Raw genomic sequence first — 72089 nt, forward strand, 5'->3', positions numbered from 1 at the left:
TAATTGATAAAAGAAAAAGAATTGCATGAATTTTGAATTTTATAACAGTTTAATTATTTTGATGTGGTGGCAATATTTTTGTTCTCTGAATGTATGCTTAAACAGTGCATATGTATCTTGAATTTGTGGTTCATGAATGTTGGCTCTTGAAAGAATGATGAAAAAGGAGACATGTTACTGAGGATCTGAAAAATCATAAAAATGATTCTTGAAGCAAGAAAAAAGGCATTTCTATTCAAAAAAAAAAAAACCGAAAAAAAAATAGAGAAGAAAGAGTTGTGATCCAAGGCAAATAAGAGTGTGCTTAAGAACCCTGGACACCTCTAATTGGGGACTTTAGCAAAGCTGAGTCACAATCTGAAAAGGTTCACCCAATTATGTGTCTGTGGCATGTATGTATCCGGTGGTAATACTGGAAGACAGAGTGCTTTGGGCCACAGCCAAGACTCAATAAGTAGCTTTGTTCAAGAATCATCATACTTTAATAGGAGAATCATTAACACTATCTGGACTCTGAGTTCCTAAAGAAGCCAACCATTCTGAATTTCAAAGGATAGAGTGAGATGCCAAAACTATTCAGAGGCAAAAAGTTAAAAGCCCCGCTCATCTAATTAATACTGATCTTAACAGATGTTTTTGGAATTCATTGCATATTCTCTTCTTTTTATCTTATTTGATTTTCAGTTGCTTGAGGACAAGCAACAATTTAAGTTTGGTGTTGTGATGAGCGGATAATTTGTATACTTTTTGGCATTGTTTTTAGTATGTTTTTAGTATGATCTAGTTAGTTTTTAGTATGTTTTTATTAGTTTTTAGTTAAAATTCACTTTTCTGGACTTTACTATGAGTTTGTGTATTTTTCTGTGATTTCAGGTATTTTCTGGCTGAAATTGAGGGACCTGAGCAAAAATCTGATTCAGAGACCAAAAAGAACTGCAGATGCTGTTGGATTCTGACCTCCCTGCACTCGAAGTGGATTTTCTGGAGCTACAGAAGCCCAATTGGCGCGCTCTCAACGGCGTTGGAAAGTAGACATCCTGGGCTTTCCAGCAATATATGATAGTCCATACTTTGCCCAAGATTTGATGGCCCAAACCGGCGTTCAAAGTCACCCTCAGAAATCCCAGCGTTAAACGCTGGAACTGGCACCCAAATGGGAGTTAAACGCCCAAACTGGCACTAAAGCTGGCGTTTAACTCCAGGAAGAGTCTCTGCACGAAAAATGCTTCATTGCTCAGCCCAAGCACACACCAAGTGGGCCCGAAAGAGGATTTTTATGTCATTTACTCATTTCTGTACACCCTAGGCTACTAGTTTTCTATAAGTAGGACCTTTGACTATTGTATTAAAAATCTTTTGATCACTTTAGATCTCTAGATCATCTTTGGACATTTAGTTCTTAGATCATTGGGAGGCTGGCCATTCGGCCATGCCTAGACCTTATGCTTATGTATTTTCAACAGTGGAGTTTCTACACACCATAGATTAAGGTGTGGAGCTCTGCTGTACCTCGAGTATTAATGCAATTACTATTGTTCTTCCATTCAATTCCGCTTGTTCTTGTTCTAAGATATCACTTGTTCTTCAACTTGATGAATGTGATGATCCGTGACACTCATCATCATTCTCACCCATGAACAAGATGACTGACAACCACTCTTGTTCTACAAGCAACCAAGGCTCTAGTGAATATCTCTTGGATTCCTGATTGCACGATGCATGGTTGATCGCCTGACAACCGAGTGCTCGTCTGACAAACGAGCCAACCATTCCGTGAGATCAGAGTCTTCGTGGTATAGGCAAGAACTGATGGCGGCATTCAAGAGAATCCGGAAGGTCTAACCTTGTCTGTGGTGTTCTGAGTAGGATTCAATGACTGAATGACTGTGACGTGCTTCAAACTCCTGAGGGCGGGGCATTAGTGACAGACGCAAAAGAATCACTGGATTCTATTCCGGCCTGATTGAGAACCGACAGATGAATTCCGCTATGCTGTGACAGAGCATATGCAATCGCTTTCACTGAGAGGATGGGAGGTAGCCACTGACAACGGTGAAACCCTTGCTTAAGCTTGCCATGGAAAGGAGTAAGAAGGATTGGATGAAGACAGTAGGAAAGCAGAGAGACGGAAGGGAAGGCATCTTCATGCGCTTATCTGAAGTTCCTACCAATGAATTACATAAGTATCTCTATCTTTACCTTTGTGTTATTTTCGTTCATCACCATTACCATTTGAGTTTGCCTGACTAAGATTTACAAGATGACCATAGCTTGCTTCAATACTAACAATCTCCGTGGGATCGACCCTTACTCGCGTAAGGTTTATTACTTGGACGACCCAGTGCACTTGCTGGTTAGTTGTGCGAAGTTGTGTAATGCCATGGTATTGAGCTACCAAGTTTTTGGGGTTCATGACCGGGGATTATGAGAGTTGTGAAAAAAGTATTGTTCACAATTTCGCGTACCAAAGACCATTCTATAATGCATACCAAGATGATAGATATGGTGGACTCCTTTGTAGTTACCAACAAGCCCCATCATATGCCAGTGAACTACCTCCTCAACATAGCTTTGAACCACCACACTCACAAGCCCCTCTCCACCATTCACCTCCATATGACCCCAATCCTTGTCCAATACACCAACCACCATATGAACCATACCCAGAACCACCACCTCAATATACACCATCTCCATATCCTTATCAAGAGGAACCACCTCTGTGTTATGAACATTTTCTCTCAACAAATGAACCCTCTTATCGACCCCAAACCTCCATGGAGAAAGCATTTGCCGATCTAAACTCTGCTATACAAGCTCTCGCCGCCCAAATTAGACCACCAAATACCCCCAGTATTCAACTCTCAAGCTCTAATGCACTTCCATCTCAACCACATAATGAACCACCCATCCCATCACCATCATCCATGGAAGAGCACTAACATCCATCAATCCAAGAGCAACATGATCCCACTGATACTATTGACATGGAACAACAGAGAGAGGATCATCTTCGCGAATCCGTATTTCATAAGGAGGTAGAGGAGGCACTAAAGGTGAAGGTAGTAGAGACCCTTGAAGTTGACAGCACGATTGAAGAACTAGTGAAAGAAGACAACAAGGTGGATTTTGTACTTGAAGGTGAAGAAATAGTCGAACAGAAAATCATCAAGGATGAATACGATTTTCATACTTAAACACCTGGATCAAGCAATAAATCGATTAGCTTTCCGATGTTTGGACATTCAAGGAACCCACATGGCTTCATGTGGAGAATCTACTGAAGAACGTAGCAGGAAAGAGAAGTTAGGAACTCCGGTGGATAGTGAGCAGCACGATTTGATATTGGAACAAGTGGAGGAAGCCGAATTCTTGAAGAAAAAGAGGAGGCAGTGATTGAAGACTTAGGAGATGCTGAACCTCCATGGGAAAGTCAAGTTATAGAGCCTCCTTCAAAGACGTTTGAAACTGATGTTGAGGAGGGTGTACAACCTCCAAGGCATCTCATGGTTGAAGACTTTGAAGGGGATGATCAAGAGATGGATTCAATCATTAATGAATTCTTATCTATATTAGAATCCTCTTCCATTGGACTTGATATGGAGTTTAAAGAAGAAGAAGCACAACCTCCCATGCCCTTGGTAAAAAATGAAGAAGAGATTGAATTGGAAGAAAGCCACCAAGAGAAAGAGGTTGAAATTGAAGAAGCTTACAAAGAGGTGGAAGTTGTCAGAGAAGAACACAAGGGAGTGGAGCTTGCAAGTTCATTAGAAACCCTTCCCTCTACGTTGCCATCATCCTTCACAACATTCAAGTGGGTAAAATTCATATCCCTTAGCTTTCTAATTCCACTTGAATATGGGCTACTGGAGACGGATGGTCAACTTAGAACTCTTTGTGGCATTAAGAGTAAGAGGAAGATGGTTAGTGGTAAGAATTGTCTTGCAAAGTTCATTATGGTTGGAAGCTTTAAGTTTAAACGCAAAGGTTGGTATAGAGCTCAATTGAATGGGTCTAGGAAGTTGTTTGGAAGCTTCAGTGAGAATTCTAAAGCTGAGCCACCCGGCTGGAACAATGATGATCAACTTAAAGACGGGTGTAGAAACAAGATTTGGGATCCGGGAATATATGAGGATCAATTTTAGGAGTTCAAAGCTTGTGAAGAACTCCATCAAAGCTTGAGGAATTTACTTAGTATGGATAGAGCTTATTGGAAGACCAAGCATTGGTGGAAGTTTCAGGATGAGTTCAAGCACAAGCCGCCATGATAAGGAGCTCGCCAAATGTCCAACTTAAGGACTTTAACTAAAAGTGCTAGGTGGGAGACAACCCACCATGGTATGATCGTTCCTTTTCCATTTCAGTCTATTTTTGAATTTTTATTGAACCTGGAATCATGCATAGCATTCATATTAAACATTGCATTCTACATACTGCATTATATATAAAAAAAGGAAGAAAAGGGCATGCGACGCGACAGCATCACCGACGCGTCCGTGTCCCCTGTGCCTTAGGAAGAAAAGAGACTTTACAGAGAGTCACGCGAGAGCGTGGCTGGATGCGTGCCTTTGGCACAAATTAATTCACGCGACCGCGTGGATGATGCGATCGCGCCATTAACGAAATAGCCTCCCCACGCGTCCGCGTCACCCACGCGACTGCGTGGCCCTGTAAATCGACGTCAAAAGGGTGTATGGCCAAAAGTTACGTTGGAGCTGGGTTGAACCTGTGCTAGCCACACAAGCCCTACCGCGCGAACGCGTGCCTCACGCGTCCACGCCGTTTTCATAATTTTGCCATCCACGCGATCACGTCAACCATGCGACCGTGTCACCCTTAAAAGTGGCAACATGATTTTCGAACACAGAGTTGTGCGAGCGCGAGGCTGCCCTGGCGCCACTAGCACAAACCATGTCACGCGTCCGCGTGACCGATGCTCCCACGTCACCTCACTTACGTGTTACCCGTGCGAACGCGTCACTCACGCGTCCGCATCACAAGCGGTGCACAACTTATCTTAATCTGCCAAAATATCTTATCTTTTTCTTCCCATTCCTCCTTCTTCCCTCTTTCTTCTTTCTTCTTTCTTTCTTTTTTTATTTTCATACATTTTTATGTTGGTGTTGGAGCTTTATTTGGATTTTACTTTATTATAACTGAGCTTGTGGATATTATAAGGATTGGTTTGACAATTGATATTTTAATTTTGGCTCTCATATATATTTAGATTTATTACTTTCATTCCTCTTTTAACTCACAATACTTGTAATCCACTTGTATTTGAGATTATCATTCACAATTGTCATCATACAAGTGCTCTTTAATCCAGCTTATTTTAACAATTGATGCTTGACCTATGCTTCTCATGCCTTTTCCTGCATTCTTTTACACACCTTGTATCTAATTGATTTAATATGCCTTGCTATATTTCCATTGATGTCCTAATTGCATGTAGTCGCGACCATGTATTTAAGACATTATCCCTTACCTTGGCATTGATTATCACTTAAATCTTCCTCCTCCCGGTTCTAGCTATTTGAATTACATGTCCCTTTCCTTTCTTCCTTTTTCAGGATGGCCACCAAGAAGGGTAGAGAGAAAGCTACTCCTAAACCACTGGCAAGGAAAAGAACAAAAAGAGCACTAGCTGAGGAACCACAACCCCATCCACCTGCACATCTCAGCATGCACTGAGGACGGTGCAATCTTTAAGTGTGGGGAGGTCGATACCGATCTCCATGGGTTAGTTATTTTCTGACTCAACACCAATGTTTAAACTTCTCTGTAGTTAGTTCTTGCATTTGCATGTTTGATTGCATTATAGTTAGATTTTGTGCATATTTTACCACCACTTGGTTGAAGTAATAAATTTCTTTTCAAGACTTTATTTTATAATATTTCACTAATTTAAATTAAAAATTAAAATTTTCTATGTGTTAAATTTGTTTGAAGTTGTATTTGGAACATGGTTTTTGAGCCAAAGAACACACAACCTGTGAGATTTGAGCTTATTTACATGGTTACATCATTTAACCATAAATTTTTATTCTTGTGTGTTTTCTTCTATATGATTGCAATCTTTGCTTTGTTCCATTCTATATGTCCATTATTTAGTGTATTTACATGCTTACATATGATTGAGGCCATATTTGATTATTAACTAACTTATCCCAAATAAAGCCTACCCTTTTATGTCACCCTTGTTAGCCACTTTGAGCTTTTAATCCCCTTATGTTTTATAACCACATCACTAGCCTTAAGCAGAAAAACAAATTAAATATCCCAATTGAATCTTTGGTTAGCTTAAGATAGAGGTTGTGCATCAACTAAGTGTGGGAAAACTGTGGGAACATGGGTTAATAAGGGAATGTATCATGTTTCTAATTCTAAATATTGGAAAATTTGGGTATCTACTCATGTAAAATAGAAAATTAAAAATTCCATATGCATTGATATGTTATTTTAGTTTTTATGTCTCAAAAAAAAGAGAAAAAAAAGAGAGAAAAAAAGAAAAAAATATATAATATAAATAAATAAATAAGGGGACAAAATTACCCCAATGTTAAGTTAATAAAAGATCAATGCATATGTGACACAAATTAAAAGAAAAGTTGATACATGAGTATGTGATACAAAAGTGGGAATTATGGGTAGCTAGGCATGATTTTAGAAGTTATATAGAATGTATGTATATTAGGTGATAGCGCAGGTTATTCAAAGATTCAATTTATAGCTCACTTAGCCATACATATACCCTCACTCTTGTCTTGGCCCCATTATAACCTTGAAAAGACCTCATGATGTTTGCATTAGTACATTAAATATTTGTTGATTGATTAGATGAAGAACAAAGTTTAAAAAGCATCATTAGAGAAGAGTAGAGTGAATAACCCTATACACCTGAGAGACTAGAGTGATATACACTACCGGTAAGGGTTCAATGCTTGATTCTATGTTTCCTGCTTTCATTAGCTATCTTCTTACAAGTTTACTTGCTTTTTATTGTATAATTTGAATTAGTGGAATTTGATTCATATTTGTCTTGAAGAACTAATTCACTTTTAACCAAGTAGGTAGAAACATTTTTGCATGTAGTTGCATTCACATAGATAGGTTGCATTGCATACTCTCTATCATTCATCTTCACTCCTTTATAGCTTCTCTTGAGCTTAGCATGAGGACATGCTAATGTTTAAGTGTGGGGAGGTTGATAAACCACTATTTTATGGTTTATCTTGTGCTTAATTGAGTGGATTTTATCAATCTTTCATACACTTATTCATATGATTTGTATGGTTTTAGATTATCCTTCCTGATTTTGTGCTATGATTGAAAACATGCTTCTTTGTCTTTTATTTTCTTTTATTTAATCCTCTCTTATTACCATTAGATGCCTTGATATGTGTGTTAAGTGATTTCAGAGATTATAGGACAGGAATGGCTCAGAGGATGGAAAGAAAGCATGCAAAAGTGGAAGGAATACAAGAAACTGAAGGAATTGCCAAAGCTGTCAGCCTGACCTCTTCGCACTCAAATGGTCATAACATGAGCTACAGAGATCCAAATGATGCGGTTCTACTTGCGTTGGAAAGCTAACGTCCGGGCTTCGATTTGATATATAATTTGCCATAGTGTCTGTACAGGTAGGCGATGCGAACGTGCGCTCCACCTGGACGTATCGCATCTCTAAAAATCAGCGTGGCAGATTTCATAACCAGCGAATTCTGGGCTGTTTCCGGCCCAGTTTCAAGCCCAGAAAACACAGATTAAAGGCTATAAAGTGGAGGAATGAAGGAGATCAATTCAGATCAGATCATAATTCACTTTTCATAGTTTTAGATGTAGTTTTTAGAGAGAGAGGTTCTCTCCTCTCTCTTAGGATTAGGATTAGAATTAGGATTTTTAGAAATTAGGGTTTATTATTATTTCAACTTACAATCTCTTCTGAGTTTCAGGTTTATTATTCCTTTTATTTATTTTTTCAATTTAATTTATGAACTCTTTCATGTTAAATTTGAATTTATGTTTAAATGTAATTTGATTGCCTTCTTCTATTTATGTTATTGATGCTTTTAATTTAATTTAGATTTTTTCCTTTTGGCTTTGGTTGATTAATCGGTAATTCTTGAGTTATCAAACTCATTGTTGACTGAAAATTGGAATTCTTCAAGAATTAGTTCGAGTTCCAATAACTCTAACTTTTCCCAAGGAAAGAATAGGACCTGAGGAATCAAAATTAATTCATCCACTTGACTTACCTTCATAGTTAGAAGTTGACTTAGTGGGAGAAAAATCCAATTCTCATCACAATTGATAAGGATAACTGGGATAGGACTTCCAGTTTTCATACCTTACCAAGAGCTTTATTAGTTATTATTTTAACGACTTGTTATTTTACATGTTCAACCCTTTTGAAAACCCCAAAAATATACTTTTCCATAACCAATAATAAATCATACTTCCCTGCAATTCCTTGAGAAGACGACCCGAGGTTTAAATACTCGGTTATCAATTTTAAAGGGGTTTGTTACTTGTGACAACCAAAACGTTTGTACGAAGGGATTTTCTATTGGTTTAGAATCTATACTCACAACGCGACTATATTTTTATAAATTCTTTACTAACAAAAATCCTAACATCAGGGGACCTCACTAAGGTTACATGACTGTGATTGACTTGGATATATCTCCATGAATTTGAACATTTGGCTAAACTATGCTGGGTCCTCTATTTCCATTTATTGTACACCTTAATACTATTGACGCAGTGGGTATGACAGTGTAAAATAAGATGTGGTATGAGTTTGAGGAACATATGGAGTCGAAGGCTACAGAGGTGGCTCTTGCTATAGTGGTGACTATAGAGCTTGTTGCGGATGTGGCGGGGCTGGCTAATTCACCACAACATTATCCTCTTGATATTCTTGCAACATAAGTTCAGACAACTGCAAGTGAGTGCCATATTTCATGTGGTACCAATACATGTAAAGGTCCAATGAATGCTGCAAAGGCATAAGATCCTCAACTAGAATTTAACTGTATCAGTTGGTCCATTGCATTATGCAAAATGAGTGGTTGATGGACTAGTCAAAGTTTCTTGGCCCAGATAAAATCTCTCCATGTTGACCATCCAGAGACCTCTCTTGATGTCCTTGTATAAAACCAAACTGTCTCCTGCACCTGTCGATTGCATCCACTCAAGAGTCTCGAATGATATTAATGGTACTGTTGTGATCCAAATCACTAAATGATGACAAATATCTTGTGAAATAACCTCCGGATCTAAGAGATCAACACCGTATGCTTTTCAAACAAATTGGATAGATACGAAAAAATAGAGGATTGTTCACCAAATAATACAATGGTTCAACAAACATGGATATTGAGATCATTTTATATATTCTATTAGAATATATCTAGCCTTCCTGTATCTCATATAATAATATCTTGAAGTGAGCAAGAGTATGATATCTATACAACGCATGCTCCCAGTTAATTCACCTGACATTATTTTTTTTATTACTAAACTTTCTAAGTATACATTAAAGTACAATGTAATGTACTTTGTAAAGTTATTAATAATAAACATTACTAGTTAGCAAGCAAAAAATATCAGGGGCACTAGAAATTAGGGCAAGAAATTAAATGGCAGACGAATTCAAGCCCAAACATGCAACAATGTTAGTGGACTGTCGATCTCCTTATAATTAAAATGATATGCTCTATATAATATTCTGTATAAGTGTGCTAGAGATGCTAATCCCCAATTGAATTCGATGATCACAGAAAAGTCGCGGAGCAACGACATAAATTTCAAGTGAATCAATGACTTAGACTTGTCATCAGCAAACAATGTTGACACAAACTATAACAAGATGCGGCGCTTCACGTATCTCTCGATGGTAACTCGATCATTTAGATGTAGTCGATCTTTCACATCTCTAATCTAGGTCAGCTTGATATAGCTTCCTCTATAATCACTAGTCCTAGGTACAACTCTAAATTGGTGCATACACTCAACTTGTATAGCCTTGTGACTACTCATAGTTACTCTTATCATGAAAAAACCATTTATCGAAAGACCTAGAATTAGAGCGGTATCTTCCAACATAACAGCGTACTTACTAGTTAGAAGATAAAATATATAGGTCTCTGAATCCTATCTCTCAACTATAGCTATTAATAAAAGTAACTATCTTTGGATCACTCTAATCTAAAAAACGTGATAAAAGCCAATTTTCTGCAAAACAGATTCCATAATAGAGTTGTATGCATTGAGTGGATTCATGTAAACACACATCAAAATTTGTGAACTTTACAAAATATAGACAAATAATAATACAAGTAAACTCAGTTATTTAATCAATAAACAATTAAAACACACGATTCTAATTTTCGTAAACATACTAACATTAATATTATATTTAAGAAAAATTCTTTTAACCTCTATACTAACTATTGTACTTAATAAAATTATATCCACTAAAATAATTTTAACTTAATTACCGTAGTAGCTAATAATTATCAACAACACCCAAACAAATTTAATCTTATTTTCTAACAACTATATATTGTAAATAATAAATAAATTTACCCTAAAAATATAAATAGTTACAATTCTAATTAAAAATGTAACCCTCCCAAAATATAACTAACTAACTAACATTATTATTATTATTATTATTATTATTATTATTATTATTATTATTATTATTATTATTATTATTATTATATGCAATTTCTAATTTCTAATTCTTATCCTATCAATACATATTATTTTCCATTAACATAATATACTTATTTTAATTTTCATTTTCATTATCATTAATTCGTTATCATTATAATACAGCTTAAAATACTAATTGTCATTGGCTAAGTATCATTTACTAAGAAACCTAGCAGTTATTATATAAAACAACACACGTACAAGTTTATTAGTTATCTTTAACTAAGATTCTTAACAGTTATTAACCTCACTAATAGTTAATATTTCATTAGAATACCGCTATACTATAACACTTCTATTAAATATACCTAAGTAAAATTTAAAAATACTAATTATCATTGTCTAAGACTAACTAATACTTATCTAAGCATACACTATATAAACTACTATATAATCAATGTATACAATCAACATAAATCTATAATATTATCATTTTTTTACATAAATTAAAAGAAATAAATTATAGATATGTTTCAAGAAAAATGAAGTTAACGAGGGAGAGGAGAAAAGGTATGCTTGCACCACAATGCACACCACATGCATGAGCGTTGCGTGTCCCAAAGAGCACAAATATGAGGCTCGATTTTGTGGAAAAGAATTCTGAGAGTCCAAATTCTGAGCAACATCTAGCCGTCTGTCTTGGTCCTCAAATCTAAGGCTTCGATGTCTTGAGAAACAGTCCAATTTATATATCACAATGTAACTGTCTGACAATATAAGAAGAACATTGAATACTGTCAGATTTATCGACGAATTTATAGAAGATCGTTACCAGCAGATTTAAGGGCAAAATGTTACGAGTGTAAATTCGTTGCCAAAAAAATTTATCGTTGAATTCCATAACCTAATTCCAATGGTAATGACGGGTGCAAAAATTTTATATGCTCCAATTTTACTGAGGGATTTACCGTTGAAAATTTCTGACGGTAATGTGAATAAATGAAACGAAGCATTTTGGACAACTACAAGCGTATTACAGTCAGATTTTTTCGCTGGTAGATTCGATGAAAAAATTGAATGAAATTCAAATTTAGAAACTGTGTGGAATTTATAACCCATAGACTAACCGGCAAGTGCATCGGGTCGTACTAAGTAATACCTCAGGTGAGTGAGGGCCGATCCTACGAGGATTGATGGATCAAGCAACAATGATTGAGTGATTGGCTTAGTCAGACAAGCAAAAATTGGTGTTTTGAGAATTAATTGCATTAAACAATAAACAAGAAATTATGCAGCAAACAGTAAATTGGTGTGAAGAATATATGAGAAAATAGTTAATGTTTCAGAGATGTTTATTTTTCAAAATTAACTTTTCTTACCAACTATTTTAATCATGCAAGATTCAATTCATGGCAAACTATATATGACTAAATCCTAATTCCTTAAACCTTTTTAGTCTCCTCTAACCTTCATCAACCGCCAATTCCTTGGTCACTTGATTCCGATTAGAGGGTTAAGTTCAAAACTAGTTTATGTGCCACAGAAATCCTAATTATCTAAATATAAGAGGATTATATGTCACGTATCCGTTAAGTCCAGATAATTAGTGATTTAGGAGAATTTGTTTTTAAGCTTTTGTTCAGGTAAATTACTTTTCCAAGGTTTACAAGAACTCAATTAGAATAAGCGTTATTCTTCCGATCTACCCAAATCCGTAAGATGAAGAACGAAAACAAATTCTTGAAATTAAAATCAATACATGAATTAAAATAGAAGAATAATAGTATCAATCTATACAATAAACAAAGCTCCTAACCTTAACTGTGGATGTTTAGTTGCTCATGGCTCAGAGAGAAAACTAGGATTCTGAAAAACTGTAAATTGCGGAATGAGGTAAGAGAGAAGAGAGCAGAGTCCGAAGGGATGAATCTTTTCCCTTTTATATCTAATCCTAATTAATGTAAGATATATTTTCTAAAACTAAATAATATCTTTTTCCATTTGTAATTAAAATAAAAAGTTTTAATAAAAAATTAAATAAGATTGCGTGCTGGTTTTTGTGGAGAAGCGGGGACCACCCCAGATCGTTGAACCTACTGCCTAACTTCAAGAATTTGAAGTTAGGCATGGCCTAGGCAGATTGCAAATGGAGCGCATGTTCTTCTTCCTGCGCCTAACTTGGGAAAAGCCAAGTTAGGCAACAATATGGCCATACAGGTTGGATGAGAAGTGTATACTATTATATATCGTTGGAAAGCTGTAAAAGTTTCTTTCCAATGCCACTAAAATCACGTCAATTGGACCTCTGTAACTCAAGTTATATCTGGTAGAGTGCAGGGAGGTCAGAGTTAACAACATCATCCACTTTCTTCCTCTTCTTCTATAAAACTCCGTCAAATCCATCTGAATGCTACTTGAAATAAACAAAATTGCACACAACTAAAAGTAGTATTTATATTGGCTAAAAAGTATTTAAATTTTGATTAAACTTAACAATTCAAATACAAATTCACTAGAAAAAGATAGAAAAGATGCTCACGCATCACAACACCAAACTTCAATTGTTGTTTGTCCTTAAGCAACCAAAACTAATGTAAACGATGTGAAATTTGCATGAGAAGTGAGTAATCAATTAAGTTCCTGTCTATCTCAAAGTGGGGTTTATAACGCTGAAACTCCGAATATTTTTGGCATCTCACTACCCTTTTAATCTGAGGATTTTCACTGTCATTTGGAATTAGAATCCGAACAATCTTATGAATCATCTAGCCTTTTTACCTTGGATTAATCCTTGAACACAATATTTTTCTTTCATTTTCTTTTCTTTGATGCTTTGTACCTTGATCCTAGCCATGACTTTAAATGTTTGGTCTCAAACTTTACTTGACACGAAAAATCACAAGCGCTTGAAATATCCACTCATCAGTTACTACCTTGGTCAAGGTAACCATGAATTCTCCTTGCCTCCTTTGAAATTCAAGTCGATCTTGAAGAAAGGTATGAAGCTCCCTTTGCTCTTGGAGAATGGTGCAAAGGGGGTCATCTATTGGTGATTGGAGTGGATATGAGGGTTCATTATTTGGAGGAAAGGGTTCATAATAGGAATGTGGTTCATCTTGGTAAGAATATGGAGATGGTGCATATTGAGGTGGTGATTCTTGGGAGTATTGATGTTGGAATGGTGATGGCTTTAAGTATGGTTCATATGGCTTGTATGATTCTTGGTATGTTGGATAAGGATTAGGATCATATGGAGGTGTTTGGTGGTATGTGGCTTGTGAGTATAGTGGTTGAAGGCTATATTGAGGAGGGGGTTCATAGGCATATGGGTGTTGTGATTGATAATCACAAGGAGGTCCACCATAACTATTAGATTTGTATGTGATGAGCGGATATTTTATACGCTTTTTGGGGTGTTTTCACATAGTTTTTAGTAGGATCTAGCTACTTTTTAGTACATTTTTATTAGTTTTTTATGAAAAAATCACATTTCTGGACTTTACTATGAGTTTGTGTGTTTTTCTGTGATTTTAGGTATTTTCTGACTGAAATTGAGGGACCTGAGCAAAAATCTGATTTAGAGGCTGAAAAAGGACTGCAGATGCTGTTGGATTCTGACCTCCCTGCACTCGAAATGAAATTTTTGGAGATACAAGAGTCCAAATGGCGCACTCTCAATTGTGTTGGAAGGTAGACATCCAGGGCTTTCTAGCAATATATAATATTCCATACTTTGCCTGAGTTTAGATGACGCAAACTGGCGTTTAACGCCAGCTTTCTATCCTATTCTGGCGTTAAATGCCAGAAACAAGTTTCAAACCAACAGGTTACAAAGTGGCGTTTGACTCCAAGAATAGCCTATGCACGTGAAAGCTTCAATACTCAGCCCCAGCACACACCAAGTGGGCCCCAGAAGTGGATTTCTGCACTATCTATCTTAGTTTACTCATTTTCTGTAAACCTAGGATACTAGTTGAGTATAAAAACTACTTTTAGAGATTTATTTTGTACCTCATGACATTTTTACATCTGAAATTGTACCTTTGACAGAATGAGTCTCTAAACCCCATGGTTGGGGGTTAGGAGCTCTGCAGCGTCTCAATGAGTTAATGCAAGTATTTCTGTTTTCTATTCAATCTCGCTTGTTTCTATTCTAAGATATTCGTTCGCACTTCAACATGATGAATATGATGATCGATGACAATCATCACCATTCTCAACCTATGAACGTGTGCCTGACAACCACTTCCGTTCTACCTTAGATTGAATGTATATCTCTTGGGTTTCTGGTTCACGAGTTTGACTACCTCTCCTGACAACAGAGCGTTTAATCCGTGAGTCCAGAGTCTTCGTGGTATAAGCTAGAATCAATTGGCAGCATTCCTGAGATCCAGAAAGTCTAAACCTTGTCTGTGGTATTCCGAGTAGGATCCGAGAAGGGATGACTGTGACGAGCTTCAAACTCATGAATGCTGGGCGTGGTGACAGACGCAAAAGGATCAATGGATCCTATTCCAACATTGGTGAGAACCAACAGATGATTAGCCATGTACATGGACCCTTTTCACTAAGAGGAGGGCTGGTAGCCATTGACAATGGTGATCCACCAACATACAGCTTGCCATGGAAGGAGACCTGTGTGCGTGAAGAAGAAGGCAGTAAGAAAGCTGAAATTCAGAAGACAGAGCGTCTCCAAAACTCCAACCCATTCTCCATTACTGCATAACAAGTAATTATTTAATGTTCTTTTATTTTTTGCAATTAAAACTAAGAACCCTATTGATATCCTGACTAAGAATAATAAGATAACCATAGCTTGCTTCAAGCAGGCAATCTCCGTGGGATCGATGACGTGGCAGAAATTGGCGAGTTAAGAAATTATTAATAGAAATACGTTGCAAGTACAATCCTTAACCAGCCAAAAATCCGCTTATCAATTTAGAAGGGTTGTCACAATATTGAAATTAAAATACTGGAGTATGAATCCCAGGCCGTCTCCCAACGAGTTGCAAAAAGATGTGCTATTTTATCAATCAGGTGTTTTCAAAAATGGTTGAGTTGATAAACATGAAATTAATTTAGAGAATTTAATTAATTTTAAATAAAAGCCTTGATTGGGAGTAGATTAGTTGGAAGCCCTATTCTTGTTGAAGTATTCTCAAGATTAATTAATAATTGGAAGTTGCTCTGCTTAGTTATCCCTTACTAGGTAAAGGAAAGTCAAGCAAGTTGGAAAGCTGTTTCTAGTCACAAGTCCTAATCCTCTCCCTTGGGAAGGACTAGTGTCAAAGATTAGATGGTGATCCAACAATAAATCCAATTATAATTTCTCTCTTGAGTGATTCAACTCAAGGTTTCCTTTCAATCATCTCCCAATCAAGTTATAGAACTACTCACTCATCATAATTATAAACTTCACAGAATCAATGGGAAAAATAAAAGAAGACATAATAAATAATAATGAACGGGATTAATTGAAAATAAAAATAGTCTATATTAATAACTTGTGAAAATAATCCAATGTCAACTCTGGAGGAATTAAGAATATGGAAGAATAAATGAAAAGTAAATAACAGACTATAATGACTAGTACCAGAGGTAGACTCTTCTCAAAAGCTAAAGCCAAAATCTTCAAAATCCTAATTTCGAATGTTCAAGTGAGTCAAACCTAGGGGAGGAGTAAATTCAGATCTAAAAACTAAAATTGTGCCGAATGAATGTTCTTCTCTGTCTCTACATGTTCCCTGGCTCTAATCTGTGTTTCTGGGCCGAAAACTGAGTTGAAATCCGGCCCAGAAACTCTGCCAGCGACTTCTGAAATTTTGCAGATCGCGCACGTCATGCAGCCGCATCGTCCACGCGTTCGCGTCATTCAGTGTTTCTCGTACCACGCGTGTGCATCGTCCACGTATTCACGTCGTTCATGCAGCTTCCAATCCGCGCGGTTGCGTCAGGCACACAGGCGCGTCACTGTGATTTCTTCCTTTTCGTGTGGTCGTGTCAGCCATGCGACCGCGTGACTTCTCACTGGTTATCTCCTCAATTCTTTGTGTTCCTTCCATTTTTGCATGCTTCTTTCCATCCTTTAAGCCATTCCTACCCTGTAATTCCTGAAATCACTTAACACACATATCAAGGCATCTAATGGTAATAAGAGAGGATTAAATAAAAGAAAATAAAAGCCAAAGAAGCATGTTTTCAATCATAGAATATTTTTAGGAAGGAATTGTAATTACATGTAAATCATATGAATAAGTGGGCAAAGACTTGATAAAACCACACAATTAAACACAATTTGAATCATAAAATAGTGGTTTATCAATCGACCCTTACCCACGTAAGGTATTACTTGGACGACCCAGTGCACTTGCTGGTTAGTTATGCGGAATTACAAAGTGTGATTGTAATTTTCGTGCACCAAGTTTTTGGCGCTGTTGCCGGGGATTGTTCGAGTTTGAACAACTGACAGTTTATCTTGTTACTTAGATTAGGAAAATTTTGTCTTTTTGGTTTAGAGTCACTTGGATTGCATCTTTTATTATTCCTTTTAAAAATCTTTCAAAAATATTATTTTTTTCATTGGTTTTTAATTTTTCTTTGAGTCTTTTGTTTGCGTTTAGTTTCATATCTTAAGTTTGGTGTCAATTGCATGTTTTATTTACCTTTAAATTTTCGAGTTTGTGTTCATTGTTCTTGCTATTTTTCTTGTTTGATCTTTAGTTTGTCTTGTTTTGTGTCTTTTCTTGTTTTTCTTGTGCATTTTCAAATTTTCAGTTTTCAAAAAATTTATATATATTAAAAATACCTTTTTAAAACACATTAAATTTATATCTCAGTTGGCTAGAGCGTTATGCTTGTGTTCTTGGTAATTGGGTATCTTCCTTATAAAACTTTTTCAAAAATAATTTTTCTTTGATTAAATCTTGTGCCAAATTTTAAGTTTGGTGTTCTCTTGTTAATTTTTCTTTAGTTTTCAAAAATTTTATTTTGGTTTTCTAAAAATTTTAAGTTTGGTGTTCTTTCTTTTTGTTCTTGTTGTTCTTGTGAGACTTCAAAGTGTTCTTGAGTCTTCTCTGTGTCTTGATCTTAAAATTTTTAAGTTTGGTGTGCCTTGGTGTTTTCCCTCCAAAATTTTTTAAAACAAGAAGCACTGGATCTAAAATTCAAATATCAAAAAAAAATATTTTTTTCTTTAATTTCTCATAATTTTAGAATTCCTTGGGTTGACCTGGTCAAAATTTTTCAAATCACATCCTTTTAAGATTTTTAAAATCATATCTTTTTCAAAAACATCCTAACCACTTTCTATCTCCTCGCTTTTTTGAAAATCTTCATAAAATATTTTCAAATCTTTTTTATTTTAGTTTTTTTATTTTTTTATTTTATTATTTTGAAAAATATATATATAAATAAATAAATAAATATAAAATAAATTTTTATCTACATCATCTCCCTAACTCCATCGTAGACCTAAGTGGAAATGAACAGTCCAAAAGGACATTGGGGTCATATTTTAACCCCACTACTACTTCATATGGGAGTAGTATCTGTATACCTTCCATTGGAGTCAGTAATTTTGAGTTCAATCCTCAGCTCATTATCATGGTGCAGCAAAATTGCCAGTATTCTGGTCTTCCACAAGAAGAACCTACTGAGTTTCTGGCATAGTTCTTACAAATTACTGACACAGTACATGATAAGGAAATAGATCAGGATGTCTACAGATTATTACTGTTTTCATTTGCTGTAAAAGACCAAGCTAAAAGGTGGTTAAATAACCAACCTAAAGCTAGCATAAAAACATGGAAACAGTTGTCAGACAAATTCCTAAATCAATATTTCCCTCCTAAGAGGATGACACAGCAAAGGCTGGACATCCAAAGCTTTAAACAAGAGGATAATGAATCCCTTTACAATGTCTGGGAGAGGTACAGAGAGATGCTTAGGAAATGTCCCTCTAAAATATTTTTAGAATGGGTGCAGTTAGACATTTTCTACTACGGGCTTACAGCAAAAGCTCAGATATCTCTAGACCACTCAGTTGGTGGATCTATACACATGAGAAAAACAATTGAAGAGGCTCAATAGCTCATTAATACAGTTGCTAGAAATTAGCATCTGTACTTAAGTAGTGAGTCATCCATAAAAGAAGAGGCTAAGGTAGTGTCCACTGAACTTAGTCCTCTAGAACAAGTTGCTGAAATCAATCAGCATTATGTTATCTAACAGAACAGTTGGCAGAATTTAAAGAGATGTTACAAGACACTAAGGATGCTAACAGGAACATGGAAGCACAACTTGACCAGACAAGACAGCAATTATCAAAATAGATAACAGAAGAGTGCCAAGCAGTTCAATTAAGGAGTGGAAAAACATTGAATACCTCAACTCAAAGCAGCAGAAAGCCAAGAAAAGAATAAATAATAGAGGATGAGCAGACTGCAACCCAAAATCCTTCTGAGGATAGTAAGAGCCCAGAGAGGAATGATTCTGGCGTTCAAACACCAGAAAAGGGTAAAAAACTGGCGTTAAACACCCAGTGGACGCCCAGTTATGGCATTCAAACACCAGAAAAGGGAGAAAAATTTGCGTTAAACGCCCAACCCATGTTCAGTTCTGGCGTTCAAATGCCAAAAAGGGAGGAAATCTGGCGTTAAACGCCAATCCAGCCCCAATCCTGGCATTCAAACGCCTATGAGGGGTCAGACACTTGCAAGTGCTGATAATAACTCCCTCAAGAAGGCTTCTCAACCTACATCTGTAAGAAATAAACATGTAGCAACCAAGGTTGAAGAATAAAAAGCCAAAATACCTTATCCTCAGAAACTCCGCCAAGCAGAACAGGATAAACAATTTTTCCGCTTTGTAGACTATCTCAGGACTCTTGAAATTAATATTCCGTTTGTAGAGGCACTTAAGCAAATACCCTCTTACGCTAAGTTCATGAAAGAGATCTTAAGTCATAAGAGGGATTGGAGAGAAACTGAAAAAGTTCTCCTCACTGAAGAATGCAATGTAATCATTTTAAAAAGCTTACCAGAGAAGCTTAAGGATCCTGGAAGCTTTACGATACCATGCACATTAGAGGGTACATGTACCAAGACAGCTCTATGTGATCTTGGGGCAAGTATCAACCTAATCTCTGCATCCACTATCAGAAAGCTTGGGTTGACTGAAGAGGTTAAACCAACCCGAATTTTCCTTCAACTTGATGATGGCTCCATTAAATACCCATCAGGCGTGATTGAAGACATGATTGTCACAGTTGGGCCATTCGCCTTTCCCACTGATTTTGTAGTGCTGGAAATGGAGGAGCACAAGAATGCAACTCTTATTCTAGGAAGACCTTTCTTAGCAACTGGATGAACCCTCATTGACGTCCAAAAAGGTGAAGTAACCCTAAGAGTCAATGAGGATGAGTTTAGGCTGAATGCTATTGAAGCAATAAAGCACCCAGACACATCAAAAGACTGTATGCGTGTTGATATTATTGACTTCCTGGAGGATATCTTTAAAGATGTTCAGCCTGATCTGGAGGAACCAGAGGAAATAAAAGAACCTCTGAAAATTCCTCAGGAAGAGATGAAACCTCCTAAACTCGAGCTCAAACCACTACCACCATCCCTAAAATATGATTTTCTGGGAGAAGGTGAAACTTTTCCTGTAATCATAACCTCTACCTTAGAGCCATAGGAAGAGAAAGCACTAATTCAGGTGCTAAGGACACACAAGACAGCTCTTGGGTGGTCCATTAGTGATCTCAAGGGCATTAGCCCAGCTAGATGCATGCACAAGATCCTACTGGAGGATAATGCCAAACTAGTGGTTCAACCACAAAGGCGGCTGAATCCAGCCATGAAGGAGGTGGTGCAGAAAGAGGTCACTAAATTACTAGAGGCTGGGATTATTTATCCCATTTCTGATAGCCCCTGGGTGATCCCTGTCCAAGTTGTACCCAAAAAGGGAGGCATGATAGTGGTTCATAATGAAAAAAATGAACTCGTTCCTACAATAATAGTTACAGGGTGGCGTATGTGTATTGACTACAAAAATTTCAATACAGCCACCAGAAAGGATCATTTTTCTTTACCATTCATAGACCAAATGCTAGAAAGGCTAGCCGGTCATGACTATTATTGCTTTCTGGATGGCTACTCAGGCTACAACCAAATTGCAGTAGATCCCCAGGATCAAGAGAAAATAACATTCACATGTCCATCTGGAGTATTTGCCTACAAAAGGATGCCATTTGGTCTATGTAATGCACCGGCAACCTTTCAGAGATGCATGCTCTCCATCTTCTCTGATATGGTGGAAAAATTTCTAGAAGTCTTCATGGATGACTTCTCAGTATTTAGAGACTTATTCAGCTCCTGTCTTGATCATCTAGCACTTGTTCTGAAAAGATGCCAAAAGACTAACCTGGTTTTAAACTAGGAAAAATGTCACTTTATGGTGACTGAAGGAATTGTCCTTGAGCATAAAATTTCGAACAAAGGCATAGAGTTGGATCAAGCTAAGGTGGAGGTAATCGAAAAATTACCAGCACCCACCAATGTTAAGGCAATTAGAAGTTTTCTGGGACATGCAGGATTCTATAGGAGGTTTATAAAGGATTTTTCAAAAATCACAAAACCTCTGAGTAACCTCGTAGCTGCTGATACACCATTTGTCTTTGACACAGAGTGTGTGCAGGCCTTTGAGACTCTGAAGGCTAAGCTGGTCACAGCGCCTGTCATTTCTGCACCAGACTGGACATTACCATTTGAACTAATGTGTGATGCCAGTGACCATGCTATTGGTGCAGTATTGGGACAGAGGCATGACAAGCTTCTGCACGTTATTTACTATGCCAGCCATGTTCTAAATGACACACAGAAAAATTACACAACCACAGAAAATGAATTGCTTGCAGTGGTTTATGCCATTGACAAGTTCAGATCCTATTTGGTAGGATCAAAAGTGATTGTGTACACTGACCATGCTGCTCTTAAATATCTACTTACAAAGCAGGATTTAAAACCCAGGCTCATAAGATGGGTGTTGCTTCTGCAAGAGTTTGATATAGAAATAAGAGACAGAAAAAGAACAGAAGATTAAGTATCAGATCACCTGTCCTGGATAGAACCAGTAGAAGGGATGTCTCTACCCCTCACTGAGATCTCTGAAACCTTTCCGAATGAGCAACTCTTTGCCATTCAGGAGGTGCCATGTTTTGCAGACATCACAAACTATAAAGCTGCAAGATTCATTCCTAAGGAGTTCAGCAGGCAGCAAAAGAAAAAACTATTTTCTGATGCGAAGTACTACTTGTGGGATGAACCATATCTCTTCAAGAGATGCGCAGACGGACTGATTCGTAGGTGCGTGCCTAGAGAAGAGGCGCAAAAGATCCTATGGCATTGCCATGGATCACAATATGGAGGACATTTCAGAGGTGAGCGAATAGCCACCAAAGTCCTCCAATGTGGCTTCTACTGGCCTACAATCTATAGAGACTCCCGAGAGTTTGTACGTAACTGTGACAGTTGCTAGCGAGCTGGTAATCTACCTCATGGTTACGCCATGCCTAAACAAGGGATCTTAGAGATTAAGTTGTTTGATGTATGGGGTATTGACTTCATGGGTCCTTTCCCACCATCATACTCAAACACTTACATTCTAGTGGCAGTAGACTATGTATTTAAATGGGTGGAGGCAATTCCAACACCCACTAACGATACTAAGACAGTACTGAAGTTCCTTCAGAAACATATCTTTAGCAGATTTGGTGTCCCTAGAGCACTGATCAGTGATGGAGACACTCATTTCTGCAATAAACAGCTTTATACTGCCATGGTCCGTTATGGAATTAGCCACAAGGTGGCAACTCCATATCATCCACAGACCAATGGGCAAGCTGAAGTCTCTAATAGAGAAATAAAAAGAATCCTGGAACGGACTGTAATTGACCGTAGAAAAGATTGAGAAAAGAGCTTGGATGATGCTCTATAGGCATACAGAACAGCATTCAAAACTCATATAGGAACCTCTCTATACCAGCTTGTGTATCGGAAGGCCTGTCACCTGCCCGTGGAACTGGAGCATAAAGCCTACTGGGTAACCAGATTCCTAAACCTTGATGACAAATTAGCTGGAGAGAAAAGATTGCTCCAGCTGAATGAGCTAGAGGAATTCAGACTCAAAGCTTTTGAAAATGCCAAAATTTACAAGGAGAAAGCAAAGAGATGGCTATATAAGAACCTGTCATCCAGAGTCTTTGAGCCAGGACAAAATATTCTACTATTTAACTCTAGGCACAGGCTATTCCCTGGAAAACTAAAATCCCGGTGGAGAGGACCATATGTGATTACAGGCGTGTCACCATATGGATATGTAGAGCTTTAGGATATTGATTCTGACAAAAAGTTCATTGTTAATGGACAGAGAGTCAAACATTATCTTGAAAATAATTTTGAGCAAGAATGCTCAAAACTGAGACAAGATTAAAGCTCAGTAAGGTCCAGCTAAAGACAATAAAGAAGCGCTTGCTGGGAGGCAACCCAGCCATTATTATAGTTTATTTGTTATTTAAATAATAATTATAGGAGTTAAATAAATTATCATCTGAACTAATTCTCATTTACAGGAGTTCACAGAGTTACAGAAGGATTCAGAGCAGAAAGCAGAGAAAAGAAGCTCACTGGCACGAAAACGCCAGTAAAAGGCACTTTCAGGCGTTTAACGCCCAAAACAAGCAACTTCTGGGTGTTAAACGCCAGAATGGGTGCCATTCAGGGCGTTTAACGCCAGAACTACAGCATCCTGTGCGTTTAGAAAAATGCCTAGTGATAAAGACTTTCTGGCGTTTAACGCCAGCCAGGGGCGTTAAACGCCCAAAACAAGCAACAAATGGGCGTTAAACGCCCAAAACAAGCAGCATTTGGGCGTTTAACGGCAGAAAAATGGAGGGGAGGTAATTTTGTTTTCCAACCCATTTTTTTTTAATTTTTATGTTTTCATCCATAATTTCTTGCATAAACATATTTCAAATCCTCGTCTTTTCAATTTCAAATTTCAAAAAAAATTATAACTCTTAATCATAAAATTCTTTTCTTATTTTCAAATCTTTTTCAAAATTCATATATCTTTTTACTTTCTTTTCAAATCTTTTTCAAAATTTATATATGTTGTTAATATCTTTTCAAATCTTTTTTTTTTTCAACTCATCATACTATCTTTTCAAATTTAGATTTATCTTTTTCAAAACTCTCTCCTATCTTTTCAATTTTAAAATTACATCTTTTGCATATCATAATTATCTTTTTAGAGATCATATCTTCTATCATATCTTTTTCAAAAATTTTTGAACCCACCCTTTCCTTTTAAATTAACATTTGGCCACCCACTCTCCTCCACAATTCGAATTTGGCTCTCCTCCTTCTCCTCGCCTTTCCTTTCTTTTGCTCGAGGCCAAGCAAACCTCTAAGTTTGGTATGTTTTGCGTGATCACTGAGCTAAGACTCACTAAGGTCATGGCTTCTAAGGGAAAACAAACCACTTCAAGAGGCAAGAAAGAGAATAATCCAAGACCACTTTGGAATCAAAAGAGGTTCTTAACCAAGGAACATTCGGACCATTACCATAAAATAATGGGTCTAAGGTCAGTGATCCCGGAAGTAAAATTCGATTAGAAAGAAGATGAATATCTGGAGATCCAAGAGCAAATTCAAAATAGAGGCTGCGAAATTCTAGCTAATCTTGAGATAAAAGTGGGTAGAAACATGGTTCAGGAATTCTACTCAAATCTGTGGCAAACAGAGAGGCAGAGAATGACTGGAACCACTTTCTATACCTTTCGAACCATGGTCAGAGGGAAGATGATTCACTTCCACCTTGATAAAATAAGAGAGGTCTTCAAGCTGCCTCAACTACAAGATAATCCAGAATCCTTTAATAGGAGAATGGTGTGTGATGATAAGCGCTTGGACCAAAGTCTAGAGGAGATATGCATCCCTGGAACCAAGTGGACAACTAGCACAAAATGTGTTCCAAATCAACTCAAGAGAGGGGATCTCAAACCAATTTCTAGGGGCTGGCTGGATTTCATTAGGCGTTCCATACTGCCTACCAGCAACCGCTCCGAAGTCACTATCAAGAGAGCAGTGATGATCCATTGCATTATGCAAGAAAACGAAGTGGAAGTTCATCAACTGATTTCTTGTGAGCTCTACACAATTGCAAATAAGAACTCCAAGGATGCCAAATTGGCTTACCCAAATTTGATTTCTCTGCTATGTAAAGAGGCTGGGGTGAAGATGGGAGTAGATGAGTTCATCCCAGTCTAACATCCAATCACCAAGAAGTCAATGGAGGGACAACAAGTACAAGAAAACTCTATCAAAAGGAGGGTGCATGAGTTCCTCCCAGAGATCCCTCAGATTGACTATTGGACCCGCCTAGAAGCATCTGTCACCAAGTTGCAAGAAACTATGGATCAACTCAAGGAAGAACAACAGAATCAAAATTTTATGATTTGCAAACTGCTTAAGGAATAGGAGAAGCAAGGGCATGAACTACAACAGCCGAAGCGCCAGAAACTTTCTCTTGAAGGTCCAGACAACCCACAAATTGAAGGAGCATCCATCTCCCAAAATAAAGGTTGTTTTGTCCTAATCTTAATTCTATGATAACTTCTGCTATTAGAAATCTATCTTAGGAGTCATATGAGTAGTCGTGATTAGTATTCTTATTTTTATTTTTATCATCTCCAAGTAAGCTATAATTTATTTTTCTCATCATCATTAAACATGAATAAAATAGCAAATATTTTTAGAATAAGGAGGCAATTTTTTTCGAGTTCTTAATAAGAAAAATTCAAATTATTTATATGTGGTGGCAAGACGTTTTGTCTTCTGAATGAATGCTTAAACAGTGCATATTTTTTATCTTGTTGTTTATGAATGTTAAAACTGTTGGCTCTAGAAAGAATGATGAAAAAGAGAAATGTTATTGGTAATCTAAAAAATCATAAAATTAATTCTTGAAGCAAGAAAAAGCAGTGAAAAAAAATCCAACAGCCCTTAAAACCAAAAGGCAAGTGTAAAAAGGATCCAAGGCTTTGAGCATCAATGATAGGAGGGCCTAAAGGAATAAAATCCCGGCCTAAGCGGCTAAACCCAGCTGTCCCTAACCATGTGCTTGTGGCATGAAGGTTGATAAACCACTATTTTATGGTTTATCTGGTGCTTAATTGAGCGGATTTTATCAACTCTTTACCCACTTATTCATACTATTTGCATGGTTTTACATTTGCCTTCCAAATTATGTGCTTTGATTCAAAACATGCTTCTTTGGCCTTAAGTTCCCTATGTTTAATCCTCTCTTATTACCATTAGATGTCTTGATATGTGTGTTAAGTATTTTCAGATTTTATAGGGTAGGAATGACTCAGAGGATGGAAAGGAAGAATGCAAAAATGGAAAGAATACAAGAAGTTGGAGAAACTGCTAAGCTGTCCAGCCTGACCTCTTCACACTCAAACGGCTATGACTTTAGCTACAAAGGTCCAAACGACGCGGTTTCAGATGCGTTGGAAAGCTAACGTCCGGGGCTTCGATTTGATATATAATATGCCATAGTTGCCTTGACGCTAGGCAACGCGAACGCGTGATCCATGCGGACCCGTCGCATCTGCGAACTTCAATCCGCGCGGCCGCGTGGGCGACGCCTTCGCGTCACTTGCCCGCGACCTGAACGTACCAGAATACACAGGGGGCGATTTCTGGGCTATTTTTGACCCATTTTTCGGCCCGAAAAACACAGATTAGAGGCTATAAAGTGGGGGAATGCATCCATTCATCATGTGGCTCTCATAATTCATAATTTTAGGTTTAGATGTAGTTTTTAGAGAGAGAGGTTCTCTCCTCTCTCTTAGGATTAGGATTAGGATTAGGAATTCATCTTCTTCAATCACAGGTTCAATATTCCTTTTATATATTTTTCCAATTTAGTTTATGAACTCTTTATGTTTGGATGATTTTCTTAACTAATGTTATTTGAGGTATTTCAGTTTATGATTGTTTTATTTATATGAATGCTTTTAATTTAATTTAGATATTTTCTCTTTTGGCTTTGGTTAAATAATTGGTGACTCTTGAGTTATCAAACTCATTGTTGATTGAAAATTGGAATTCTTCAAGAATTAATTCGAGATCCAATAACTCCAACTTTTCCCAAGAAAAGACTGAGACTTGAGAATTCGAATTAATTCATCCACTTAACTTACCTTCATAGTTAGAGGTTAACAAAGTGGGAAAAAAATCCAATTCTCATCATAATTGATAAGGATAACTAGGATAGGACTTCCAGTTCTTCATACCTTGCCAAAAGATTTTATTATTGTTAATTTATTTTACTTGTCATTTAAATATACCTGTGCCCATTGCCCAAACTCCAAAACCCCAATTTACAAACTCATAATCAATAATAAGAACATACCTCCCTGCAATTCCTTGAGAAGACGACCCGAGGTTTAAATACTCGGTTATCAATTTTAAAAAGGGGTTTGTTACTTGTGACAACCAAAACATTTGTATGAAAGGACTTTTGTTGGTTTAGAAGCTATACTTGCAACGGGAATTTATTCTGAATTCTAGACCACGCAAAAGTTCTCTTATCAAAATGGCGCCGTTGCCAGAGAATTGCAAACGTGTGCCTTATTATTGGTTATTGTAAATATTTTTCAAAAAAAAATTTCAGATTTTAAATTTTTTTATCTTATCTTATCTTTTTTTTCAAAATTCAAATCTTTTTTTCAAAAATTATATTTTTTTTTCAAAATCTTATCTTATCTTTTTTCAAAAATTATATCTTTTTCAAAATAATTTCTTTTTCTTAGTTTTTGTTTCTATTTTCTCCTATTACTATGAACTCTCACCCCTTTGGCTATGAATCTGGTTACAATTATGTTGCAGAAAGAGGAAATTACAATGAGAACAGGCATCAAGGTTGGAAGTATCAAAGATGGGAGGAGCCACAAGGATTTGATCAACCCTCATGGCAACAACCACCTCCAATGGACTATCAACAACCATTCTGTGATGCATACCAAGATAACGGCCATGGTGAGCACTTTTTTGACTATCAATAACCACCACCATACGCCTATGAATCCTCTCCTCAACATAGCTTTGGACCACCATACTCACAAGCCCCTTTCCACCATTCACCTCCATATGACCCTAATCCATATCCACCATACCAACCACCTTATGAGCCAAATGAACCATACATAGACCCAGCACCTCAATATACACAATCTCCTTATCATTATCAAAATGAACCCTCCTATCCACCCCAAACCTCCATGGAGAAAGTATTTGCCGATTTAAACTCTACTATACAAGCTCTGGTCACCCAAATCGGACCACCGAATACCTTCAACAATCAACCCTTAAGCTCTAGTGCACTTCCTTTTCAACCATATAATGATCTACCCATTCCATCACCACCATCCCATCACCACCATCCATGGAAGAGCACTCACATCCATCAATCCAAGAGCAAGATGATCCCAGTTATGCTATTGAAATGGAACAAGAGTCAAGGGATCGTCTCAAGGAAACAGTAGATCAATTTCATGCAACCCTTCATCAATTGGAGCAAGCAATAAATCAATTACTTTCTAGATGTTCAGACACTCAAGGAACCCCCATGGCTTCATGTGGAGAATCTAATGAAGAACGTAGCATGAAGGAGACACTAGAAACTCCAGTGGACAGTAAGGAGCATGACTTTGTACTGGAACAAGTGGAGGAAGCCATAATTGTTGAAGAAGAAGAAGCGGTTGCAGACTTAGGAGATGCAGAACCTCCATGAAAAATTCAAGTCATAAAGCCTCCTTCCAAGGCATTTGAAATTGATGTTGAGGAGGGTGTACAACCTCCAAGGCATGTCATAATAGAAGAATTGGAAGAGGTTAATCAAGAGATGGAGATTCAAGAAGAAGAGGCACAACCTCCCATGCCCTTGGTGCATAATAAAGAAGATATTAAATTGGAAGAAAGCTACCAAGAGGAAGAGGTTGAAATTGAAGAAGCTTGCAAAGAGGTGGAAGATGTCAAAGAAGAGCACAAGGGAGTGGAGCTTGCACGTTCAATAAAAACACCTCCCCCTAAGTTGCCATCATCCTTCACAACATTCAAGTGGGTAAAATTCATATCCCTTAGCTTTCTAATTCCACTTGAATACGAGCTACTGGAGACGGATGGTCAACTTAGAGCTCTTTGTGGCATTAAGAGTAAGAAGAAGATGGTCAGTGGTAAGATCTGTCCTGCAAGGTTCATTATGGTTGGAAGCTCAAAATTTAAACACAAAGGTTGGTATAGAGCTCAATTGAATGAGTCTAGGAAGTTGTTTGGACACTTTAGTGAGAATTTTAAAGCTGAACCACCCGAATGGAATCAGGATAATCAACTTGAAGACGGGTGTAGAAACAAGATTTAGGATCCCGGAGGATATTGGATTTGCAAACGTTGGTGGAGATTCCTGCATCAGTACAAGCATAACGTCCGGGGCTTCGATTTGATATATAATGTTCCATAGTTGCCTTGACGCTAGGCAACGCGAACGCGTGATCCACGCGGACGCGTCGCATATGTGAACTTCAATCCGCGCGGCCGCGTGGGCGACGCCTTCGCGTCACTTGCCCGCGACCTGAACGTACCAGAATATGCAGGGGGCAATTTCTGGGCCTTTTTTGACCCAGTTTTCGGCCTGAAAAACACAGATTAGAGGCTATAAAGTGGGGGAATGCATCCATTCATCATGAAACTCTCATAATTCATAATTTTAGGATTAGATGTAGTTTTTAGAGAGAGATGTTCTCTCCTCTCTCTTAGGATTAGGATTAGGATTAGGAATTCATCTTCTTCAATCACAGGTTCAATATTCCTTTTATATATTTTCCCAATTTAGTTTAAGAACTCTTTTATGTTTGGATTGATTTTCTTAATTAATGTTATTTGAGGTATTTCAGTTTATGATTGTTTTATTTATATGAATGCTTTTAATTTAATTTAGATATTTTCCCTTTTGGCTTTGGTTAAATAATTGGTGACTCTTGAGTTATCAAACTCATTGTTGATTGAAAATTGGAATTCTTCAAGAATTAATTCGAGATCCAATAACTCCAACTTTTCCCAAGGAAAGACTGGGACTTTGAGGATTCGAATTAATTTATCCACTTAACTTACATTTTTATTAGTTTTTATGCAAAAATCACATTTCTGGACTTTACTACGAGTTTGTGTGTTTTTCTATGATTTCAGGTATTTTCTGGCTAAAATTGATGGACCTGAGCAAAAATCTGATTCAGAGGCTGAAAAAGGACTGTAGATGCTGTTGGATTCTAACCTCCCTGCACTCAAAATGGAATTTTTGGAGCTACAGAAGTCCAAATGGAGCGCTCTCAATTGCGTTGAAAAGTAGACATCCAGGGCTTTCCATCAATATATAACAGTCCATACTTTGCTTAAGTTTAGATGACGCAAACTGGCGTTTAACGCCAGCTTTCTGCCCTATTCTGGTGTTAAACGCCAGAAACAAGTTACAAACAAGAGTTAAACGCCAAAAACAGGTTACAAACTGACGTTTAACTCCAAGAATAGCCTATACACGTGAAAGTTTCAATGCTCAGCCCCAACACACACCAAGTGCGCCCCAGAAGTGGATTTCTGCACTATCTATCTTAGTTTACTCATTTTCTGTAAATCTAGGTTACTAGTTGAGTATAAAAACTACTTTTAGAGATTTATTTTGTACCTCATGACATTTTTACATCTGAAATTGTACCTTTGATGGCATGAGTCTCTAAACCCCATCGTTGGAGATGAGGAGTTCTGCAGCGTCTCAATGAATTAATGCAAATATTTCTGTTTTCTATTCAATCTCGCTTGTTTCTATTATAAGATATTCGTTCGTACTTCAACATGATGAATGTGATGATCCGTGACAATCATCACCATTCTCAACCTATGAACGCGTGCCTGACAACCACTTCCGTTCTACCTTAGATTGAATGTATATCTCTTGAGTTTCTGGTTCACGAGTTTGACTGCCTCTCCTGACAACGGAGCATTCAATCCGTGAGTCCAGAGTCTTCGTGGTATAAGATAGAATAAATTGGCAGCATTCCTGAGATCCGGAAAGTCTAAACCTTGTCTGTGGTATTTCGAGTAGGATCAGGGAAGGGATGACTGTGACGAGCTTCAAACTCATGAATGCTGGGCGTGGTGACAGACGCAAAAGGATCAATGGATCCTATTCCAACATTGGTGAGAACCAACAGATAATTAGCCATGTACATGGACCCTTTTCACTGAGAGGACGGCTGGTAGCCATTAACAACGGTGATCCACCAACATACAGCTTGCCATGGAAGGAGACCTACGTGCATGAAGAAAAAGACAGTAGAAAAGCAGAAATTCAAAAGACAGAGCATCTCCAAAACTCCAACCCATTATCCATTACTGCATAACAAGTAATTATTTAATGTTCTTTTATTTTTCGCAATTAAAACTAAGAACCCTATTGATATCCTGACTAAGAATAATAAGATAACCATAGCTTGCTTCAAGCCGGCGATCTCCGTGGGATCGACCCTTACTCACATAAGGTATTACTTGGACGACCTAGTGCACTTGCTGGTTAGTTGTGCGAAATTACAAAGTGTGATTGTAATTTTCGTGCACCAGTATACATCATAGAATGGTTCTTGCTCATAGTACATTGGTGGAGGTTGTTGTCAAGAGGGTTGTCCATACGCTTGGGGCTCCTCCCACCTTTGATTATTCCATCCTTAATGCATGTTCTCATTATAATTCCCATTTCCTACAACATAGTTTGAACCAAACTTATAGCCAAAAGGGTGAGAATTCATAGTGAAAAGAGAACATAAAAAAATAAATACTAATAAGAAATAAAGAAAACAACTCCTAAAACTAGCAAAAACTAACAAAGAAGCAAAAGGCAAACATATTCACAATATTCACATATATACAATAACCAATAACAAGGCACACATTTTCAATTCTTCGGCAACGGTGCCAAAAACTTGATGGAGGATAAATGTCGGTAAAGAATTTTACAAAATAGTTCCATTGCAAGTATAGTTCCAAACCAACAATTAATCTTCAATCAAAGTTTAATTTGTTTGTCACAAGTACAAACCTAATAAAAATAAACCGAAGTATTCAAATCTCGTGTCGTCTCTCAAGAAATTGCAGGGAAGTGTGCATATTATTTGTTATGATGTATCCTTTTGGGGTTTTCAGTTTAAAAACAAGAAATGTAAATGACAAGAAAGTAAAAGTAAATCAAATGGTAAAAAGGTCCTGGCAAGGATTGATGGTTAAGGATCACTATCCTTGTTACTAATCACTACATGATAATTGCAAGGATCACTCCCACTTTGTCATCCCCAAAATTAGAGGAAAGTCAAGTGAGCTTAATGGATCCTAGTCCATAAGTCCTAGCCACCTCACTAATTGATTTAGTGAAAGACTAGAGTCAATGGCACAAATGATCAATTACTTGGATATTAGTAACTCTAGGTCACCCAAGTTACCAACCCAAGCCAAGAACACAAAAATCTACACTAAAATCCAACCAAATATTTTATCAAACACTTGGAAGGCATGAAAGGAAAGCATGGTAAAATGACAAGAAATATAAAATCCAACAACTACCATTGCAAGAAAAATAACAATAACAATTCAATTAAACATAAACAAACATAAAACATAAATTGTATTTATTGAAATTAAAAGTAACAAAGTGTCATAAACATAAAGGCAACAAAATGAAAGAAATAACAAATAAAACTAAGAGAGTAAGGATGTAAGAATAAGAAGTTGAAGGGAAAACTAACACAAAACAAGAATTAAACCTAAATATAAGGAAAATCTAACCTAATCTACCCTAATTCTAGAGAGAAGAGAGAGCTTCTCTCTCTAGAATATGACCTAAAACATGTTTCTAATCTATCCTAATTGCTCTCCCCTTGATCTTCTTAAATTCAACCTCTAATAGCTTCGGAAATGAGTTGGATTTGGGCCTGGATGGCATAGAAATCGCCTCCAGCGTATTGCCTTTAAGTTGGTCATGTGCCGCTTGTCACGCGTACACATGGGTCACGTGTACGCGTTACCTAGAAAATGACCTTCTCACGCGTCCGTGTTGGTCACGCGTGCGCGTCGCTATGAATCCTCCAAATGCTCATTTTTTCATGAGTTCTCCACTTTCCATGCTTTTTCTTCATTTCTTCAATCCAATCTTTGCCTTCTAAACCTGAAATCACTCAACAAACATATCAAGGCCTCGAATGGAATTAAAGTGAATTAAATTTATCAATTTAGGGCCTAGAAAGCATGTTTTTAATCATTAAGCACAGTTTAGGGAGATTTACAAAATCATGCTATTTCATTGAATAAATGTGAGAAAAATTAATAAAATCTACCTAATTCAATACAAAATAAACCCTAAAATTGTGGTTTATCAGACGTACCTAAGGGAGCCATATAGTTTATATTGTTATATTATTTTTTTTATTGGTTAAGATAAAAAGTATTTATATTTATATTTGTTAGAAATTTACAATCTCCTCACCAATTTGAGCCGTGGTGAGGGCCTGGACCCAGGAAACCAGGTCGTTACTCGACCGTTTGGAGGACCTGGATTAGGTCCGAAACACGTTCTATTTAATATTAATAAAATTAAAATTAATATTAATTTATTAAATTTGTAAATATCCTCTACCTTCTATTCCCATCGCAACTTTTCAGAGCGAGATACGGTGATTGCCCCTCCGAAGATGAGCATTTACAACTGGAATCTTATGTTTCATGTATGAGTTTGACACCCTTTTCTTAGTCTTGATTTTGGTTACAATAGCTGTAATCAAGCTCACAAAGTGTTTGTCACTTGTATATAAAATCCGAAGTATACCGGAAAAAAAAAAAAAAACAAATAAGTATCTGTCACTTTGTCTATCTGACACTAGCTTATAAAATTCAAAATTAATTTGCTAAATTATGAATTATGACTTAGTCAAGCATATCGGCTTTTGAAATAGAGTTATTATAGAAGTATTTGTAGGTCGTTATATTGTCACATTGTTTGATAACGGCTTTTGCTAATAAATCAAATAACAAAGTAACTCATTTTTTCTATTGGAACTTTTCTTCTTGAATTGTCACTTTAAATGGGATATTGACTAATTTTGTCAATTTTCTTTGTGACAGTAAATGTACAACTGCATATACTAGTGCTTTCCGTGTGGACTAGCCTTAAAAAGAACTTTTAAAATTATGTAATCCATGGTTCTTAGAAGGAGCCAGCAAGAGTGCTTTGAGTTATCCACTTCAAATGGTCTACCAAGATAATTCACTAATATAGATCTTAGCATAATTTTATGTCAATAATTCTTTAAATCTGCACTATTATATCATCTCAGTATTGGTACATTTAAAATTTTAAACATTCCCCCACCTCGAATGCATGTAAAGTCAAACATGTACCCACAAGATGTTGACTCATATTAGATGTTCACTAATGTAAACGAGTTACCATACACTAATCACCACAAAGATGTTGACTCATATTAGATGCTTCTAATTATAAAATAATATAATGATAACAGAAAATCTTCTGCAGTTGAAAAAGCCTTTGATATAAAGATCAAATAAGAAAACATCACTCCTTAAAGCTAAAAGTAAAAGCTAAAAGCATAAAAGAACTAAACCAGCCCTTCACTTTCTTTTCCTTAACCACTTCTACGAGCCAAGCAAACCATGAAGGAAACCGAAGTAACAGAATCATGGAACCATATTTTCATCTTTGTAGTGCATCCCATCATCATCATCATTGTCTTCTTGTACTCCATCAATTTAACCATTTGTGATTCAATTAGTGCCCCTTCAGATACAATCCTCCTTGATTGCGGTTCCTCTGGAGAATCATCATATAACGGAGCACGATGGATAGGTGACATTGGGTCTAGTTTCTTGCTTCCAAAATATAGCAAAAGTTCTTCTACTCTCTCGGTTTTGAACCAATATCACAAAAGAGTGCCAAAAATACCATACTCAACAACAAGAATAATTCATTCACCTCTCAACTACACTTTCTCCTTCACCCGGAGCCTCAAATTCATTCGTATATACTTTCTATCAGCTTCATATTTAAATATGAATCCTTCTAAAGCCTATTTTTCGGTCAAAGCAGGTTGTTACACTCTTTTAAGTAGTTTTAGTCCTTTTGTTGCTTCACAAGAACTCAACTTAGCTTATTTCACTAAGGATTTCTTGGTCAATGTTGTGGAAGAGAAACTAAACATAACCATCATTCCTTCTTCTCTAATTTCCAATGCATTTGCTTTTGTAAATGGCATTGAGATATTCTCAGTGCCCTCTACTATATATTTTCCAGTTTCCAATTTTCATGTTCCTTACCTTGGGCACCAAGAATTAAATATAAGTGATCATCAATATGCTCTTGAAATGCTCTACCGGGTTTCTATCCATGAAGTTGAAAATGTATTTGGGGCATGGGTAGAAGATTCAGGCTACTTATATAGTTCACTTCATGGAAGTGTTCTTGACAGTAGAATTCGACCTCTTTCGATTACTTACAACACTTCCACTTCATTTGATTTCAATTATTCGGCTCCAGAAGAACTATATTGGATTGCCAGAACAATGGGAAGCAACCAAGATGCCAACATGGAGTACAATTTAACATGGTCGTTTCCTGTTGATTCTGGATTCAAATACCTTGTTAGGCTTCATTTCTGTGAGATCTCCATGGAGGTAACTAAGGTCAACCAAAGGGTGTTCAAGGTGTATATCAACAACCAAACAGCAGAGGAGAGAATGGATTTGGTTGCTTTGGTTGGTGCACCATTTGTTGCCTTCTACAAAGACTATGTTGTTATGGTTCCTAGGGAAAGCGAGAGGAGGAGAAATATGTCGATTGCGCTTCACCCAAACATAGCATCAAAACCCAAGTTTGCTGATGCCATCTTGAATGGCATAGAGATCATCAAGTTAAGTGACAGTAATTTTAATCTTGCAGTTAGTTTCCCATTGAAAGAGGAACACCAAAAGAAGAAGAGGAAAGCTCCACTTGTGATTGTTCTTGCTTGTACTTCAGCCGTTGCTTTTGCATTGTTTATTGCTATTTATGTTCTTATCCATCAATCTTGTAAGAAACAAAACAGGGAAAATCTTCAAGTACTCTCTTTGAATGCTACTAGAGAAAACTACAAAAATATGCAAGTAAAAATGACCTCAGGTCATCAGTGCTATCAATTCACATTAGCAGAGATTAACATAGCCACTGACAACTTCAAGGAAGATCAAGTGATTGGGGAGGGAGGCTTTGGAAAGGTGTACAAAGGCATAATAAATGATGGAGTCACTCCTTGCGCTATAAAGCGATGCAAAAAAGGTTCGCATCAAGGATTTAAGGAGTTTCAAAATGAGATAAGCTTTTTCACATTTTGTCACTTGAATGTGGTGTCACTCATAGGCTTCTGCCAAGAGGAGAATGAATTGATACTTGTGTATGAATACATGGCTAATGGCAGTCTTTGTGATCATTTATACAAGAAACAGAACCAGCCACTTTCATGGAATCAGAGACTGAAGATTTGTGTTGGCGCGGCACGAGGTCTACATTATTTGCATACTGGCACAAGGCAGTCAATCATTCATCGCGATATCAAGTCAGCCAACATATTGCTGGATCATCACTTGGTGCCTAAGATTTCTGATTTCGGGTTATCAAGAATCATTCCCTTCTCTTCCCACACGCATGTTACCACTGAGGTGAAGGGTACCTTTGGATACTTAGATCCAGAGTACTACAAGAGGAGAAAATTGACTGAAAAATCTGATGTCTATTCGTTCGGCGTGGTTTTGTTCGAAGTGTTGTGTGGAAGACCAGCAGTGAAACGTGTCGAAGTAGAAGAGCAAAGTGAGAAGGTTGGTTTGGCGGAATGGGCCTTGCATTGCCACCAATGTAGAAGCATTGAACATCTAGTTGATGCGAAATTAGAAGGAAAGATCAGATCAGATTGCTTGGTGGCATTTGTAGAAATTGGCATCCAATGTTTGAGTCATAGGAGTGTAGAAAGGCCAACAATGGGAGATGTTCTTAGTAAATTGGAGGATATCTTGTCCTTGCAGGAGAGTTTTGAGGATCAAGAAATAACCATGTGAAATAAAATATCTGGTGAAAAAGAACAGTTACATACTTACATGTAATACCATAGTATATGCAATTAGTATTGCATCTAATTCATTCATTTTTTGGGATATCTATTGTTCAGTATATAACTTGATTCACAGGGTACATTTTCTTTACTTCTCTCTTTCTCGTATGCTAGAAATTCCTTAACTGCGGATATATGCATTGTAGTTTAGACTTGAACTTCGATTGTTAAACCTGAATCAGGTGCGTATAGTTTAAGTTCATAATTTGAACTTCCAATGAGGACAATCCGCTTATATGATTTATCTCATACTAAGGAAATTTATTACGATATGAAGAGCAAGAGGTTAGTAACATATTTCGCTGTAAGAACAACGTTTTTCTTCATTTTAATAGACAAATTTAATTATATTTGAATATCAACGTGTTTTTTGATCATTTTTCTTTCTGCTTATGAAAATAAATAGCAACAGCTTATTTGGATATAATAAATTGGTTTTTGTGCTTATTCAAATATGTGTAAGAACCTAAATTGTCTATGATGCTAAACAAATGTGTGCATTATCCAAGAGAATGAGATGATTCTACAGTTGTTTGGAACCAACGCGAGTAATTTATGCATTGTGATTGGCATATCTAAAATGTGATTTCGTTGGACCCTCCATTGTTATTCTCTAGTAATAACGTTAAAAATAATATATATATTTTCATTCAAATGTAGACTTTGGATAGTCCATTAGTCTTCAACTGATTGGCTTAGTTTGGTAAAGTTTTTACTTTTTAAAAGTAGCTTATAAAAGTTAACTTTCAAAGGATGGCTTTTTAAAAGTTATAGCATTTATGTTTGGTAAATCAAATCAAAAACAACTTTTAATAAACATAAGTAACATCAATTGTGTTTGGTAAAATAGCTTTTAAAATTTAAAAATACTATAATAGACATAAATGCAAACATTAAATTTGAAAATTAGTTAACATATGAGGTTATATTAGACATTTAAATTTTGAAAAGCACAAGCCAACTTTGAAAAGCTCTATCCTAGGTGCTTTCAAAAGTACCAGTTTGTAAAGCTTTTTGAAGATGTGCTTGTGCTTTTTAAAAACTCAAGCTCCTCATTTTGTGTTTGGTAAATAAAAAAGATCATGTGCTTGTGCTTGCATCTTTTAAAAGATCGGGGTACTTTTGAAAGCACCTAGGATAGAGCTTTTTAAAGTTGGCTTGTGCTTTTCAAAATTTAAAAGTCTAATATAACCTCATATGTTAACTAATTTTCAAATTTAATGTTTGCATTTATGTCTATTATAGTATTTTTAAATTTTAAAAGCTATTTTACCAAACACAATTGATGTTGCTTATGTTTATTAAAAGTTGTTTTTGATTTGATTTTCCAAACATAAATGCTACAACTCTTAAAAAGCTATCTTTTAAAAGTTAACTTTTATAAGTTACTTTTAAAAAGTAAAAGCATTACCAAACTAAGCCTTAAGATGATTGGACATTTCAAGTTGTAAACCATATTGTACGTTCCACTGTTTATGTCTTGAATTCCTCATCCTATCCTATACTCCATATTACATATTAATATGATATATGAACAGCAAGTTGATAAGCACACTTTGTTTTTTTCCTTCTCCGACAGAGAGAGTCATCGTTGTCGGCAGAGTATTCAAATAGCTGATATTTGTTATCTTTACATGCCAACTGTAGTCATTTAATTGTTTGTATTGAAAAATCGAACCACGTTATTAGGACAATGCGGAAGGTGCCCAACTACAAGAAGCCTTAGGGCTAATCAGTAATCACTCTTATTAGAATCCATAATATCTTCATAAAACACTAGCACAATGGAGAGAAATATACACAGAGTGAAATGGAGTATGCACATTTTTGTTATAATTTTTAATCTTTTGCAATTACAACTATTTACTATTGCTGATAGAGGCACTTATGTGCCTTCAGAGAACATAGTTATTAACTGTGGCTCAAGTGCATCAGAAGTTACAGAATATGATGGTAGGAACTGGACTGGTGATGCAAGCACCACCAAGTCGTCTCAAATAGCCGAAGCCCCTGGCATTCCTGTTTCTGTTCCTCGAGTTCCATATAAGACTGCTAGGATATTTCGGTCACAGTTCACATACACATTCAATGTAACACCAGGTCCGAAATTCGTCCGGCTTCACTTCTATCCAGCTTCTTACTTGGGTATGGATGTCTCCAAAGCGTTTTTGTCCGTTACCGCTGGTAACTTCACTCTACTCCACAACTTGAGTGTTCCCTTAAACACGGATTACTTCCACGTAGCATATTTGATGAAAGAATTCATCATCCATGTAAGCGGAAGCACTTTGGAACTCACATTCTCCCCATCGTCGAATGCCACTGCTGCCTTTGCATTTGTGAATGGGATTGAAGTTGTTTCAATGCCATTTAGCTTATACTTTCGTTGTCTCAATGCTCCTCTACCGTTAGTTGGTCACTATCCTGCACTTTATTACATTTGTAATGATACTGCCATGGAAACCTTATACAGATTAAATGTAGGAGGTGATCAAATTACACCAAAATATGATACAGGGACGATGTTTCGCACATGGGAGGAAGATGATCCTTACATATTTGGGGGTGATAAAGGTATTGAACCCTTCAACATGAGCATGCCGATTTCGTACGCAAATGGTGTTCCTCCTTATGCTGCCCCGAAAGATGTCTACCGCACTTCCCGTTCAATGGAAACCTTTAAGGCAGGCTTGATCAACTTAAACTTCAACATGACGTGGTTTTTCCCTGTTGATTCTGGATTCAAGTATCTTGTAAGGCTTCACTTCTGTGAAATTTATAGCCAAATCACGAAGGTGAATGAAGTTGTGTTTTCTATATACTTAAATAATCAAACAGCTGATGCAAGTTTTGATCCAATAAGCGTGAGTGGGGGCCCTGGAGTTGGTGTATACCAAGATTATGTGGTCATGGTTTCCAGAGCTAGCGAGGCAAAGCAGGATTTGTGGCTAGATCTCCACCCAAACAAGTATTCCAAACCTCTGTACTACAATTCATACTTGAATGGTGTAGAGATCTTTAAACTAAGCAGTACCGATGAGAAGAATCTTTCTGCGCTTAATCCTTCCCCTCTCGATAGCAATTTACGCTCAGGTGTAAAAGCTTCCCATGCTATAGTTAAAAACTCAAAGAAACTCACGTTCATCCTCATCGTATGTGGAACTGCTGCAGTGGTTATACTAGTTCTCCTGTGTCTAATTCTGTGCAAGATCAATATGCCAAGGAGGATCATATCATGGTTTGATCGCTTTTCCATCAAAACTAACAATGTCAAAGAAGTAAACAAGATACCGTTTGGCGCTCATATTCCATTGCAAGAGATAAAGGCGGCAACAGGCAACTTTGACGAGGCTCTAATCATCGGCATAGGCGGATTTGGAAAGGTTTACAAGGGTAGTTTTGATGGTGGGGATACTTATGTAGCTGTAAAGCGTGGTGATTCATTGTCAGAACAAGGTGCTCTAGAATACAAGACTGAGATCGAATTTCTCTCGAAGCTGCGGCATCACAACCTGGTGTCTCTTTTGGGCTACTGCAATGAAGATGAGGAGATGATACTTGTATATAACTTCATGGCCAGTGGAACGCTCCATGATCATCTCCATTTGAGACAGAGAGATCATACCCCCTTATCGTGGATCCAACGTCTCGATATATGCATTGGAGTTGCAAAAGGTTTGCACTATCTGCACACAGGGACACAGCAGAGGATCATACACCGCGACATCAAGACAACCAATATACTCTTAGACCATAATTGGGTGGCAAAAATTTCTGATTTTGGGTTGTCAAAGTCAAGTTACCCATCCTTTAGCACCACCAATGTGAAGGGAAGTTCTGGTTATCTTGATCCAGAGTATTGTAAATTCCACAAGTTGACCGAGAAGTCGGATTTATACTCACTCGGGGTTGTGCTGCTGGAGGTTCTAAGTGCAAGGCCTGCTGTGAGTCAAGGTGACGTAGACAACAACAATGACGAGCCTCTGATGTTGGCTGAATTTGCTAAGTTATGCTTTGAGAATGGCAATTTGGAGCAGATAGTAGATCCCAAAATAGAAGGAGAGATAGTAAAAGAGTGCTTTGAGGTATATTTAGGAGTTGCAATGAAGTGTTTGGCTGAAAGAGGTGTGGAGAGGCCATCTACCGGTGATGTTCTGCAGAATCTTGAACTCGCAAAGCGATTGCAGAGAAATGGTGGTGTTACTCGTGAGAGAAATACGCAAAGGAATAGTAATCATGCTCTACAGGGCAATTCTGATTTGACTCCTGGGATTGAGTTTTCTGATCTCATAATGCCTGTTGGTAGATGAACTATATATATAGTTCCTTATATATTATTACTTATCCATAAATCTAACAAAATGAAGCATTTCATTACATTCATAATAACAAATAATGTTACAAATCTTGTTCAGTCTCAATTCTGGAAATACAATTTCGCTCGAACAATAGTAACTAGCCACGAAATATTCTAGTGGCAAATCCCAATAATTACATCAAAGATTTTTTTTTTTTTTAGATAAATTCCACACTTAAAATGAGGTGCATAATGTATACACAATACTACAAATTCACATCTCCACAAGTATACAGATTTTCAATGTTCCTCAATGGTACCAGTTCTGTGTAACCTTCAAAGAAGTCAATAGATATTGTCTTTTGTAAGCCACTAATCCCAACCTACACCAATGAACCAAATAGCATCACCCAAAGAAAGAAATATAATTGTAAAGAAGAAAATAATGTACCAGAACCTTTATAACTTAATCATTACATATGGATGAAAAGGATACAGTACGAATTTAGGAGACCTGAAAAATTTGGTGAAGCAAGGTTCCAAATTTCCAATCAATGCTGCAAGACAATACTCATTGCATTTTATACTCTCATCTAAGACAGTTCTCCTAAGGCATCCAAAACTGGAAGATACCCTTTTGTTAGCAATAAATACAAGTATGAGCAATCACACAATAAGCAAAAGATCAAGGCAGACTAGGACAATATACCAGACATTGTCTCAGCATGATATATGGTGACAAAGAGTCTCTGAAGTGAATGAAAATCAATAAATACAGATATAGAAAAGCCAATTATACTGCCAGGGCACACAGTAGGCCAGCAGCTACCCATAACACATAGCAATACATTGAAACGAAAATTTTCGTATCTACGTACAGAAAAAAATCTATCTCAACATTATAGAAAAGCAACACTAAGCCACTTAAATAAAACTTACTATCATAACAAAGAAAACAATTGTAACATCTATCTCTCGGGTGCCAAATTCATCATATATTATCATCCAAGGAAAAGAGGATACAATACCTTAATAACTTGTTGAAAGAAAAGAACAGTAATTAGCATGTTGAACAACTACCCTGCAACTCTTGTAAACCTTGTGATTTCAGTGCAAGCATTAGAAATGCCAAATAGAATCAAGAAGGTGCACTCCACACATTAACCCTGTCAACACAGGTGAACATCAAAGTTAAGCCGCATGTGCAATGGAACTACATAAATGATAACTACATGAGAAACAAAAAAGTAATTTGAAAGCTCTAAAAAAGAAGGATGGTAGCATAGTTATCCGAACTGAACCGATAATTAACTCGGTCATACACTCATACGACGAGTTGTTGGTTCAACCGGTAAGTCGCTGATTCATCCGGTTGATCCGTTCATAATTAAATAAAAATATAAAATTATAAAAATAAAATTAAAACTTAAAACTTAAAATACATCTCTTCACAAATATATTAATAACAATCAAGTATCAATTCTTAGATATAATGTATGATTTTATTATGCAAAAAGATATAAAAAATTAATCATTAAAACAAAATATTTTCTCAATTTAAATGAACAAGAGAGAGAAAAAAAGATAACACAATCAGGATATCAATATATTCGTATATCATGTGTTGTTACTTATTTGATATCAAATTTAGTATCTATGTCAATCTATGCTTAAAAGGATAAAAGTAAAAATAAAAATTCATTTATGGTATACTATATAGTAATCTTTTGTCACATATAGTATTAAAAAGCATGATGGTAGAGTGGTAATCAGGAGACGTTGCATTAATAATGTCCTTGTTTGAACCTTACTTTCAACATTTTTGAGTTTAATTTCTGCTGGTGTAGTAGTAGACTTGTGAAAGCTCCTTCGGTGATTTGGAGGCACACGGTCGGTTTTCAACAAATTTGACAACCATTGATCGATTCAACTGTAAGTTAGGTCCAATTCACTAATTGAACTGACCAGATCTCCAGTTCACTGATTTTTCAATATTACTTTTAACAATTTTTAGCTTAATTTTTGCTGGTGTAGTAGTGGATTTACGGAAGCTCTTTATGTTGTTCAATAGAGTGCAAGTGCATTGTGGACTCGCACGAATCCAAAGCGGTTTGTAACGTGAATCGACCAATTTTTAACGGGTTTGACCACTATTAATTGGTTCAACTGCAAGTCCGGTCCAATTCACTACCCAAACCGACCAGACTAACGGTTCATCAATTTTTCGATCGAACCAGCCAGTCCAGTCCGATTCTGATAACTATGGATGGTAATGTTAAATCTCATATCATACTATCCAGCGGAAGGCGCGAACTGAACGATTTTCAATGGATTTGACAACTATTGACTAGTTCAACTACAAGTCCAATCCAATTCACTAATTGAACAGACCAGACTACCGGTTCATCAGTTTTTCAGTCAAACCATCCGGTCTGGTCCGGTTTTGATAACTGTGGATGGTAGTATTAAATATCATATCATATCAACCAGCCTAAGGCATGAAGAGTTTTGTACCAAGTTCAAGTGTTTTCTTGCTCACGACCGTGTCCACGAGTCGCCATTTGGTCCCTATTCACACTAAATAAGTGATATCAAGGTGATAAGTCTCAATATCACAAGTCTAGTGCTTCAAAATACCAAATGTAGGATCATGAACATTCAAGCCACATATATCAGTCAGATTTCTTAATTTAGCATCTATAGACTCCTAGAGTATGCCTAGAAGTATAGTCAGTCTGTCCCTCAAGCTCTATAGGAACAAATTGCTCTGATTCCATAATGTAACACCCTACCACACAGAGCTTTACGCTTAAATCGTAAAATAAAGGTGATGTGGTATTACGACATCTAAATTAATATATATATATATATATATATATACACGTATAATAATTGAAAGAATAAAATATTCGAGGAGCCTTGAAGGATAGTTAAAGCAAAATCATGAAATTCAAGGCGCAATGCTCAGAGATAACATTATTTGCCTACGAAGAAAGCATAGGTACATATACATACATATATAGACATTGAGAGTAGAGAGTCAAGAATACAAAATATTCAGGCTCCAAGCTCAGCCTGCAAAGCTAAGGCTGGCCTAAGGATATTTACATACATACATATAAATCTCAAGTCCCAAAATACACAAAAGAAATTCTAGTTCTCCACAAAACCTCTATGAGGTGCAAAGGTAAAAACAAGTTTGTAAGGAGAGTTCCATACATATGGATATATCTAAATAGAACAAAATATAATATCCTAAAAGTCCCACTTCGCTGTAAAGAACTCCAGACGCCTAGTGAGGAGCCTCCCGACCTGCATCTGAAAAATACAAATATCCGTATCTGGTTCTCAGCATGGTAATGGTGCCGCTAACATAAGATATAAGGTCCCGAAAAAGTCAGAGGTGATCCGAGAACTCCAATGCTCATATTATAAGACTTAAGAATTTTAAATAGGAATATTAAGCAGGGTGGTTCTCAATGGTTCTTAAACTTAATCAAAATCTAACTAAACCCCTCCAAATATCCTTTTCCTTCCTCCAAAATCGTTCAAACTACCAATAAAGCCCACACAGACAAACAAAGCAGGCAAGGCAAAAATAAGTAGATATTCAAATATAGCAAACATAGCAGATAAGCATAAATATTCAAATAAGCAAATCCAAGTAATGCAAAACCAAATAAGACACATAAATGCATATGATGTATGCCTTTCCTACTAACCATGAGCTAACGTGTTGGTTACTTTGCCAAAACCTGACACATCTAGTAGCTAACCCGGATATTGTCCGCTTGAAAATCGGTGGGCGGTACACCACCATGAACCCCACCTAGCAGGTGGTACACTACCATGAACCCAACCATTGCGAGCGGTACACCACCACGAACCTCGCAAGATCTTCAATTGGAAAAATAACACACACGTGGGCAGTAAATCACCACAAAACTCAAAAATATTTTCATTTAAAAATATGTGGGCGGTAAGCTACCACAAACCCCACAAAACATTGTCATATCAAGTTTGCTCTCATTACCATCTAGTGTTTCAGCACTTCTCATTCATAATTAACCATTTCACAACTTTATTCACTTCCAAGTTACCTCTCCTTTCGAGTTCAACATCTTTCACTATCACTAAAACACAATATAGGGTCTTAGAGGGTAAAATAGAGGTTTAGAGGTTCAAAATCATGTTTAAAACACAAACTCAATTTGCTGAAAAATAGTGCCCCGCGTATGCAAACCATGTCCCTGGTACGCGGAAGTGTGATTTTTTCCAACTTACGTACGCAACATTTCTCACATACGTGAGTCTCCTTGGCCCGAATGGTTTGCTCGCGTCACGTGCAGGTGTGACGATAGAATTTATGTCGGTCTAGAATTCCTCAATAAAAGTTTAGTTTTGATTATCACAAGTTCAAACCAATAAAAATACGGAGAGTATTAGATCTCGGATCGTCTCTTAAAGGAATTGCAGTGAGGTATGCGTATTATTGGTTATGAGATTCATGGGATGGTTTGCAGATAAGAAAGTAATAATTTAAATGACAATAAAATAGAGAAAACAACTAAAGATAACAAATACTAAAGAGGCATTCATGGCAAGGATTGAGAATCAAGATTTTCTATCCTAGTCATTAATCATAACAAAATAATTACCATGAGCTAAGCCTATTATGTTATCTCCACATCGGAAGAAAATCAATTAGGCCTAGTTAATTCCAATGCATAAGTACTGTTAATGGAAATAAGATTAACTAACAACTAACAACTCTAGATCACTAATCCAAGTTGGGTATTAATGACTCAAGATTGTCTAATTTCTCTTTCCAAGCCAAGAATACTAAAAAATTTACTCTAAAACTAAGCCAAGCATTTTATCAAACACTTGGTGTACATAAAAAAAGCATATTAAATTGTAATAATAAACCAACAATAACAACTAAATTAAGGAAATTAGGGTAATAGAATAAGGAAAGGGGGCAACGTGTACACGTGGGGCACGCGTACACTTGACGTGCAACTGTGCCCATTGCACAGTTCCCGCATGGTCTTGGCACAAATTCTCTATCCAGACCATGTAGTGGCACAGTCCACGCACTACTGACGCATGGTCAAATTTTTGGAGGTCATGCGTACGCGGGACATTTTTTTTATGACAAGCCAAACTTCAAAATTAACAAAACCTTTAAACATGCAATGCACGAAAAAAAGACAATTCAAGACAAGATTATTAAATATTCAACTATGCAACCTAAAAGAAAATTTACCCATGCAACTAACATATAAGAGTAATATATATGAGAATGATATAAAGAGGGGAAGTACCTAACAATGGAAACTCAATTTATTCATCAACTATATACCAAAAGAGAAAAGCAGAAAGAGTTTACCATGGTGGGGTGCCTCCCACCTAAGACTGGACTTATGGATAGCTCTAATCAAGGAGGCTTATGCTTGAATTCATCCTTGAACTTCTACCAATGCTTGGACTTCAAATGATTGCCAGAATTTCCAATCAAGTGCACCAAATCTTGGTGAAGTTCCACACAAGTCAAGAGCTCCCAAAGTTGATTTTCATCTTGTAATCCGGGATCCCATACCTTGTTTTCACACCCGTCTTTAAGTTGATCATGGCAATTCCGTCCGGGTGGTATGCTCACTTCAGAATTCTTATACAAGCACCCAAACATCCTCCTAGACTCAAACAATCTAGATCTACACCAACTTTTGCATTTAGACTTTGAACATGCAACCATAATGAACCTTGAATGGTGATTCCAACCACTAACCATTTTTCTTTTGCTCTTAAATCCACAAAGAGCCCTAAGTTGACCATTCGTCTCAAGCAAACCATACTCAAGTCGAATAATAAAGTTTAAGGACAAGAATTTTAGCCACTCAAATGTAAAGAATGATGGTAACTTAGGAGGAGATGCTTCCAACGGTCTTGATAAGGCCATTTCCACTCCCGTCCGTCCTTTTTAAGGACTTCAACCACTTGATAAGCTTCTTCAATCTCTACCTCTTGCTGAGCTTCCTCAAATTCAAATTATTCCTTCCCAACTTCTTCTAACTCTTCTCCATCACTCAAGTCATAAACCTAAATTTGAGTAAAATCTACCTCAACATCAAATTCAAATTCAATGAGGGAGGATTTATCAAGCTCAAAGGGGTCATATGTTGATGCGGAATCATCTTCAATAGGAGGACTTGTTGCTTACCCCATTTCTTCCAATTCTTCATTCATAATATACTTTGGAGGCTGTGCACTATCCTTCTCAATATCACTTTCAAACTCCACGGAAGAAGGCTCTACAACTTTAGATTCCTCTTTGCATTCAACATCTCTTAAATCTTCAACCACTTCTTTTGGTTCAATTATCTTAACTTCCTCCTCTTGTTGCGATTTTTGTTTCAACTCCTCTTCTTCACCTTGAAACTCCAAGTTCTCTTTTTCATTACTTTCCTCAATTAGTTCTCCACATTCGTTAATGGGAGTGTCTTGATTGCATGAGCGCAATGAGATTAAGTGCTTCACCGCTTCAGCTATAGTTGCCAACTTTTGGAGGTATTCTTCTCGCCTTTGGAGAATGGAAAGAAGCTCTCTTTGTTCTTACATTAAAGGTTGGAGAACTTCATCCAATGAAGGTAGAGGTGGAAGAGAGGGTTCATTGTTTTGAAAAAAGGTGTCATAGTTATAAGGTAGTTTATATTGGTGAGAGTCATGAGGTGGTGTATATGGAATTGGTGGTCATTGGGAGTATTGATGTTGGAATGGTGGTGGTTCTAAGTATGGTTCATTTGGCTCATATGGTTGTTGGTATGGTGGGTATGTGTTAGGATCATATGGAGGTGCTTGGTAGTATGGGGCTTGTGGGTAAGGTTGACAACAATGTTGAGGAGTTGGTTCAAAATTATGTATATTAGGGGGTGGATTGTAACCATAAGAGACCAGAGGATGTTGTTGCCATGAAGGTTGAATATAAGCATGTGGTTCCTCCCAAACTTGATTTTCGTTTCCATAATGTGATCCCTCGTTGAAGCTTTCATTTCCTACAACATAATTGTAACCAAACTCATAGACAAAGGGATGAGAATTCATAGTAAAAAGGGAAAACAAAAACAAAATCTAATAAGAGGTAAAGAAAACAAACTCCTAAACCAAAACTAACAAATAAAAAGCAAACTATTCACAATATTTACATATGAACAATAACCAATAACAAGCACACATTGTAATTTCCCGGCAACGGCGATAAAAACTTGATGATAGAATTTATGTCGGTCTAGAACTTCTCAATAAAAAGAATCTCTTCGTTGCAAGCATAGTCTAGACTAAAAATGGATTCTCCATCAAAGTTTAGTTTTGGTTGTCACAAGTGCAAACCAATAAAAATACTGAGAGTATTAGATCTTGGGTCGTCTCTCAAAAGAATTGCAGTGAGGTATGCATATTATCGGTAATAAGATTCATGGGGTGCTTTGCAGATAAGAAAACAATAATCTAAATGACAATAAAATAGAGATAACAACTAAAGATAACAAATACTAAAGAGACATTCATGACAAGGATTGAGAATTAACATTTTCTATCCTAGTCAATAATCATAACACAATAATTACCAAGAGATAAGCCTATTACATTATCTCCACATTGGGAGAAAATCAATTAGGCCTAGTTAATCCCAATCCATAAGTACTTAAGTAGTGTCAATGGAAACAATATTAACTAACAACTCTAGATCACCAATCCAAGTTGTGTATTAATGACTCAAGTTTGCCTAATTTCTCTTTCCAAGCCAAGAATGCTCAAAAATATACTCTAAAACTAAGCCATGCGTTTTATCAACACTTGGTGTGCATAAAAATAAAAGCATATTAAATTACAATAATAATAAAATCTAAGGCTACCAAATGCAAGAGAACAACAATAACAACTCAATTAAACACCAATAAACATAAAAATATCAAATTGCATTAAATGAAATTAAAAATAACAAAGGTTCATGAAACTAAAAGTGACACAAATGAGAAATTAACAAGATAAGCTAAGGAAATTAGGGCAATAGAACAAGGAAAAGTAAAAGAAACTAGATAAAAACAAGAATTAAAACCGAAATATAAGAGAATTTAACCTAAATCTACCCTAATTCTAGGGAGAAGAAGGAGCATCTCTCTCTAGAAAATGACCTAAAGCATGATTCTTAAGCTATCCTAATTGCTCTCCCTTGTTCCTTTCTTAATTTGGCCTCAAATACTTCAGAAATGAGTTGGATTTGGACTTGAATGAGCTCAGAAATTGGAAGCCACGTTTTCTTTAAGTGAGTCACGTTCCGAGTGTCACGCGTACGCACCATGTCACGCGTATGCGTGGCCTAGCGAAATCTCCACTCACGCATACGTGTGAGGCATCCATATGCGTGGCCATGAATTCTGCCAAATCCTAATTTCTTCATGAATTCTCCACTTTGCATGCTTTTTCTTCACGTCTTCAATCCAACATTTGTCTCCTAAGCCTGAAATCCCTTAAAAACACATCAAGGCATCAAATGGAATTAAAAGAAATTAAATATAGCAATAAAGATCCTATTTAGGAGAAATTCACAAAACTATGCTATTTCATTGAATAAATGTGAAATAAGTTGATAAAATCCACTAAATTCAACACAAGATAAACCTTAAAATTGGGGTTTATCAAGGTGTCCACGTACGTGAGCATAGAAATTTTTACCATCTCACGTACACAACATACTCCCGTGTACGCGAGCACGTCTGGCCGAATCAAATGGTCGCGTCGCGTGTACACTCGCATACGTGAGCTTGCCCAAAATGCCAAAAGGCTGTTAAGTGTTGCTGAATTTCATTTTATACATAAAACTTAAGACGCTCATAACTTTTTCGTTAAAAATTGTTTTTCATTTGTTCTTTGAACGGCGTAACCTTCACGGATCCAATTTTTATTTAAGACAAGTTTGGAAAGGTCGAGGGTCTGGAAGTTGAGTGACGTTAGGATTTTTGCTAGTAAAGAATTTATAAAAATATTCGCGTTGTAGATATAGCTTCTAAACTAACAGAAATCCCTTCGTACAAAAGTTTTGGTTGTCACAAGTAACAAACCCCTAACTAAATTGATAACCGAAGTATTTAAACCTCGGGTCGTCTTCTCAAGGAACTGCAGGGAAGTATGTTCTTATTATTGGTTATGCAAAGGTATGTTTTGGGGTTTTGGATTAAGGTAAAAGGTTAGCTGAATGACAAGTAAAATAAAATAATAATAACTGTAAAATAAACTCTTGGCAAAGTATGAGAACTGGAAGTTCTATCCTAGTTATCCTTATCAATTGTGATGAGAATTGGAGTTTTCTCCTACTTTGTTAACATCTAACTATGAAGGTAAGTAAAGTAGATGAATTAATTCAAATCCTCAAGTCCCAGTCTTTCCTTGGGAAAAGTTAGAGTTATTGGATCTCGAATCAATTCTTGAAGAATTCCAATTTTCAATCAACAATGAGTTTGATAACCAAGAGTCACCAATTAATCAACCAAAGCCAAGAATGTTGAAAGCTAAATTAAAATCATAAATATCTGGAATACCTCAAATAACATACATTCGAAGCAATGAAATCTAACATGAAAAAGTTCATAAGCCAATTGGGCAACATAAATCAAATACAAATAAAAGCATTAAAGTATCTCAAAGTAGAAGAGAAGTCAAAATAAAGAAATATTGAACTTGATGTGAAGATGAGATAAATTCCTAATTTCTAAAAATCCTAATCCTAAATTCTTAGAGAAAAGAGAGAGCCTCTCTCTCTAAAAACTACATCTAAAACATGAAAAGTGAATTATGAGAGCATCATCTTAAGTCCCTACAAGTTCCCTGACTTTAATCTGTGTTTCTGGGCCGAAAACTGGGTTGAAATGCAGCCCAGAATCTCTGCCAGCGACTTTTGTAATTCTGCAGATCGCGCACGTCACGCGATCGCGTCATCCATGCGGACGCGTCATTCGCGTTTTTCCTTGCCACGCGTTCGCGTCGTCCACGCTTCCGCGTCACTTGTGCTTTTCCAATCTGTGCGGTCGTGTGAGCCATGCGGCCGCGTCACTGCGAATTCCTTTCTTCCGCGCGGTTGCATCGCTGACGCGTACGCGTCACTTCTCGCTGGTCATCTCCTCAATTTCTTGTGTTCCTTCCATTTTTGCAAGCTTCCTTCCCAATCTCTCACTCATTCATGCCCTATAAAGCCTGAAACACTTAACACACAGATCAAGGCATCGAATGGTAATAAGAGAGGATTAAGATTAGCTAAATTAAGACCAAAGAAGCATGTTTTCAATCATGTAATAATTTTAGGAAGGAAATATAAATGCATGCTAATTATATGAATAAGTGGGTAAAGACCATGATAAAACCACACAATTAAGCACATTGTACACCATAAAATAGTGGTTTATCAACCTCCCCACACTTAAACATTAGCATGTCCTCATGCTAAACTCAAGGAGACCAAATAAATGAGTAAGGAAAGGCAAGACTCATGCAATGCAACCTATGAAATGTGAATGCAACTACATGCTAAAATGGTTCTACCTACTTGGTGAAAAAGTAAATAAATCTTTCAAGAATAAATATGAATTGGATTTCACTAATTCAAATCACAAAATACAATATAAATAACTTGCAAGAAGAAGATAGCTCATAAAAGCAGAGAACATAGAATTAAGCACTGAACCCTTACTAGTAGTGTATATCATGCTAACTCTCAAGTGTTTAGGGTCAATTCTCTCAATTCTCTACTAATCTTGCTTTCTATAGCTTGCTCTTCATCTAACAATCAACAAAAATTCAATGCACCAATACACAAATCAAGAGGTCTTTTAAGGGTTGTAATGGGGTTAGGGTCAAGGTAGGATTGTATTTGGCCAAGTGGACTAAAATCTGGATCCTTAATTAACATAAACTTTCCACCTAACTCAAGATAATCCATTTAATTAAAATACAAAATCTAACTTCCCATCAACTGTGTTTACTACATATTTATGCATTCTAAGTTTTGAGTACAGCTCATATGCATTGATTTCACTTATTTATTTTGGGGCATTTTGTTCCCTTTAATTAATTGCTCTTTTCTTTTTCTTTTTCACTTTTTTTTGTCAATGCATATAATTAAAGTATTGAATGCAATAACATGTGCTCAACCATTATTCTACACATTTTCACTAAAATATACAACACCCAATTATTCAAATCAAATATTTTCAAACCCAACTTCCCCACACTTAAATCATAAGCACCTTTACTAGTCTAAGCTAACCAAGGATTCAAATTAAGGACATTATTGTTTTCCACTTAGAGTCAGCAATCAGCTAGAGTAAAGAACAAATGGGTATATTAGGCTCAAATTGGTTTGCAAAGGATAATGAAAGGGTAAGGCCATATGGGTATGTAAGCTTAGTGAAACTAGGGCCTCAATCATATCAGTGCATGCATACATCAAACAATGGAAATATAGAATTAAGCAAGACAAAGATCACAATTTTAGAGAGAGAAACACACACCAAAAATAAAATATTGGTTTGTAAAATGCAACCAATTCAAATAGGCTCAAAATCTCACAGGTTTTGTGTGTTCGAGCTCTAAACCATGTTCCAGTATAATATTTCTTCAAATAAGTGTAACATTAAATTTTATTCAAATTAGTGAAATGCTCTAAAAGGTTTCTTGAAAAAGAAAATATTACTTTAACCAAGTGGTAAAATATGCAAAAATCAAACAAATATGCAATCAATCATGCAAATGCAACAATGAACAAGGAAAATAAACCATTGGTGTTGAGATAGAAGAGTAACTAACCCATGGAGATCAGTATCGACCTCTCCACACTTAAAGATTGCACCGTCCTCGGTGCATGCTGAGATGTGCAAGTGGATGAGTTTCTCCAACTGACGCTTTTCTCCAAAGATTGTGCAGATGGACTTGTTTGTGTCCCCTTTTAGAAGTTTCTCTTTTTTTTCCTTCCTCGGTGGCCATCCTGAAAGAAGAGGAAAAAGAAGAAAAAGTAATCCAGAAATAAAGATAAGAAAATAAATAAAGTATGGGTGTTAATGCCAGATAATAAGGGTCTCAATTACATGGTAGCTACAACATGCAAGTGAGAAAATAATAGAAGCCATGGCATGACAGTGGTGCAAGATTTGAAACATAGGGGAGGAGAGTGTGGGTAATGAAAGACAGTATATGCTCATGTCAATGCAAAAAGGAATACAAATATCATAAAAGAATAGCATTGATCTAAATAATATTACCCAACAGTGTAAATAAGTCACTAAGCACCAGATAATACCAGAAAAGTTATAACAGTTGAATAAGAAAATTTAACACCAATGAAAAAAATAATAAAGTTAGAAAAGAAAATAAAAATATGCACAAAATCAAAATGCAAATGAATGAAATATGCAAATAAAATGAAAGATAAGAAGAATGAGAAGGGAAAGAAGTAAGTAAGAAAGGAGGGAGGGAAAAATTAGGATTGGGGAAGAAAAGATAAGATAATTGGCAAACTAGGAAAAGCTGTGCGGCACAAGCGACGCGGACGCGTAGGGCATGCGTTCGCATGACTTGCGCTTTAAGTGAATTGACGCGGTCGCGTGACACATTTTATGCTGCCCTCGCGCTCGCACAACTCTCTGTTCAAAATCTTATTTTGCAAAATTTTGGGTGACACGATCGCGTGGGGGCATGCGATCGCGTGAGTGGGCTTTAGAAGGGAATGACGCGGACGCGTGAGCCATGCGTCCGCGTGGGTAGAATTGTGAGTTTAGCACCAATCCAGCACCACTCTCGCACAATAATTCGTTGTGCACCCTTTTACGTCGAAAATCAGGGCACGCGGTCGCGTGGGAGGCCATTATTCCCATGTGACGTGATCGCGTCAGCGACGCGGTCGCGTGGGACGATTTGTGCCATTGGCACGCCTCCAGCCACACTCTCGCGTGACTCTCTGTTCGTTTTTATTTTTCTCCCCTTTCCTTGCGACGCGGACGCGTCGCTGATGAGGTCGCGTCGCGTGGCTTTTTTTTTTATATGCATGAAAAATGCAGAATGCAATGCTAATGTGAATGTTATGCAAAACTCCAGGTTCAATATAATAAGATAAAATAAGACTCGGAAACAAATAAAACTAGATAAAAAATGAAAAGGAAACGATCATACCATGGTGGGTTGTCTCCCACCTAGCACTTTTAGTTATAGTCCTTAAGTTGGACATTCTGGTGAGCTCTTTGTTATGGTGGCTTGTGCTTGTACTGATCTAGGAATCTCCACCAATGTTTGCAAATCCAATATCCTCCGGGATCCCAAACTTTGCTTGTGCACCCATCTTCTTGTTGATCATCATAATTCCATCCGGGTAGCAAATAATCTGAATCCTCAAGGGAGCTGTCAAATAACTTTCTAGAATCCTCAGGGGAGATACCAAATAACTTCCTAGACCCATTCAACTGAGCTCTACACCAACCTTTACGTTTAAACTTTGAGCACATAACCATGTTGAACCTTGCAGGACAATACTTACCACTAACCATCTTCCTCTTACTCTTGATGCCACAGAGAGCTCTGAGTTGACCATTCGTCTCCAGTAGCCCATATTCAATTGGGAAAGTAAAGGATAAGGATAGGAATTTTACCCACTTGAACGTTGTGTTGGACGGTAATGGTCTTGGGAGAGATATTTCTAATGAATTTGCAAGCTCTACTCCCTTGTGCTCTTTTCTGACAACTTCCACCTCTTTGTAAGCTTTCTGCCAATTCAATCTCTTCTTCATTGCTCACCAAGAGCATGGGAGGTTGTGCCTCTTCTTCTTGAATCTCCATCTCTTGATTAACCTCTTCCAAGTCTTCTATCATGACATGCCTTGGAGGTTGTACACCTTCCTCAACAATAAGTTCAAACTCCTTAGAAGAGGGTTCTGTGACTTGAGGTTTCCGTGGAGGTTCTGCATCTCCTAAATCTTTAACCACTTCTTCCTCTGCAACTATTATGGCTTTCTCTACTTGTTCCAGTATAAAGTCTTGCTCCTTATTGTCCACTAGAGTCTCTAGTGTCTCCCTCATGCTACGTTCTTCATTGGATTCTCCACATGGGGCATTGGGAGTCTGTTGGATGTTTGAATGTCTGGAAGATAATTGATTTATTGCTTGCTCCAGTTGATGAAGGGTTGCATGAAATTGATCTACTGTTTCCTTGAAATGATCTCTTGACTCTTGTTCCTCCTTGACGATTACCTTTCCATGACAATGGTGCACGAAATTGCAATCACACTTTTGCAATTCCGCACAACTAACCAGCAAGTGCACTGGGTCGTCCAAGTAATACCTTACGTGAGTAAGGGTCGATCCCACAGAGATTGTTGGCTTGAAGCAAGCTATGGTTATCTTGTAAATCTTAGTCAGGATATCAAAAATTATCAGGATTAATTGTGAAAAGTAAAAGAACATGAAATAAGTACTTGTTTTGCAGTGATAGAGAATAGGTTGAGGTTTTGGAGGTGCTCTATCTTCTGAATCTCTGCTTTCCTACTGTCTTCTTCTTCAAGCACGCAAGGCTCCTTCCATGGCAAGCTGTATGCAAGGGTTTCACCGTTGTCAGTGGCTACCTCCCATCCTCTCAGTAGAAATGTTCAACGCACCCTGTCACGGCACGGCCATCCATCTGTCGGTTCTCAATCAGGCCGGAATAGAATCCAGTGATTCTTTTGCGTCTGTCACTAACGCCCCGCCTTCAGGAGTTTGAAGCTCGTCACAGTCATTCAATCATTGAATCCTACTCAGAATACCACAGACAAGGTTTAGACCTTCCGGATTCTTTTGAATGCCGCCATCAGTTCTAGCTTATACCACGAAGATTCTGATTAAAGAATCCAAGAGATATCTACTTAATCTAAGGTAGAACGAAGGTGGTTGTCAGGCACACGTTCATAGTTGAGAATGATGATGAGTGTCACGGATCATCACATTCATCCGGTTTAAGAACAAGTAATATCTTAGAATGGAAGCAAGCATGATTGAATGAAAAACAGTAGTAATTGCATTAATCCATCAAGACACAGCAGAGCTCCTCACCCCCAACCATGGGGTTTAGAGACTCATGCCGTAGGAAGTACACAAGAAAACGTGTAAAGTGTCATCAGGTACAGATACAATGTCAAAAGATCCTATTAATAGTGAACTAGTAACCTAGGGTATACAGAAATGAGTAAATGACATAAAAATCCACTTCTGGGTCCACTTAGTGTGTGCTTGGGCTGAGCATTGAAGCTTTCATGTGTAGAGACTTTTTCTGGAGTTAAACGCTAGCTTTCATGCCAGTTTGGGCGTTTAACTCCAGATTTTATGCCAGTTCCAGCGTTAAACGCTGGAAATTCTGAGGCTGATTTGCAACGCCGGTTTGGGCCATCAAATCTCGGGCAAAGTATGGACTATTATACATTGCTGGAAAGCCCAGGATGTCTACTTTCCAACGCCGTTGAGAGCGCGACAATTGGGCTTCTGTAGCTCCAGAAAATCCATTTCGAGTGCAGGGAGGTCAGAATCCAACAGCATTGCAGTCCTTTTCAGTCTCTGAATCAGATTTTTGCTCAGGACCCTCAATTTCAGCCAGAAAATACCTGAAATCACAGAAAAACACACAAACTCATAGTAAAGTCCAGAAAAGTGAATTTTAACTAAAAACTAATAAAAATATACTAAAAACTAACTAAAATATACTAAAAACATACTAAAAACAATGCCAAAAAGCGTATAAATTATCCGCTCATCACAACAGCAAACTTAAATTGTTGCTTGTCCCCAAGTGATGAGCGGATAATTTGTATGCTTTTTGGCATTGTTTTTAGTATGTTTTTGATATGATATAGTTAGTTTTTAGTATATTTTTATTAGTTTTTAGTTAAAATTCACTTTTCTGGACTTTACTATGAGTTTGTGTGTTTTTCTGTGATTTCAGGTATTTTCTGGCTGAAATTGAGGGTCCTGAGCAAAAATCTGATTCCGAGACCAAAAAGGACTGCAGATGCTGTTGGATTCTGACCTCCCTGCACTCGAAGTGCATTTTCTGGAGCTACAGAAGCCTAATTGGCGCGCTCTCAACGGCGTTGGAAAGTAGACATCCTGGGCTTTCCAGCAATATATGATAGTCCATACTTTGCCCAGGATTTGATGGCCCAAACCGGCGTTCAAAGTCACCCTCAGAAATCCCAGCGTTAAACGCCGGAACTGGCACCCAAATGGGAGTTAAACGCCCAAACTGGCATAAAAGTTGGCGTTTAACTCCAGGAAGAGTCTCTACACGAAAATGCTTCATTGCTCAGCCCAAGCACACACCAAGTGGGCCCGGAAGTGGATTTTTATGTCATTTACTCATCTCTGTACACCCTAGGCTACTAGTTTTCTATAAGTAGGACCTTTTACTATTGTACAGAGGGACTTTGGTAGCTATCTTCATTTTTATGCTATCTTAGATCATTGGGAGGCTGGCCATTCGGCCATGCCTAGACCTTATACTTATGTATTTTCAACGGTGGAGCTTCTACACACCATAGATTAAGGTGTGGAGCTCTGCTGTACCTCGAGTATTAATGCAATTACTATTGTTCTTCCATTCAATTCAGCTTGTTCTTGTTCTAAGATATCACTTATTCTTCAACTTGATGAATGTGATGATCCGTGACACTCATCATCATTCTCACCCATGAACAAGGTGACTGACAACCATTCTTGTTCTACAAGCGATCAAGGCTCTAGTGAATATCTCTTGGATTCCTGATTGCACGATGCATGGTTGATCGCCTGACAACCGAGTGCTCGTTTGACAAACGAGCCAACCATTCCGTGAGATCAGAGTCTTCGTGGTATAGGCAAGAACTGATGGCAGCATTCAAGAGAATCCGGAAGGTCTAACCTTGTCTGTGGTATTCTGAGTAGGATTCAATGATTGAATGACTGTGACGTGCTTCAAACTCCTGAAGGCGGGGCGTTAGTGACAGACGCAAAAGAATCACTGGATTCTATTCCGGCCTGATTGAGAACCGACAGATGAATTCCGCTATGCTGTGACAGAGCATATGCAATCGCTTTCACTGAGAGGATGGGAGGTAGCCATTGACAACGGTGAAACCCTACACAAGCTTGCCATGGAAAGGAATAAGAAGGATTGGATGAAGACAGTAGGAAAGCAGAGAGACGGAAGGGAAGGCATCTTCATGCGCTTATCTGAAGTTCCTACCAATGAATTACATAAGTATCTCTATCTTTACCTTTTTGTTATTTTCGTTCATCACCATTACCATTTGAGTTTGCCTGACTAAGATTTACAAGATGACCATAGCTTGCTTCAATACTAACAATCTCCGTGGGATCGACCCTTACTCGCGTAAGGTTTATTACTTGGACGACCCAGTGCACTTGCTGGTTAGTTGTGCAAAGTTGTGTAATGCCATGGTATTGAGCTACCAAGTTTTTGGGGCTCATGACCGGGGATTATGAGAGTTGTGAAAAAGTATTGTTCACAATTTCGCGCACCAAGTTTTTGGCGCCGTTGCCGGGGATTGTTCAAAGTTTTGAGCAAGCTTTTGGTAACATCAGTGCCAAGATCCGGCAACAACACCAAGTTTTTGGCGTTATTGCCAGGGATTGTTCAAGTTTGGACAACTGACGGTTCATCTTGTTGCTTAGATTAGGTATTTATTTTTTTTCGAAATTCTTGAAGATGAATTCTAGAGTTTCATGATGATTTGTTGAAGTCTGGCTGGCTGAGAAGCCATGTCTAATCTCATTGGACCGAGGTTTCAACTTATCATCACAAGAGCTTGTTGATTTTTATCAATCTTGCTTTTGGAGCAGTGAACTGCTAAGGCTTGGCTGGCCTCTGGCCATGTCTAGTGTTTTGGACCGAAGCTTTCTTTGAAAGCTTGGCTGGCTGTGAAGCCATGTCTAATTCCTGGACCGGAGTCTTAGACTAGCATTGCACTGATTCCTGGAATTCTCATTAAGAATTTTGATACCTTTCTCCACTTAATTTTCGAAAAACACAAAAAAAAAATCAAAAAAATCATAAAATCCAAAAATTTCTTGTTTGAGTCTAGTGTCTCATCTTAAGTTTGGTGTCAATTGCATGCATTCATTCATATGTTTTAAGAATCTTCAAGTAATTCTTGATGATTTCTTACTCTGATCTTTGAATTCTTTTGACTTGAGTGTTTATGTGTCTCATTTGCATTTTCATTTTGTTAGTCAGTAGTATACAAACTGCTAAGTTTGGTGTCTTGCATGCATTGTTATTTGATTCTTGTTGCATTTTGATTTTTCCTTATTATTAAAAATCCAAAAATATTTTTAATTTGTGTCTTCTCAAGTCAATAATACAGAGAATTGAAGATTCAGAACATACAGCAGAGGAATTGCACAGAAAAAGCTGGGCGTTCAAAACGCCCAGTGAAGAAGGACAGACTGGCGTTTAAACGCCAGCCAGGATACCTGGTTGGGCGTTTAACGCCCAAAAGGGTAGTATTTTGGGCGTTAAACGCCAGAATGTGCACCATTCTGGGCGTTTAACGCCAGGATGGCTAGAGGGGGAAGATTTTGTTTTCAAATCAAATTTTTTTTTAGTTTTCAAAATCTTTTCAAAATCAAATCTTTTTCAAATCATTTTTTTTCAATCAAATCTTTTTCAAAATCAATTTCTTTCCATTTTTAAAGATACTTACTATCAATTAATGATTTGATTCAACATTTCAAGTATGTTACCTTTTCTGTTGAGAAAGGTTTAATGTTTGAATCATATCTTTTCTTGTTAGTCAAGTTTTTAATTTTCAAATCAAATCTTTTTAAAATGTTTTTCAAATCATATCTTCTCAATCACATTTTTTTTAATCAATCATATCTTCTTAACCACATCTTTTTCAAAATAGTTTTCAATCAAATCTTTTTGATTTCTAATTTCAAAATCTTTTTCAAAAATCACTTGATTTCTTTTCCATTTTCATTTTCGAAAATTAAGTAATGTTTTTCAAAAATGTTTTCAAAATTTTTCACTTAATTTTCGAAAATTACTTCCCTCCTTCTCACATCCTTCTATTAATGGACTAACACTATTCCTTAATGCAAAATTCGAACTCCATCTTCTCTGATAAGTTCGAATTTTCTAATTCTGTCTTCTACTCTTCTTTTCCTCTGACACCTAAAGGAATCTCTATACTGTGACATAGAGGATTCCACATTTTCTTGTTCTCTTCTCTTTCTTATGAGCAGGAGCAAAGACAAAGGCATTCTTGTTGAGGCTGATCCTGAACCTGAAAGGACCTTGAAGAGAAAGCTCAGAGAAGCCAAAGCACAACTCTCTTTAGAGCACCTGACCGAATTCTTCAAAGAAGAAGAACTCATGGCAGCCGAAAACAACAACAATGCCAACAATGCAAGGAAGGTGCTGGGTGACTTTACTGCACCTACTCCCGACTTCTATGGGAGAAGCATCTCTATCCCTGCCATTGGAGCAAACAACTTTGAGCTTAAGCCTCAATTAGTTTCTCTAATGCAACAGAATTGCAAGTTCCATGGACTTCCATTGGAAGATCCTCATCAGTTTTTAGCTGAATTCTTGCAAATCTGTGACACTGTTAAGACTAATGGGGTTGACCCTGAGGTCTACAGACTTATGCTATTCCCTTTTGCTGTAAGAGACAGAGCTAGAACATGGTTGGACTCTCAACCTAAAGAAAGCCTGGACTCTTGGGAAAAGCTAGTCAATGCCTTCTTGGCAAAGTTCTTTCCACCTCAAAAATTGAGTAAGCTTAGAGTGGAAGTCCAAACCTTCAGACAGAAGGAAGGAGAATCCCTCTATGAAGCTTGGGAAAGATACAAACAATTAATCAGAAAGTGTCCTTCTGACATGCTTTCTGAATGGAGCATCATAGGTATTTTCTATGATGGTCTCTCTGAACTGTCCAAGATGTCTTTGGATAGCTCTGCTGGAGGCTCTCTTCATTTGAAGAAGACGCCTGCAGAAGCTCAAGAACTGATTGAAATGGTTGCAAATAACCAATTCATGTACACTTCTGAAAGAAATCCTGTGAACAATGGGACTAGTCAGAAGAAAGGAGTTCTTGAGATTGACACTCTGAATGCCATATTGGCTCAGAACAAAATATTGACTCAACAAGTCAATATGATTTCTCAAAGTCTGTCTGGAATGCAAAATGCACCAAGCAGTACTAAGGAAGCTTCATCTGAGGAAGAAGCTTATGATCCTGAGAACCCTTCAATAGAAGAGGTGAATTACATGGGAGAACCCTATGGAAACACCTATAATCCTTCATGGAGGAATCATCCAAATCTTTCATGGAAGGATCAACAGAGACCTCAACAAGGTTTCAATAACAATAATGGTGGAAGAAACAGGTTTAGCAATAGCAAGCCTTTTCCATCATCTTCTCAGCAACAGACAGAGAGTTCTAAGCAGAATACCTCTGACTTAGCAACCATGGTCTCTGATCTGATCAAAACCACTCAAAGTTTCATGACTGAAACAAGGTCCTCCATTAGAAATTTGGAAGGACAAGTGGGTCAGCTGAGTAAGAAAATTACTGAGCTCCCTCCTAGTACTCTCCCAAGCAATACAGAAGAAAATCCAAAAAGAGAGTGCAAGGCCATCAACATGGCTGAATTCTGGGAGGAAGAAGAGGCAGTGAACGCCACTGAGGAAGACCTCACTGGACGTCCACTGGCCTCCAGTGAGTTCCCCAATGAGGAACCATGGGAATCTGAGGCTCAAAATGAGACCATAGAGATTCCATTGGACTTACTTCTGCCAATCATGAGCTCTGATGAGTATTCTTCCTCTGAAGAGGATGAGTATGTCACTGAAGAGCAAGTTGCTAAATACCTTGGAGCAATCATGAAGCTAAATGACAAGTTATTTGGAAATGAGACTTGGGAGGATGAACCCCCTTTGCTCACCAAGGAACTGGATGACTTGTCTAGGCAGACACTGCCTCAAAAGAGGCAAGATCCTGGGAAGTTCTCTATACCTTGTACCATAGGCACCATGACCTTCAAGAAGGCCTTGTGTGACTTAGGGTCAAGTGTAAACCTCATGCCCCTCTCTGTAATGGAGAAGTTAGGGATCTTTGAGGTGCAAGCTGCAAAAATCTCACTAGAGATGGCAGACAACTCAAGAAAACAAGCCTATGGAATTGTAGAGGATGTTCTGGTTAAAGTTGAAGACCATTACATCCCTACTGATTTCATAGTCCTAGAGACTGGGAAGTGCATGGATGAATCCATCATCCTTGGCAGACCCTTCCTAGCCACAGCAAAGGCTGTGATTGATGTTGATAGAGGAGAGTTGATCATTCAAGTGAATGAAGAAGCCTTGGTGTTTAAGGCCCAAGGGTATCCCTCTGTCATCATGGAGAGGAAGCATGAAGAGCTTCTCTCAAAACAGAGCCAAACAGAGCCCCCACAGTCAAACTCTAAGTTTGGTGTTGGGAGGCCACAACCAAACTCTAAGTTTGGTGTTGAACCCCCACATTCAAACTCTAAGTTTGGTGTTGGGAGGTTCCAACACGGTTCTGAGTATCTGTGAGGCTCCATGAGAGTCCTCTGTCAAGCTAATGACAATAAAGAAGCGCTTGTTGGGAGGCAACCCAATGTTTTATAATTAACTATTTTATTTTGTTATTTTATGTCTTTTGTAGGTTGATGATCATAAGAAGTCACAAAATCAATTGAAAAAGCAAAAACAGAATGAAAAACAGGAAGAAAAATAGCACACCCTGGAGGAAGAACTCACTGGCGTTTAAACGCCAGTGAGGCTAGCAGTTGGGCGTTTAACGCCCAGTCTGGCACCATTCTGGGCGTTTAACGCCAGAAAGGGGCACCAGACTGGCGTTAAACGCCAGAGAAGGGCAAGAACCTGGCGTTAAACGCCAGAAATGGGCACCAGCCCGGCGTTTAATGCCAGAATTGGCTCAAAACGTGATTTTGAATGCCATTTGGTGCAGGGATGACTTTTCCTTGACACCTTAGGATCTGTGGACCCCACAGGATCCCCACCTACCCTACCACTCTCTCTCTTCTTCACCAATCACCTCAACACCTCTTCCCCAAAAACTCCACCTACCCCACCATTCAAATTCAAACCACTTTCCCACCCAAACCCACCCTCAAATGGCCGAACATCCCTCTCCCCCTCTCCTATATAAACCCTCCTTCACTCCTTCATTTTCACACCTCCTAAACACCATTTCTCTCCCCTTTGGCCGAATACAAAGCCATTCCCTTTCTCCTCATTTCTTCTTCTTCTACTCTCTTCTTTCTTCTTTTGCTCGAGGACGAGCAAACATTTTAAGTTTGGTGTGGTAAAAGCATTGCTTTTTGTTTTTCCATAACCATTTATGGCATCCAAGGCCGGAGAAACCTCTAGAAAGAGGAAAGGGAAGGCAAAAGCTTCCACCTCCGAGTCATGGGAGATGGAGAGATTCATCTCAAGGGTGCATCAAGACCATTTCTATGAAGTTGTGGCCTTGAAGAAGGTGATCCCCGAGGTCCCTTTTTCACTCAAAAAGAGTGAATATCCGGAGATCCGACATGAGATCCGAAGAAGAGGTTGGGAAGTCCTTACCAACCCCATTCAACAAGTCGGAATCTTGATGGTTCAAGAGTTCTATGCCAATGCATGGATCACCAAGAACCATGACCAAAGTGTGAACCCAAATCCAAAGAATTATCTTACTATGGTTCGGGGGAAATACTTGGATTTTAGTCCGGAAAGTGTGAGGGTGGCGTTCAACTTGCCTATGATGCAAGGAGATGAACATCCTTACACTAGAAGGGTCAACTTTGATCAAAGGTTGGACCAAGTCCTCACAGTCATATGTGAAGAGGGCGCCCAATGGAAGAGAGATTCAAGAGGAAAGCCGGTTCAATTAAGAAGGCATGACCTCAAGCCCGTGGCTAGAGGATGGTTAGAGTTTATACAACGCTCAATCATTCCCACTAGCAACCGGTCCGAAGTTACCATAGACCGGGCTATCATGATCCATAGCATCATGATTGGAGAAGAAATAGAGGTTCATGAGGTTATAGCCCAAGAACTCTATAAGGTGGCGGACAAGTCCTCTACCTTGGCAAGGTTAGCCTTTCCTCATCTCATTTGTCACCTCTGTTATTCAGTTGGAGTTGACATAGAGGGAGACATCCCCATTGATGAGGACAAGCCCATCACTAAGAAGAGGATGGAGCACACAAGAGATCCCACTCATCATGAGATCCCTGAGATTCCTCAAGGGATGCACTTTCCTCCACAAAACTATTGGGAGCAATTAAACACCTCCCTAGGAGAGTTGAGTTCCAACATGGGACAACTAAGGGTGGAGCATCAAGAACACTCCATCATCCTTCATGAGATTAGAGAAGATCAAAGAATCATGAGGGAGGAGCAACAAAGACAAGGAAGAGACATTAAGGAGCTCAAGCACTCCATAGGATCTTCAAGAGGAAGAAAGAGCCGCCATCACTAAGGTGGACCCGTTCCTTAATTTCCTTGTTCTTTATTCTTCTGTTTTTCGAATTTTATGCTTATGTTTATCCATGTTTGTGTCTTGTGATCATTAGTGTCTTAGTGTCTATGCCTTAAAGTTATGAATGCCCTATGAATCCATCACCTCTCTTAAATAAAAATGTGCTTAATTGAAAAAGAAAGAATTGCATGAATTTTGAATTTTATAACAGTTTAATTATTTTGATGTGGTGGCAATATTTTTGCTTTCTGAATGTATGCTTAAACAGTGCATATGTATCTTGAATTTGTGGTTCATGAATGTTGGCTCTTGAAAGAATGATGAAAAAGGAGACATGTTTCTGAGGATCTGAAAAATCATTAAAATGATTCTTGAAGCAAGAAAAAAGCAAAAAAAAAAAAAAAATTCGAAAAAAAAAGAAAAGAGAGAAAAGAAAGAAAAATAAAGTTGTGATCCAAGGCAATAAGAGTGTGCTTAAGAACCCTGGACACCTCTAATTGGGGACTCTAGCAAAGCTGAGTCACAATCTGAAAAGGTTCACCCAATTATGTGTCTGTGGCATGTATGTATCCGGTGGTAATACTGGAAGACAGAGTGCTTTGGGCCACAGCCAAGACTCAATAAGTAGCTTTGTTCAAGAATCATCATACTTTACTAAGAGAATCATTAACACTATCTGGATTCTAAGTTCCTAAAGAAGCCAATCATTCTGAATTTCAAAGGATAGAGTGAGATGCCAAGACTGTTCAGAGGCAAAAAGCTAAAAGCCCCGCTCATCTAATTAATACTGATCTTCATAGATGTTTTTGGAATTCATTGCATATTCTCTTCTTTTTATCTTAATTGATTTTCAGTTGCTTGAGGACAAGCAACAATTTAAGTTTGGTGTTGTGATGAGCAGATAATTTGTATGCTTTTTGGCATTGTTTTTAGTATGTTTTTGATATGATATAGTTAGTTTTTAGTATATTTTTATTAGTTTTTAGTTAAAATTCACTTTTCTGGACTTTACTATGAGTTTGTGTGTTTTTCTGTGATTTCAGGTATTTTCTGGCTGAAATTGAGGGTCCTGAGCAAAAATCTGATTCCGAGACCAAAAAGGACTGCAGATGCTGTTGGATTCTGACCTCCCTGCACTCAAAGTGGATTTTCTAGAGCTACAGAAGCCCAATTGGCGCGTTCTTAACGGCGTTGGAAAGTAGACATCCTGGGCTTTCCAGCAATATATGATAGTCCATACTTTGCCCAAGATTTGATGGCCCAAACCGGCGTTCAAAGTCACCCACAGAAATCCCAGCGTTAAACGCCGGAACTGGCACCCAAATGGGAGTTAAACGCCCAAACTGGCATAAAAGCTGGCGTTTAACTCCAGGAAGAGTCTCTACACGAAAATGCTTCATTGCTCAGCCCAAGCACACACCAAGTGGGCCCGGAAGTGGATTTTTATGTCATTTACTCATCTCTGTACACCCTAGGCTACTAGTTTTCTATAAGTAGGACCTTTTACTATTGTACAGAGGGACTTTGGTAGCTATCTTCATTTTTATGCTATCTTAGATCATTGGGAGGCTGGCCATTCGGCCATGCCTAGACCTTATACTTATGTATTTTCAATGGTGGAGCTTCTACACACCATAGATTAAGGTGTGGAGCTCTGCTGTACCTCGAGTATTAATGCAATTACTATTGTTCTTCCATTCAATTCCGCTTGTTCTTGTTCTAAGATATCACTTATTCTTCAACTTGATGAATGTGATGATCCGTGACACTCATCATCATTCTCACCCATGAACAAGGTGACTGACAACCATTCTTGTTCTACAAGCGATCAAGGCTCTAGTGAATATCTCTTGGATTCCTGATTGCACGATGCATGGTTGATCGCCTGACAACCGAGTGCTCGTCTGACAAACGAGCCAACCATTCCGTGAGATCAGAGTCTTCGTGGTATAGGCAAGAACTGATGGCAGCATTCAAGAGAATCCGGAAGGTCTAACCTTGTCTGTGGTATTCTGAGTAGGATTCAATGATTGAATGACTGTGACGTGCTTCAAACTCCTGAAGACGGGGCGTTAGTGACAGACGCAAAAGAATCACTGGATTCTATTCCGGCCTGATTGAGAACCGATAGATGAATTCCGCTATGCTGTGACAGAGCATATGCAATCGCTTTCACTGAGAGGATGGGAGGTAGCCATTGACAACGGTGAAACCCTACACAAGCTTGCCATGGAAAGGAATAAGAAGGATTGGATGAAGACAGTAGGAAAGCAGAGAGACGGAAGGGAAGGCATCTTCATGCGCTTATCTGAAGTTCCTACCAATGAATTACATAAGTATCTCTATCTTTACCTTTTTGTTATTTTCGTTCATCACCATTACCATTTGAGTTTGCCTGACTAAGATTTACAAGATGACCATAGCTTGCTTTAATACTAACAATCTCCGTGGGATCGACCCTTACTCGCGTAAGGTTTATTACTTGGACGACCCAGTGCACTTGCTGGTTAGTTGTGCGAAGTTGTGTAATGCCATGGTATTGAGCTACCAAGTTTTTGGGGCTCATGACCGGGGATTATGAGAGTTGTGAAAAAGTATTGTTCACAATTTCGCGCACCACCAAGCAACTGAAAATCAAAGTAGGATAAAAAGAAGAGAATATACTATAGACTCCAAAATATCAAGGAAACTTAGCTCCAATTAGATGAGCGGGACTAGTAGCTTTTTGCTTCCGAACAGTTTTGGCATCTCACTTTATCCTTTGAAGTTCAGAATGATTGGCATCTATAGGAACTCAGAACTCAGATAGTGTTATTGATTCTCTTAGTTAAGTATAATGATTCTTGAACATAGCTAGTGTATGAGTCTTGGCTGTGGCCCAAAGCACTCTGTTTTCCAGTATTACCACCGGATACATACATGCCACAGACACATAATTGGGTGAACCTTTTCAGATTGTGACTCAGCTTTGCTAGAGTCCCCAATTAGAGGTGTCCAGGGTTCTTAAGCACACTCTTTTTGCCTTGGATCACAACTTTATTTCTTTCTTTTTTCTTTCTTTTTCTTTTTCTTTCTTTCTTTTTTTTTTGAAATTTTTTTTGTATTCACTGCTTTTTCTTGCTTCAAGAATCAATCTGATGATTTTTTTAGATCCTCAATAACAGTTCTCTTTTTCCTTCATTCTTTCAAGAGCCAACAATTTTAACATTCTCAAAACAACAAATTCAAAAGACATATGCACTGTTCAAGCATTCATTCAAAAAACAAAAAGTATTGTCACCACATCAAACTAATTCAACTAGTTTCAAGGATAAATTCGAAATCCTGTACTTCTTGTTCTTTTGTGATTAAAGCATTTTTCATTTAAGAGAGGTGATGGATTCATAGGACATTCATAGCTTTAAGATATGAATTTTTAAATTTTATTAATTATGAATTATGAACAAGACTTAAAAATAGATATAAGATATAACTAAAATAGAAAACAAAAAAACAAAAAATTAAATAGGCTCCTAATGATAGAGGTTTTCACAGAGTTAGGACTCAACAACCTTGATTTTGAGAAGTGGATGCTCCCTCAAATTGAGGGGAGAATTTTTGGCGTTTCAGTTCTTGAAGTTCACGCCCCTGCTTCTCTTGTTCCTTCAGCAATTTGCAGAGCATGCAGTTCTGGTTCTGCTGTTCTTCCTTAAGTTGCTCCATAGTTTCTTGTAACTTGGTGATAGATGCTTCTAGGCTGGCCCAGTAGCCAATTTCAGGAAATTCAGGGAGGAACTCCTGCGCCCTCCTTTTGATAGAGTTGTCTTGCACTTGTCCTTCCATTGACTTCTTGGTAATTGGATGTTCAATGGGTATGAATTCATCTACTCCCATCTTTACCACAGCCTCTTTACAGAGCAAGGAGATCAAGCTTGGATAAGCCAATTTGGCTTTAGTGGAATTCTTATTTGCAATTGTGTAGATCTCACAAGCAATCACATGATGAACCTCCACTTCTTTTCCAAGCATAATGCAATGAATCATCACTGCTCTCTTGATAGTGACCTCAGAGCGGTTGCTAGTGGGCAGTATGGAACGCCCAATAAAGTCTAGCCAACCTCTTGCAATTGGTTTGAGGTCTCCCCTCTTGAGTTGGTTTGGGACACCCTTTGAATTGGTTATCCATTTAGTTCCAGGGAGGCATATGTCCTCTAGAACTTGATCCAACCCTTTATCTGCTCTCACCATTCTCCTATTAAAGGAATCAGGATCATCCTGCAGTTGAGGCAATTTGAAGATTTCTCTTATTTTGTCCAGATGGAAGTACATAACTTTCCCTCTGACCATGGTTCTGTAAGTATGGTAAGCAGTTCCAGTCATTCTCTGCTTATCTGTTAACCACAGATTTGAGTAGAATTCCTGAACCATATTCCTTCCAACCTTTATCTCAGGATTGGTTAGAACTTCCCATCCTCTGTTTCGAATTTGCTCTTGGATCCCCGGATATTCATCTTCTTTTAGATCAAATTTAACTTCCGGGATAACTGACCTCAGACCCATTATTTTGTGATAATGGTCTTCATGTTCTTTGGTTAAGAACTTCTCTTGATTCCAAAAATTCTTTGGATTATTCTCTTTCTTTCCTCTTAAATTGGTTTGTTTTCCCTTAGGAGCCATGATCTTGATGAATCTTGGCTTAGAGGTTTGCTTGTCCTCAAGCAAAAGAAAGGAAAGAAGAGGGAGAGGAGAAGAGCAAATTCGAATGGTTTGGGGGAATGAGGAGGCCGAACGTGTTTTTAAAGGGGGGAAGGAGATTTCGAAAAAAATTGAAAGGAGATTTGAGAAGATATGGAGACAATTTGAGAGAAGGGTGAGTTTTTTTTTTGAATAAGATTTGGGATTGATTTGAGAGAGATTTGAAGAATGATTTTGATTTTTGAAGATTTGAAAGTGAATGATGAAAGGTTGAGATGTGTTTATGTAGAAAAGTATGGGTAAGAAAAGGAAAGTTTGAAAAAAAATTTGATCGGAAAGCAAAATCTTAGTCCCCCACCTTTCTGGCGTTAAACGCCCAGAATGGCATCCATTCTGGCATTTAACGCCCATTTGCTGCCCATTGTGGGCGTTTAATGCCCAGCCAGGTGCCCTGGCTGGCGTTAAATGCCAGAATTCCCTTTATCACTGGGCGTTTTGCTAAACGCCCAGGATGCTGCACACCTGGCGTAAAACGCCCAGAATGGTGCCCATTCTGGCGTTTAACGCCCAAAGTACCCCTTACTGGCGTTTTTTCGCCAGTAAGCTCTTTTTCTCTGCTTTTTGCACTGAATCCTTCTGTAACTCTGTGAATTCCTTCATTTTTGATACTTGCCTTTGCAAAAACAAAACATATAACCTGCTAATGACTGGGTTGCCTCCCAGCAAGCGCTTCTTTATTGTCTTTAGCTGGACCTTTACTGAGAATCACTCAAGTCTCAGTTTTGAGCATTCATGCTCAAAATTGCCTTCAAGATAGTGCTTGATTCTCTGTCCATTAACAATGAACTTTTTGTCAGAATCAATATCCTGAAGCTCAACATATCCATATGGTGACACTCCTGTAATCACATACGGACCCCTCCACCGGGATTTAAGTTTTCCTGGAAACAATCTGAGCCTAGAGTTGAAGAGCAGAACTTTTTGTCCTGGCTCAAAGACTCTGGATGACAACTTCTTGTCATGCCACTTCTTTGCCTTTTCCTTATAAATCTTTGCATTTTCAAAGGCACTGAGTCTAAATTCATCTAGCTCATTTAGCTGGAGTAATCTCTTTTCACCGGCTAACTTAGCATCCAGGTTTAGGAATCTGGTTGCCCAGCAGGCTTTATGTTCCAGTTCCACGGGCAAATGACAGGCCTTGCCATACACAAGTTGGTATGGTGAGGTTCCTATTGGGGTCTTAAATGCTGTTCTGTATGCCCACAGAGCATCATCCAAGATCCTTGCCCAATCCTTTCTTCGGGCCATCACAGTCCGTTCTAGGATTCTCTTTAGCTCTCTGTTAGAGACTTCAGCTTGCCCATTTGTCTGTGGATGATACGGGGTAGCCACTTTGTGGCTAATTCCATATCGGACCATAGCAGAGTACAGCTGTTTATTGCAGAAATGAGTGCCCCCATCACTGATTATGACTCTGGGAACACCAAATCTACTGAAGATGTGTTTCTAGAGGAATTTTAGCACGGTCTTAGTATCATTAGTGGGTGTGGCAATTGCTTCTACCCACTTAGATACATAGTCCACTGCCACCAGAATGTAAGTGTTTGAGTATGATGGTGGGAATGGACCCATAAAGTCAATTCCCCATACGTCAAACAACTCAATCTCTAAGATCCCTTGTTGAGGCATGGCGTATCCATGAGGTAAGTTACCAACTCTTTGGTAGCTGTCACAGTTACGCACAAACTCTCGGGCATCTCTATAGAGAGTAGGCCAGTAGAAGCCACATTGGAGGACCTTAGTGGCTGTTCGCTCACTTCCAAAATGTCCCCCATACTGTGATCCATGGCAATGCCATAGGATCCTCTGTGCTTCTTCTCTGGGTACACATCTGCGGATCATTCCGTCTGCACATCTCTTAAAGAGATATGGCTCATCCCATAAGTAGTACTTGGCATCTGAAATTAATTTCTTTCTTTGCACTCTGCTGTACTCTTGGGGTATGAACCTCACAGCTTTATAATTTGCAATATCTGCGAACCATGGAGCTTCCTGAATGGCAAAGAGTAAAAGAATGACAAGTAAAAGGTTAGTTGAATGACAAGTAAAATAAAATAATAATAACTGTAAAATAAACTCTTGGCAAAGAACATAAATTCTACTCTAATATCCTTCCAAGCATTTCATCAAACACTTGGAAGGTACAAAAGAAAAGCATAGTAAATCACAACAAGAATGAATTCTAACAACAATTGAATACAAAGAATTAACAATAACAATCAAGGAAATCACAACTATCATGAATTACCTCAAATTGCATTATTAAAAGAAAATAAAGAGAACAGGAGTATCTCAATTACAAAACCTAGAAACAAAATAAGAGAAATTACAACAAGAGAATAGGGATAGAAAGAAGAACCAAAGTGTAGAAATCACCAATTGAAGGTAGAAGTAGAAGGAGACTTGAATTAAACCTAGAAATATGAGATCCTAATCTAACCCTAATTCCTAATCCTAGAGAGAAGTGAGAGCTTCTCTCTCTAAAACTAACTAATCCTAATCC

General features: G+C 37.7%; 2 protein-coding genes and 1 non-coding gene across 3 annotated transcripts; 2 read left to right on the forward strand and 1 right to left on the reverse strand.

Moving 5' to 3' along the window:
• Window positions 1-34892: 34892 nt before the first annotated feature.
• Window positions 34893-36926, forward strand: LOC112801673 (receptor-like protein kinase FERONIA). The gene has a single exon (XM_025844554.2). The coding sequence runs from the start codon at window positions 34893-34895 to the stop codon at window positions 36924-36926; it is 2034 nt and encodes a 677-aa protein (XP_025700339.2).
• Window positions 36927-38643: 1717 nt separating this feature from the next.
• On the forward strand, window positions 38644-41398 carry LOC112801674 (receptor-like protein kinase FERONIA). The gene has a single exon (XM_025844555.2). The coding sequence runs from the start codon at window positions 38764-38766 to the stop codon at window positions 41287-41289; it is 2526 nt and encodes an 841-aa protein (XP_025700340.1). The 5' UTR covers window positions 38644-38763; the 3' UTR covers window positions 41290-41398.
• Window positions 41399-61119: 19721 nt separating this feature from the next.
• On the reverse strand, window positions 61120-61227 carry LOC112804538 (small nucleolar RNA R71). Its single transcript, XR_003203150.1, has one exon. It is a non-coding gene; the product is annotated as a small nucleolar RNA R71 (small nucleolar RNA).
• Window positions 61228-72089: the final 10862 nt, after the last annotated feature.

Source organism: Arachis hypogaea, chromosome 5 (assembly GCF_003086295.3).
Source record: "Arachis hypogaea cultivar Tifrunner chromosome 5, arahy.Tifrunner.gnm2.J5K5, whole genome shotgun sequence".
NCBI classification, from domain to species: domain Eukaryota; kingdom Viridiplantae; phylum Streptophyta; class Magnoliopsida; order Fabales; family Fabaceae; genus Arachis; species Arachis hypogaea.

Bases quoted from the DNA above. Each gene is read 5' to 3' on its own strand.
- LOC112801673 (XM_025844554.2), top strand. From the start codon at position 34,893: ATGAATCCTTCTAAAGCCTATTTTTCGGTCAAAGCAGGTTGTTACACT.
- LOC112801674 (XM_025844555.2), top strand. From the start codon at position 38,764: ATGGAGAGAAATATACACAGAGTGAAATGGAGTATGCACATTTTTGTT.